Here is a 62,519-nt window from a genome sequence, read left to right as displayed (position 1 = left end):
GTGGTCCCCAGAGGCCAGTTTGAGCACTGTTGTTACGCCTCATCGAGCAGAACTGTCATCACGGTTTACAGCCTGATAAAATACCAATTACACTGAAAATGGGAAGTTCCAAATATTGAAACAACCCCCGGGGGATTAGGGCTCATTTCCAAGATGAGCGGGAGGCGGGAGAAGTTAATGTTAATGAGACACAGAGGACGGATGGATGGATGGATGGATGGATGGATGGAGAGAGAGAATCCAATTTCAGAGGACAAATGCTCTCCGTTCCGGTGCGAATCTCAGTGACTGCAGCCACAGGGACGGATGCCAAGCTCTGGCACCTGCTCCCACTCCCCTTGAGAATATTGTTGTTGTTGTTGTTGATCATAAAATCAGCTGAAAAGAAAAATGGCCTCTCCTCGGACGCGGTGATTCATGATCAAAATAACCTCTTGAATTCTCACAAACAGCTTTTGAAAGGGGACATTAAACCTGTACCTGCACACAGTATCTGGTGAAATCAGGTGCTAAAGGATGAAGCATTGCCTCCACTGCTGTCGTATGTCATTACACATGAGAGAGGTGTCAGTAACGGCTACATGCACGCGTGTATAGGGAGTAGTCAGTGGTCGACCCACTGCTGTGGTCCAGACCAGGACCGCTGTGTACACACATTCACGCCCCCTAAAGATGAATTATAATAACGCTGATGATCTCCTGACTTTTCATCTAATGTTACCATCAGGTTCTCATTTCAATTAGCCCAACATTTTGGTTTATGACCAAATTCTGGCAAAGCTAATGAGCTAAAGCTAATTCCCATCAGCTTCAGGTGGAGGCCTACCTTGTGTTTACTGCTTATTTGTAAATGTTCGCATGCTAACATTATAAAGTAACATGCTGAACATGTTAAACATTAAACCTGCTAACATCAGCACGCATGGTATCGTCATTTTGAACACAAATGCACACCAACGTTACCATTTAGCACCATTTACCATTAGCATTTACCAATGTCTATGTACCGCCAAGACTGCTAGCATTGCTGCGGACTCATGTTGTTGTATTTTAGGCTACGTTCACTGCTAGCTAAATGAGGAAACAAACCCAGTACATTGCAAACTTGATTACAGAACAGAAGGATGTTTTATAATGGGAAAAATACTTTAAGTTCATTTTGGTTTATGACCAAATTCTTGCAAACCTAATGAGCTAAAGCTAATTCCCATTAGCTTCAGGTGGAGGCCTACCTTGTGTTTACTGCTTATTTGTAAATGTTGGCATGCTAACATTATAAAGTAACATGCTGAACATGTTAAACATTATACCTGCTAACATGAGCACACATGGTACTGACATTCTGAACACAAATGCACACCAACGTTACCATTTCGCACCATTTACCATTAGCATTCACCAATGTCTATGTACCGCCAAGACTGCTAGCATTGCTGTGGACTATAGGGTCCTGGTCCCCCCCTCCAGGCCCGTTTGTACTCACACTACCTGGGCCTCGGAGAATGCTTCTTGCTGCCTATACGTCATCACGGCGTAACACGTCACACGCATTGATGACGTCATGGCGATGCGTGGCTTTGTTTCCAGATCTTTCCGTAGACCTCAGAGTTTTTGTGCGTCTTGTCGACTGTTTTTGAATCTTTTCATCGACCAAATCTGCAGTAAACACTCCACCTCCACATCACACCAACGTGAACCTTTCACCGCCATTGTTTGAAATGTCCGCGCATGGTCCCTCCTTCTTTTTTCTATGTCCCAACAGGCGCACAGGAAATGACCTCAGAGCCGCCGTAGGCCTCGTGCTCGTACACGTGCGCACGCTCGTGCTCGTACACGTGCAAACGTGCTTTACAAAAGCCCACCTCTCTTAAACGGGCCGTGGACGGCAAGCGTACTGCAGCTAGGTGTGGAACGGTTGCACTCACACTGGTCAAAGGAACCAGACTTTACCCGTAAAACCTGTTTTGGGCCGGGACGGAAGGACAGTGTGAGTGCGCCCTAAATGAGGAAACAAACCCAGTACATTTCAAACTTGATTAGAAAACAGAAGGATGCTTTATTATGTGAAAAATGCCAAAAGTTCAATACATTTAAAATATAGAAGATTCAACCTGTCAGAGAGTAAATGATCAAACAAGGGACTCACAAAGTAAGTGCTATTTTAAATCATTATCATCTTCATTTCTCTTTACTGCACGCTGACGTTCTCTGTTATAGTGTCTGTTCTGAAAGATGCTGCGTAAATAAGCTTGATTATTATTAGCTCTATTACTTTATGGCTTCTGAATAAAGCCTTTAATGTGCTGTTTGGCTGAGAAGCAGTCTCACTATCTCATCATCTTCCAGCACTTTTCATCCTCACCCGGTCCGTTGGTTGCATTCACACCCAGCTTTGGGTCATGTGAAGATGAAGAAGACCCCCAAAGTCTCAGGGGCTGCTGATGACCTGCTTGATCCAGCCTGTGAGCCTGGTGACGCGAGTGTAGACGCCGTAGTAGTGTGGACGCCCGCAGCCTTTGCCCCAGCTCACCACCCCGGCCAGGAACCAGCGACCCGACGGCTCTTGGCACACCAGCGGACCGCCGGAGTCTCCCTGCCAGAGAGACGGTAAATGTTGGAAGGGCAGAGGGTGAGATCTTAACGTCTCTACGGAACAAAACGACCGTAATAATCTACAAGGCTGACAACTGAAAGCGACTCAACTATGACATCACTCGGTGCTTGGGTGCTCATTTAACGGCCTGTTCTCTGTTTATGGGCCTCATTTGACGGCTTACCAAGGACGTAGCCCGACATGCACTGGATGGTTTATTTTAAGGTTTTGTGCCTTTCAGACACACAGAAAAAGGGAGACTAAACATACCATAACTGGATGATTCTACCCACACCATACAGTAACAGAGTTTAATTTTAAATGTGTTATATTAACTTTAAACTATATCAGGGACCCTGCTGAATATTAGATAAGTATATATGGCGCTAGTACACAGAACACTCACTGCAGTGCGCGGTTTGGGACACAGCACGTGTTTCTTTCACTGTACCTGACAGGCATCTTTGTCTCCACTGCGGTAACCAGCGCAAAGCATTCTGGGAGTGACCAGGTGGCCGTAAGAGCGAACGCAGGCTTCCTCGCTGACCAGGCGCACGTCCACCTTCTGAAGCACGTTGTTGGAACTGCCTGAAGGGGTCAGAGAGCAAAGGTCAACCAGCGAAGGCCCAAAGATTAATGATCGTTTCATGCTTTTCTGTTTGTTCACGAGAGACATGAATGCATGAGTGATATATTGTGTTTCTACGGAGAGCTGGAACTGAAACTTCGCAAGTTTTAAGTCAGTGTACGTTGTGGAGCTGCAGGTCACACTCGAACTATGTATGTACGATTCCTCCGCTGCAGCAGAAGTCATTAAACGTTAAACACCCGATAACCAGCCGGAAAGTTTCAGATATGACTGGAGCTGCTCTTTTACGTGCACACAGTTATCGAACCGTTTTTAGAGTGAAACCACTTCACTGGAAATACGTTGGTGCAACGGCACTTTAGCGTGCACAGAGCTGTGTGAACTATTCTCTCAGAAGTTACAAAGTCTCATACATCTTGATTTTTCCCCTGTTTCTGACAGCTTTCATCTGTTCGTTGGGTTCACACACACACACACACACACACACACACACACACACGCGCACACACACGACTCCTACATCTGGCTGGCAGTTTGTGCCACTGATGAGACGGGTTTTTACGGGCTGCACAAGTCACATTAAATCACTTCCTGTGAAAATAATAAAGCGTTACGCTGCATCATGAATAAGCCGATGGAATAAAAAGTTTGATGCTCCTCCTGTGACAGCGATAAAAACAACTTTAGAACAAAACTAAACACTGCGCTTGGACACCAGCCAAGTCAGACGCCCCAAATAAAAGTCTTAGTCATCTTAAATAATTATAAACCTGCAGAGTCTTATTTAAAAATGTCCCTTTACTCAAGGCTTGGTGGTGTGCTCCTGTAGGTCACACATACCAAAGCCTGAGGTATGAATGAAAATCAGTTCCTTTACCTTTATATGGAAGCTAGTTCTGCAGCATTACAAGCCCTAGGTTTTTTAAAATCCCTTTATTTCACTATTTCAGGGACAAACCAGGTGATTTTCACCTCAAACACAATGAAATTAAACCATTAAACATCAATAAACAGATATTAGAAATGAATGCTCAGCTCCCCATCGCTCCTCACAGAGCACAGCACCTCCCCAACAGCCCACATGAGGCTGAAGGCCTGCACATCATCCATCATGGTGTAACAGGTGTGTTCCACCCTCAGTGTGGCTTTCACCAGTCCTGCCAGAACAGGCACCGGCTCCACACAGCCGGCGTCCTGGACCTGGTTCCTGCGGGTCAGCCAGACGGCCAACTTAGCAGCACCGGACACAAAGTTCAGCAGGAGGTGCACAGCCTTCTTCTGGACGATGTACTCCTCCCCAAAACCCTCCACCCAACCCAACAAGGCTGAGAGACGAGGACATTCAACAAACGAGCCCTGGGGAACTAGTTTGTTGAATTCATTTGTGGTTATTAAACGTGCAGTTACTCTGCAGCAGCGGGTCCTAACTGGGGAGCTGTTGTACATTCAAGGGGTCAGGAGATAAATATGAGATTTCAGAGGAGATTTGGTTTCTGAATCAGTACACCCAAGTATTTTTGGCGCGCTGCAAGATTTACATATGAAAGGAGACGGCTAAGATATTCCAACCCTGCAGCAGAAGCAGAGGAGCGGATGTAAAAAGTGCATCCAGGGGAGGGAAGTAGGGGTCAGAGTGCGGGCCCAGAGGAGAGCCCCCAGAGACCCCGGCTGTGGCTTAAAATAGGAGACGCTGCCACATGACCATGTAGAGCAGGGGTGGGCGAATCCGGTCCTGGAGAGCCACTGTCCTGCATGCTTTAGGTTTCTCTCTGCTCCAACACACCTGAATCTAATGCTGTGCTCATTATCAAGCAGCTGATGCTCGTCACAGTTTGATTATCGTTAGACTCAGGTGTGTTAGAGCAGAGAGAAACCTAAAACATGCAGGACAGTGGCTCTCCAGGACCGGGTTCGCCCACCCCTGATGTAGAGGCTAACCATAAGACACTCACCCAGGTCCGAGCACCCTCGTCGGGCCTGTCTCGATCGAGGGTGTCTTGTGATAAAAGGCCAAAAGGTATCGGGATCAATCATTGTGGTGAGTTTGAGACGGACATCTCCTCATTTTAAAAGCATTTAGCAACTTAAAACATTGGGAACCAGCTCCATAGGTCAGTTATGGAGCTTAGTCAAGTTCAAATGATTCTGGTTTTAATCTTAAACCCCATCGTCTCCCAACTACACTACTTCCCCTTCCCTCTTCCCCTCCTCACCCCCCTCTCGGAGAGCCCCCCAGCCGGTGACCCAGCAGAGCAGGCCTGGCTCCAGCTGGTGGGCGGGCGGAGGCAGGCAGGCGGGTCGAGCGTGTCCGGCCAGCAACGCGGAGGCGGGCCGGTCCAGCTTCAGCAGGGCCAAGTCGTAGTCGTGGGACTCGTCGTCGTAGTATTGGTGAAGGTGGATCTGCTTAACGCGCGCCACCTCTTCAGTGGGACTGCTGGGGTTGAGCAGGAGTTTGCCCAGGTAGACGGTCCACACCGTGGGGGAGTAGAGGCTGCAGCAGGAGGGACAGACTCAGATTAAATGACTGGGATCTTAACGTATATTTACTTTCTATATCCATAGCTTCCAACACTGTCTGAACGCTGCACACACCTTTAACCACCACAAGGAACATTAGGGGGGAGGGAGTGTTTATCCTCTACAGCAGGGGTGTCAAACTCAGGCCCGTGGGCCAAATCTGGCCCGCGGTGTAATTATATTTGGCCTGCAAAATCATAACAAGGTTCTCCGAGAGCTGGCCCCCGAGTATAAATCACATACACGTCTACTTTTCTGTTCACAAACATGAGCATCCATGCTGCCAGTCTCTGCAGACACACTGAAGCCACCCCTCCCCAAAAACGACCAAAAGAAAGATGGAGGACAGGAGCTTTCAGCAGATGATCTGTGTGTGAAGGTAAAGAGCTGTTTGTCACCGTGGCTGTAACCAAAGAATCAAACAGAAGAAACACCACGACAAGAACAAGGACCTGCACTGGAAAGGTTCAACGTTACACATCTGGAGAGAAGGAACACATGCACATTTGAAGTCTGTAGATATTTAGTTAGGTCTACAACTTTGTCCCAGTTTTTAAATTTGGCCCACTGTGAATTTGAGTTTGACACCGCTGCTCTAGAGGATGTGTATATGAACACATAAATACTCTGGCTTTGAGTCAGACAGGCTGTTACAGCTCAACTCTGAACGGCAAAGACACAAAAGCAGGACTGAGCGTCAGGAGAAGTTCAGATGAAACAGAAAAGTAAACAAAACTTGTTTAGAAAGTGCTAAACTTTGCTCTTTTCACTGAAGATGATAAACCATCAAACCGTCATTCTAGCACCTGTCAACACATCACTTCCTCCCCTCGCTTCCTGCACTTACCGGTCGTCATAGAAACAGTGGGCAGCAGACACCACCCATTGGCTGGAGATAAGCGCACCCCCGCAGATGTGGGTACCCCGCACCTGGAGGCTGGCCTGCCACGGCCACTCCCCCTCCGTGGCATTGGTCCCCCCCACAATACGGCTGGAGAACTGCCTGAGGCCGCACTCTGGATCCACACAGACACATAGATGCGTAAAGAGATATATATATATATATATATATATATATATATATATATATGCTTGATTATATAATTAGCATAGGTTTATTTAAATAAAGGGCGTTAGGAAGAATCAGATGCACGTCCACTCTGACTCTTCCTAACGCTAACGAGGGGGAAATTATAGTGAAGAAATGTCAACGAACAAGAACAAAAATGAATGAAATCAGATGTTGTGGATTTATTTATGTGTATATTTTGAATTAAAATTGACATTTGAGTTGACGAGTGGGATTTCCATGTCTTTCTTTATTAAGGAGCAGGTTGTGGTGTTAAATAAATACTCTGAAAGCAGCACAATGTGCATTTCAGAGGATAAATACAGAGAAATGCACATAAATAAACTCATTTGCGTAGAAACCCAAATTATAACACCCTGAAATCCTATTCCGCTCAGACAGTTCAACTGCATTTGGGTTCACAAGAGGTGCAGCAAGAGGAGACTGTATTATTCCACTGAGGAAAAGCTCTTTTAGTCGGTCTGCGTTCTCTGTTAGAGCTGCACTAGAGTGGATTTCTGTCCCAGCACCTATTAGAGACCTGCGTGCTGTCTTATTGTGCTCTTGTTGTTATTGTGTTGCATGCATTCTGTATTTGTGCGTCTACTCTGCGTGCTGTGGTGACACACACAGAGAGACACAGACACACAAAGACCACAAAAAGACACACAAAGACCACAAAAGACACAAAACGACCACAAAAAGACCACAAAAAGACACAAAAATAAACAAAACGACCACAAAAAGACACAAAACCACCACAAAAGACACAAAACCACCACAAAAAGACACAAAAATAAACAAAACGACCACAAAAAGACACAAAACCACCACAAAAGACACAAAACCACCACAAAAAGACACAAAAAGACCACACAAAGACACAAAAAGACACATAACCACCACAAAAAGACACGTAACCACCACAAAAAGACACAAAACGACCACAAAAAGACACAAAAAGACACAAAACCACCACAAAAGGACACAAAACCACCACAAAAAGACAGACAAAGACAGACAAAGACACAAATAGCATCTAAATTGATGCTGTTTTGTCACGTTTGTTCACTGCTGTGCATGTTTTGTAGATCGCCCTGGCTGTAATTGTGTAATTTTAATCTAATGTTTTCTATATTCTGTATTCTGTTGTGTTTTCAGGGCGACTTTAACGTCTGTCTACGGACGACAGATGAAAGGAGTGTTTGTTTTCTCACCGCAGTGTTTCTCGTCTGAGGCGTCGGGGCAGTCGCTCACAAAGTCACACTCTGGGTTCGGCTTCTTCAGACACGTCCCGTCGGCGCACGTGTAGGTCATATCTGTGCACTGCACACCTGGACAGACACACTCATATTACACGTGTGTTCGATGCTCTGCTGCTGTTAGAGCCCCTTTATTTTAATCCATATCATCATGTCTGATATCCTGAGGTCAGAAATAGGTTTGTCCAGGGGGTCAAACAATGGCACAGAAGGATTCAAAGTGTGTGTCGTGTTCATGTGACGGCGTGTGTGTCTGCTTGTGTAGGTCGGAGTGTGTTACCGTCGGTACAGTTCATCTCATCTGTGGCTTCAGGGCAGTCTGGGAGTTGGTCACACACTTTGTAGTAGTCCACACACTGACTGTCCTCTGGACACCGGTACTGTGCCACGCACACTGAAACACACACACACACACACACACACACACACACATGCACACAAGGATATGTACTGACTTGCATTTGTGCCAGGGAGGAGAAACAGAAACACACTTCAGCAGAAGTTGAGACGGTCTCCTGTGTCTTCAAACTTGATTGTCCAGGTCAGGGCTGCCCAATTCCGGTCCTGGAGGGCCACTGTCCTGCATGTTTTAGGTTCCTCCGTACCCTAACACACCTGAGTCTAACAATAATCACACTGTGACGAGCTTCAGCTGCTTGATAACGAGCACAGCATCAGACTCAGGTGTGTTGGAGCAGAGAGAAACCTAAAACAGGCAGGACAGTGGCTCTCCAGGACCGGTGTTGTGCCGTATTCAGCGCCCCCGCCGTGAAATGCACCCCCTCGCATTATAGGTGTTATTCTGGATCTGAAGGCTGTTCTTTCCACCTATAGGAGTAGTTTATATACCGGTAACCAAACGCACATGAACACACTTTTGAACCTATGAATTGCAAGAAAAGCTGGGATTATATTTAGGAAACGCTGAGTCAAATACATTCAACTTGCTCCAAAGATCCATTTAACTCATGTTGTAATTATGGCTGCAGTTAATTTCCACAGAACAAACAAAAGGTGTTGTTTTGTGTTCACTATTATCAGAGTTTGTGATTTTAAACTCTTTAAAACAGTTTAAAGACTGTAAGTAACCAATGTTCTGACTGTTGTGGGTGTATAAACTACTCCTATAGGTGGAAACAACAGCCTTCTGACTCTTCAGAATATCACCTCTAATGGGAGGGGGTGCAATTCACGGCAGGGGTGCTGAACACGGCACAACAACGGGATTGGGCACCCACCCCTGGTCTAGGTAGATCCACGGACAGACAGGTTCAGTGCATGTTGCACGGCAAAGGATGAATTTAAGACATAATGCATACCACAGTTCCTCTCGTCAAGTCCGTTGGGACAGTCTTTGATTCCATCACAGGCAGGAACACAGAGGCCGTTAACAGTGCACAGAAACTGGCCTGGACAAGCTGTAAGAGACACACACACACACACACACACAGACACACACACACACACACACACACACACACACACACACACACTCACACATAAACACGCAATAGCTGCTCACAGTGAAACACTATAGAAATGTTATTGTGCACTTCCTTTATCCACACGTTTCTGTTGTCTCTCAACTCACGATCTGATTGGTTGAAGACCCTGTAGCTCAGCTGAAGTCCCGGCACCGTGAGCGACACCTCCGATGTCATGACAACAGTTGTCGTCGTGGAGAGCGGGAAGAGGCGTTCGTTGTACGGTTGCAGGCCTCTGGTGCCACACAGTCTGAGACAAAGGGCAGACGCACTGATATGGGGAGACGGTTCTGGTAAAGGTGCCGTGGAGCAAGGCACTTGACTCTCACACAAGTTTACATTTTTTAATTCTGGTTTGGAAAGCACAAGATTTAAATGATATTGCCTCTAAATTGAAACATTAAAGGCCTCACATGAAAAGTTTGTATGGAAATCCAACGGGAGGCTAACGTGGGCCGCTGCTGCCCCCTGGTGTTCAGCGCGGAGAAGAACAATGGGACTTATTGTTATGAACAAAACCTCTTTATTGTGCTGTTTGGTCCATTTGTGTCTTTGTATCTAGTGTGAAAGCAGCTAAAAAGTCTGCACATGAGGACCTGTATGCAGACCTTTGACATGCACAGGCACTTCCTGTCACCAAACCACACACAGGTGGCATTTATGAATAGACACTAGTTTAATAGGTTTACAAGACACACACTTTTTTTTATCTCTCAGCTTGTTATCGTACCAGGAATATTGTCTATTTATAGCTTGCACCTGCGTGAGGTTTGGTGCCTAACAGTTAGCAGGCTTAACAGATGCTTATATATATAATGTGTATATTTATCTCATCTCATCTCATCTTCAGCCTCTTATCCGGGGTCGGGTCTCGGGGGCAGCAGCTTTAGCAGGGGACCCCAAACTTCCCTTTCCCGGGCCACATTAACCAGCTCTAACTGGGGGATCCTGAGGCGTTCCCAGGCCAGTGTGGAGATCTAATCTCTCCACCTCATCTTTGAACACTGGCTGCTGTCATGGACTCTAGAGGCCGCCCTGCGTCACTGTTTAACGCTCTGGGCAGCCTCTATGCGTCACACTATGACGCTGCATGCTGCAGTTTTAAACATGTGGTTAATGTTCAGTCAAACTACGCTACTGAGTTAAGTTTAAGCAACAAAACCACTTGGTTAGGTCTAGAAAAAGATCATTATTTGGGTTCAGATAAGTATGTTTGTTGCGGAGTTAGCATAAATAAGTGACACACTTTTGGTTTCACAAGACACATAAACAGCACATGGCTTTCCATCGACCCCAACCACCTGTGCATGGACTGTGTACGGTCTTTATTCTACATCACCGGACATCCAGAGCTGTTGTTCTGCATCTACAATTGCGCAGATGGGTTTACGTTGGAGTGGGTTGAAAGCCCCTTGAGTCTCGTATGGACCGGTGAGTCTCATATGGACGCTAAAAGGTGCCTTGAGCGTCGGTATCTGACCCCGAGGTCCGTGACAAAGCACTGATATTTAATGACCTGTTCTTTACTCATTGTGGAGAAGCCTACCTGCGGTTCTGGATGATCCACTGTCCCTGGGTACAGGCCTGGTTGTAGCTGGCTCTGCTCAACTCGTAACCTTCAAATTCTAGAGACAACCCCATCCCTTCACTCGGCATCTGCAGTCGCACAAGACAACGAACCGAGTAAAGTTCAAACACGTAGAAAACATACAGTTATCATTAATGTGAGGGGCTGTGAGTGGTAACAAGGAAGTTAAGAATCAATCAAGGACTGGGAGACGTATGGATGAGGGTCTTACAGTAAAGCTCCAGGTGCAGTTGGTGTCTGGGGGGTAGTAGCTGGGGAAGAAAGGCGTCCTCAGTGTCCCCTGCACCCCAGGACCTGCCTTCAGCTCTATGGTGGAGTTACACCCTGAGAACGAGGCGGACGAAGAGAGAGAAGCGTTTCAATCGTAATGCAAATCCATTCTACTTCGCAACACAAATGTATTTCAACTGCAAAACATAAGATGGAACATTTCCAAACTGGTTTTATTTTATTAACCTTTATATAGACAAAATCTCCTGTTCAGGACGGCAGCAGCGAAACACAAAGTTACAGACTAAGTGAACACACAGGAGACACAACACACAACACTACAATACAAACTGCAAAGGGCAAAGAACAAGTTAAGTATGTTATGTACGTTATTTATGTTAAGTGCAGACCCCCACAGACTATCTCAAAAGCCTTCCTACAGCAGTTTGAAGTCCCCTAAAGAAGGAAAGCTGGACCGCTTCAGCCTCTGCTGGAGCTGGTTCCAGGTCTCAGGTGCAGCTTCAGCCTCTGCTGGAGCTGGTTCCAGGTCTCAGGTGTAGCTTCAGCCTCTGCTGGAGCTGGTTCCAGGTCGCAGGTGCAGCTTCAGCCTCTGCTGGAGCTGGTTCCAGGTCGCAGGCGCAGCTTCAGCCTCTGCTGGAGCTGGTTCCAGGTCTCAGGTGCAGCTTCAGCCTCTGCTGGAGCTGGTTCCAGGTCGCAGGCGCTGCTTCAGCCTCTGCTGGAGCTGGTTCCAGGTCTCAGGTGCAGCTTCAGCCTCTGCTGGAGCTGGTTCCAGGTCGCAGGCGCTGCTTCAGCCTCTGCTGGAGCTGGTTCCAGGTCGCAGGTGCAGCTTCAGCCTCTGCTGGAGCTGGTTCCAGGTCTCAGGTGCAGCTTCAGCCTCTGCTGGAGCTGGTTCCAGGTCTCAGGAGCAGCGTAGGAAAATGCCTTCTTGCCAAGCTCAGTACGGACTAACGGGACGGCAAACGCGATGAAGTCCAGGGGCCGGAGGCTGCAATCGTACCGTTTCCGTACCAGATACATTGACAAATAAGAGGGGAGCGGTCCGATAATGGATTTATAGATAAATAGACACCAGTGAGTGGTTCTGCGAATTGAAAGTGAAGACCAGTGTGTGAGAGAGTACAATGTACAGTGATGTGTGAGGGGTTTACAGCCAGTTATGGATCTCAAGGCCCTGTGATATGCGGCATCCAGCAGTTGCAGGGAGTGAGCAGAGGCCTTTATATATATATATATATATATATACACAACATCCTCGTAATCCAGGAGTGGCAAGAAAGTGGCCTCAACAATACGTGTTCTTGCTTTATAAGAGAAGAGAGAGAGTAATAAAAGAAGGCCAGGCGGGTTCCCAGGTGGTCTTACCCTGGCGTCTCCAGGCCTGTGCAGACAGAGAGAAGGGGTCCTTATAGTTGTAGAGACCCTGTTTCCAAACCACCGTCATCCACTCGCCTGAAGACAGTACACGCACCAAGCGCTCGTGTCTGCTGCAGCCATACACACTGGGAGCACAACCAAGAATTGTATGAATAAAAAGAGTAAAAACATGGTGCAATGGCATGTAAATGTGTTATTTAATCGTGGCAGATCCGACAACATCTGATGAAACTCACGACGTGATGAGGTGAGCGTCGGAGGGGGTGAGGGAGTTGTACACCACCAGCCTGTCCCTGCACTCTGGCAGCAGCCACTCCATGTGGAGCTCCAGCTGGAAGCCAGGGGCGGCCTGGAGGTGCCACAGGCAGGAGGAGCGCTGCGTGTCGGGGCCACGGAGAACCATGAGGCCGCTGGACACCACCTTCTGGTAGCGGTAACAATCTTGTAGAAAGGGATGCCAGGAGACTGTGAGTTAGAGATTTGTGTTGAAGTAAATTAATGCGTGTTTTGCTTTGTATTGATTAAACTGCGGCATTAGAATCAACACCAACAATGCAATCATCCAATCACAACGTAGCATCATTAGTGAATCACTGCGGTCTGTGAAGCTTTGGATTTCTCCGCATGTCGAAGCAGCGATTGGGGTTAGGGTAAAGAGTTCAGCTGCATGCTAATCACAGTTCAAAACAGGGATTACATCGATACAAAATTAGAAATTATGAACAAGCAAATAGTAAAAAGTGTGTGATACCAAATGAGGCTTTCAAGAGCTCTATAACTTTGGAGTCGGTGTCTGTAGGGAAGAGAACACAACCTTCATATTCCTGTTTCTCACTTTTTTAATGGAGCATTGCATTTATGTCTGACTGACTGTCTGATTTATGTCGCTCGTATTTCTGTGTTTTCGTCTGGCATTGTTTGATCGCTCGGTGTTGTAACTGTGTTTGTTGGTCATACAAATGGTTTACATGAGCGTGTAGAAGAGATTCTTAGCTTTCTGTGGGTATGCAGCATGTGTGTCTGTAATGAAAGCTACATGTTGCTGCAGAGGGGGATGTTGTTATGCTGCCTGATAGCCCCCGCCGGCGGGGGCTAAGGGAAGGACAGGTTAAGATGTTTACACCCGAGGAATCACGAATTAACGACAGGGGAACGCCCGCAACTATTCGTAGCGGGGACGTGCTCGGCCTGCCAGATAGGCTCAACAGTCAATTGAGACCTTAGCAAAAAATGACATCGCTTTATTGTCACGTATTATTTACATTCTGTATGAAAGACAAAAACAACAGTTCAAAGAAATACATTCACGTACGAATCAATCGCATGAAAAAGACGCCCCCTGTGTGTAAAGGCCTCAACTCTCACCACTGACGGACAGCGAGGGGAGGTGGACTAAGTATCCACAGAAGCTGGCCGTCTCCACCTCCTCTGACCCTCTGCGCCCCCTCAGGCCCATCTCCAGGCTCGTGGTGACCTTCTCCAGCGTGACCCTCCCAACATGGCTGCTTGGCACGGACATCACTATCCAGAAGTGAGCCACGACACTCCCCTCGCTGCAGAAGCAAAGCAGACACCGAAAATTCACACGGCGCTTAATAATCCATATCCAATAAACGACTTTACTCTACATGAAAAGGTTTGATCCACGTACCCAAAGGCAAACACAGTGGTGTCGTTGAAATATCGGGAAAGACTCGAGCCCGTCATTATTTTCTTTACCTGAAAGACAGAGAAAGACTTTCTGTTCACAAGACAACAACAGGCGTCTTCGTCCCTGAGGATGTTAATCAAGTAATTATAGCACATATCAGAGAGATCAGTGGTCCCTGCTCACCATCGTCTGCACTCCCTTGGCCTCTTTCTTGAATGCAGGGTTGTTGTGAGAGGACATATCAGCGGAGAAGTTCCTGTTGAGGATGGACAGGTATGCCGTGTACTGCTGCTGGACACGAGGCTCCAACTCCCAAACCCTGTATTCTGTTACAGACAGCAAAGGAGATTTGAGGGAGGAAAGACCAAAATGCATCCTCTTGTGAACCTAGAACTGAAGTCATCAACTTAAACAGATTCTGTATTTGTTGATGAGGAAGCTTTGTACATGGTTGATTACGTTACAGTACAAACCAAGTCCCTGAATTTTCCTTGAGACGTGGAAACTTTTACCTGCTGGTCACGTTACGGGGAAAGTCAGGGCTCACCAAAGACATTAAGATCCATCCACTGGGGAACATGGTTGTCTGTACATAAAGGTTGAGATGTTTCAGTCTGGACCTATACACCAACAATCCAACACAAAACATACCCAGGAAGTACCAGGCCAGTGAGGCGCCTGTGGCTGCGAGGACGATGATGCTGATGATGATGAAGGTCAGTAGACATTTACAGGACCGAGTCTTCCTGGTAGTTGGAGCCACAGCCTGGCCACCAGCTTCTACCTGTGGAGAACAGATCAAACCTTGCCTTTCTTTTGGATAAAGTATATAATCTGCTATTTACGTGTTTTTTCACGGAGGGTCTGAGTGTATGATGTATGATCGGCGCAGCGGGGGCGGTGCTGCAGTCGCTCTACCGCACCGTTGTGACGAAAAGAGAGCTGAGGAAGACAAAGCTCTGGATCTACCGCTCAGTCCTGGTTCCTACCCTCACCTGTGGTCATGAAAGCTGGGTCAAGACCCAAAGAACCAGGTTGCGGATACAAGCGTGTGAAATGTGTTTCCTCAGGAGGGGGTCTGGAGTCTCCCTTAGAGAGAGGGGGAGAAGTTCAGCATCCGTGAGGAACTCGGAGTAGAGCCGCTGCTCCTTTGTGTTGAAAGGAGCCAATTGAGGTGGTTCAGGATCATCTGGTAAGGATGAACCCTGGGCGCCTCCCTAGGGAGGTGTTCCAGGCACGTCCAGCTGGGAGGAGGCCTCGGGGAAGACCCAGGACCAGGTGGAGAGATTAGATCTCCACACTGGCCTGGGAACGCCTCAGGATCCCCCAGTTAGAGCTGGTTAATGTGGCCCGGGAAAGGGAAGTTTGGGGTCCCCTGCTGGAGCTGCTGCCCCCGAGACCCGACCCCGGATAAGTGGTTGAAGATGAGATGAGATGGTTTACTTAAAACATTACTCACAATCGACAATGAACAAAGAATCCACATTGATGCAGAATTCTTCTTTCCTGTCAAAACCTGTCTCCTTCATTACCCACAATGCAACCTGATCTACAGAAGACTTTACAGAGGACTGGTAAACACCTCCCTGAGTGTTTTCGTTTTCCAACCTGTGGTGTTCAGCTCTAACAATTGCTTAAGCAACTCCCCCTGGAGCCTCTGAGGCCTTTTCGCATGTGCAACAGTACTTCCCAGGACCTGTAAACAGTCTTTGATGTGTAAAACGAGTGGAGTTCCCCTGCAAGGCTCTTCTAACATAGTGTATGGTAAGACATTTTGAAATTGACTAGACTCATGACACAGGAAGAGGTTTTAAGTCCAGGAGACTTTTCAGTTGCACCCATAAGCCTTGAGCTACACCCTTTAACATAGATTGTTGCGTGTGGCCATGAAAGATCTTCTCCATGTGCCTAAACCTGTTTTCCCTTTTCTCAGCAGGCTGGCAATGAGGCTGACACACCTGCAGCCGATCAACTCCCTGATGCCAACCTGCTACATAAAGCCAGCAAGACCGTTCCCTTGGGAGACACAGACCCACCAACACCTTTGGTCCCACGGCATGATTTGTTAAAAGTCTTTGTTTTAGTAGTTGTTTTGTTTTTGGCCTGAAGACGGCCGGAAACCTTCTTTCTTCGTTTGGTTTTTAGTTTATAATTTGGTTTTGTTAGGTAGGGAGGGGTCCAGCTCCGACGCCCCCATAGAGCATGGGTGTCAGGTTTTCATTCCAACCAAGCAAGAACACACCTGACTCGACTTACTCAATCACCTGAACTGTCTTCACACAGTTGATTTGTTGGACCAGGTGTGTTTTTGATTGGTTGGAATGAAAACCTGCAGCCACACGGCCCTTTACTGGATCATGCCATAGGGCATGGGTGTCAAAGTCAAGGCCCGCGGGCCAGATTCGGCCCGCCAATGAATGATCTTGGCCCCCGGGATGATATTTGATTAGTATTAGAACCGGCCCGCACGCCACAGCCGCCTGCTGGTGTCTTTCACGCACCAAAACTACATTACCCACAGTGCAACGGTAGCCCGCAAACTCACTGCAGCGCCGCCCTTGGACTGTCAACTTCCAGCACCCCCCCCCCCCCCAATAATGGCTAAAGGAAGGTGGACGATGAGAACAGGGTGTTTGAAGCACATGTTCACACAGCTGTGCGTCTTTATCTGGATATTAAGGAACATGTTTTATTTTATTTTTTGCTGTTTGCCTGTTGAAAATGTTTCCTTGAAATAAATAAAGTCATAAGAAAATCTTGCTTTATTCATTTAATGTACAGGACAAGTTTGTTTTTGTCTGTGAGTCTGTTGGAAAATCACTGACAGAGCCGAACAAAAATATTTGATTATTCATTTAATCATTAAATAAAATACGGTGCACTGTGTTAGGTCTTGATTCAATAGATTATATGCATCATTTTAATATGTTTTAACAAACATTGAACCAGTCCGGCCCTCGGCTTGTAGCAAATTTGTTTTTTTGGCCCTCTGATGTATTTGACTTTGACGTCCATGCCAAAAGGGATGGCCTGGTCCCCCGTCCATTTTTGCTGAGTTTGGCATCTCCAGGTCCCTTTTTGGGTTTTGCTGATTTCTTATTTTGGTAAGGTCCTCATTTGTATTTCGCTTGTTTTCCTTCAAGAATGTTTGTTTCCTGTTGGGATAAGTTGTTTAACCCTCCTGTTGCCCTCAAATTTTACTAACACCATTTATTCTCGGGGTCAATTTGACCGTAGCAGTTTAAACATCTGGAAAATGATCATAATCAATGTGTGACTCAAGTGAAGTCGGGTACTTTATGTTTTTATTTAACAGAATGAAAAATATCACTGATGTTAAACTGCATGGAGGGATTTCTGTGTGTGTGTTTTACAGTAAGTCTGTTATTTTAAGTGCTATTTTGTGTTATTTGTAACATCTGGAATGAAAGTAACGTCCGTTATCAAGGACAGCAGCATGAATTTGACCTCATATAATATTTGAATTGTAAAATAAACAATAATAATAATGATCAAATCATCCAGATGATCAAACTGACCCAAAGGAACACCGATGCCACAAGTACATGTACGATAAAAACAATTAAAATATATATAATCATGATAATTTAAGGTTTTTTATGAGTTGTCCCCATAAAATGAGGAAAAGTCATAAATATAAAGCAAAAAAACAAAAAAAGATGACATTATTTAGAGATTTTAAACATTAAATGGGGTCAAATTGACCCTTAGGAGAACAGGAGGGTTAATATAAACGTATAAAAGTTCTGTCTTCTTTGGTGTCGTCCTTTTATGTTTCGGTCTCCAGTTTGAGCCACAAGTCAATTTATTCAATTGTTTGGAGGCTGTAACATAGATACCGTCTCTTTGATGTACATATCCTACATATCTGGAATTGTGTAAAAGCCTTGTTGGCTCTATATAAACTCCAGTGTTCATAGACATTAATCTAAAGACACACAGCAGCATTTCCAGTGCGAGCGTTACTGACCCCATTGTTCGGACCAGCAGGTGCGACCCCCTGGTCACGTGAAGTCGACTTCTTGGACCCGTGCCCGAGCGCCATCGCGTCACTTTGCATCTCTTGTTCCTTGAAAAACCATCTCACCGTCCATCGGCGCTCGTTGATGAATCTCCAAATTTAGCAGCTTTCCTTTAGCATCTCACGAGCGCATAAGCAGACATGTTGCTCCGACCGACAGAGAACGGCTCCCTCTCTGTTTGTAAGTCCAAAGGTAAAATCAATATTTCCCAAAGCTCGGTTGGAGCCGCCCATTGCTTAGTAAAGGTTGAGTCGTCTCTGTGCTTTGACTGACAGTGGAATAAAACCTAAATACACCCACAAAGTCATAATTCATGGCTGTATTATCACTAATCCTATGTGTTGTAGAGCAGCAGTGAGTCGGATGATTGCAGGTACACTGATGTCACTAATCATTACTTAGCGACGGAGATGCTCCCGGGGTTTCTTGTTTGTAGATCTCCAAACAAGACATCCCAAAGGATTACGACGTGTGTTCTCTGCACAGAGAGAACGCCCGAGGGAGAGGAAGAGATGTGAGGATGTATTAGAGGAGACTATGAGTTTACATCGTGCACTAAAGATTCACCTCAGATGCTGATTTCCTCTTTGCGGAGATGTAAGAAGATCAATCGTTTAAGTTGCCTGTAAAATGTTAAATTCAGAAGATTGTGTTGAGGTGAGTTTTTGGGAATGTAAACACTTGCGTTTCCAATATGTAGCAAACATCTAATTTATTTTAAACATCATATAAATTTCAGTTATTACATCATTGGCCATGTATGGATTACTGAACAGGCCTACGGGGCACAGGCCAAGGAGCCCATGAGGTCAGGGGCCCATAAAGTCGGACGTTGCATACCCGTCACGGTCCGTTCTCTCAACTTGATCCAGTCGTTGTCGCCTACGGGAGTCTCCATTTTGTCAGACTTTGACTCCGCCTCATTTCCTCTGACCAAAAAAGGGCATGTATGTGACGCTGGGGGAGGGGCGTACGTCCATCTGGTTGAAGTTTACCTCCGACGAGAAGTGAGGGCCAGAGGCTAGCTGTCACTCAAGAGGCCACGCCCCTAATTATTCATAAACTTTAACCTCCAATAAAATAAAAACTAGCCCCTCCCCCCTCAGTGTTATCATGGAGATATGACCTAAACACACAGACTAGAATGTTCTTTTGTCCTTAAACAGGTTTAATGATGCTGTGTAAACGGCCTGTTTAACATGGGGCTCAATGAGAAACTGCTCTGTTATGAAACCTGCCCCTAGTGGACCCTCGGAGAACTGTAATTTTAGGCATTTCCTTTCCTTCCACGCACATATTTGCCTGATTATTAAGGTATATTAACGTTTGTGGGGTTGTTAAAGACACTATACATGAAATTCAGTACATTAATATAGCAGCAATAACAGCGTCCTGAGCAACAAATAAAGTATCTCCCTCTGTATTTTTATTGTACAGGTTATGGTTATGAAACATGCCTAGTGGACACTCAGAGAACTGCAGTTTTTGGCACTTCCTTATTGGATCAACCAGGAAGTCTCTGTGGTGGGGGCTTTGTGAAAAACCCACAAAACGACCACAAAGAGACGCTAAATGACTGAAATTAAACACAAAATGACCATGTAGAGACAAAGAATGACGACAAGGACACTCAAAATTATTAAAAATATATGTAAAGTGACACAGAGAGATACAAAACGATGACATGGAAATGTTAAATGTCTAAAAAAATAGATGCAAAACCACCATAATATGATGCAAAATGTCTAAATATAGATATAGATATGCAAACAATTACAAAGACACACAAAACTAATAAAATGACTACAAAACGGCTAAAAGTAGACTCTTTAAATGTGGATGTCCTGTTCCTGTGTAGACAGAGTGGGGGGGCTCTTACATGTCTGTGCCCAGGGTCCCACTGTCTCCGGATCCGCCCATGCATTCAGCACAATTACAACCAAAACAACAAAAAAAGTGCCATGACAAATGAATGGCAATAATGGTCCTGATAAAACATCTGCCCCTATTTTCATATATTATCATGAAAAATAATAAAACACTGAAATACGTTTACGAAAATAGAAATGTTAGGTACGTCCTAACGCAGATTTGTCAGAGGTCATAACATATTCACCTTCACAGTCTGTACTTTATGTTATAGCTGCCATATAGTGGTGAAGCTGGAGACATTAACACTGAATATACGCTCAACGCTGTGCTCTTCGTTTGCTTCTGTTCCGTAATGTTGTCATTGATAAATCAACGTATTCCCAAGAACACAAACGCGTACGAAAAGTTGTTTGATATCTTTTGAAGCGGTGAACGGAAGTTGAGCGCGAGGCGGTGACCGATCAGAAGTTGACCATGGCGGTTGCTTTTGATGTCGGCTACATTTAGGCCCTGCGACCGGTTTAAGCCCACAAAAGGTGACAAAAAGGGTTACGCACAGAAAACAACTTGTTTAGGACGAGAGAAAAGGTTGTGGTTTGGTTTAGTACGTCACTTGTCACAAAATCTGGAATACGCGGGATTTACTGCGCAATAATGTTGGTTCTCCTCAAAGCAATTTCAGTCCAAAGCAACTGGACTTGGTTATTTGTCTAGGAAGACCGTTCACCTCTCATCCAAGAGGCTTCCTCGTGTAGGTCCATTGTGCAGGACCAGGACCAGGACCAGGCTGGGACTGGTCCAACTAACTGGTGTGGAGATCCAGGTATTTAATCTCTCATAAGGCCGATGATGTCACTGGAACCCTTTGTGCTCCAAGTGCCAACGACCGTCGAGGACGAGGTCTGAGACACCACTTATCTCCAATTTACAATGCTGCTCTTTCATCCCTTACCAGGAGATTCAACAATCTAACGTCAAAGAACAACTGTTCACAAATGGCCTCCTTTGACTCCAACAACTGTCGTTCAGACTCAATAGAGCACTAACCAAGTCCAGACCTACTTCCACCAACGACTGGACAAGGACCAGGACCAGGACCAGGCTGGGGCTGGACCAGCACTAACAAAGTCGAAACCAACTTCCCACCAACGACTGTCACTCTAACGACGGTCGTTGGCACTTGGAGCGCAAAGGGTTCCAGTGACATCATCGGCCTTGTGAGAGGTTAAATACCTGGATCTCACACCAGCTAGTTGGACCAGTCCCAGCCTGGTCCCAGCCTGGTCCTGGTCCTGGTCCAGTCCCAGCCTGGTCCAGGTCCTGGTCCAGTCCCAGCCTGGCCCTGGTCCTGGTCCTGGTCCAGTCCCAGTCTGGTCAGATGTGTACATGAACTGATGAAGCCTCTTGGATGAGAGGTGAAACGTCTTCCTAGACAAATAACCAAGTCCAGTTGCTTTTGACTGAAATCGCTTTGAGGAGAACGACGACCTGGACGAATGAGAACATTCACAGGCTTAATACTGTTGGTTGTTATATGTATGAAAAACATATAATACGATAAATATGCATAATAAAACAGGGTCACAAAATACATTCATGAAAATCAAGTCTGTGAGAGCTGAGCATTAAATAGATATTCATATGATGTAGAACAGTTAACCGCTATGTTATACTGCAGAGACGTCTTTCCGTGTCTGTCATCCTGGCATGTATCCGTCACCAGAGGGCTCCACAAACCTGTTGGCTGACATCAGAGCGATCCTCTCACGTAAATGACTTGGCAGAGGTCGCAGAGCTGGACTCGAGCCCGGCCCAGAGAAGGCTGGGGAGCATGCTAAGACGTTGGAAGGAGGTGGAGGAAACAGGAGGCTTGTGGATTCGGTGGACATTTCGATGTCCTCCAGGCTCTCCTCCTGACTCCCCTGCTCCTCGCCCCCGCTGCTGATGCCTGAATCCAGGCTGGGGAGCTCGGGGCTGTCCCCCTGCAGCATCTGGACTTTCTCGTAACTGGAACAAAGCTGAATGGACCCTTCGCCAAAAAGACCTGCACTGCCTCCAAACAACTTCTGAAAGTCGACTTCTTTTGCCATCCCTCCCTCCCTCTCCTCCGCGCCTTCAGTCGCTTTGGTGCGATCTGCCTCCAGTGTCTCTTGACCGGCCTCTTCGCCACTGCACACGCCTGAATCTAGACTCTGGAGCCTGACGCGCTCGACCTGGAGCCTCTCAGCCTTCTCATAATCTGAAATTACCAGCATGGGCTCACTGCTGTTGCTGCCTTTGGAGAGCAAAAGGCCGATCTCTACCTCCTTCCCTCTCTCTTCACATGAATCCTCTTCTGGGTCTTTAACCTCACCCTGACAACCAACAGGTCCGTATGGTGTATCAGCAGCGCAGGGCGCCAGATTCCCCACAGTGAGCGAGGAGATAGGAGGCGGAGGAGGAGGCGGAGGAAGAGGACACAGCTGGGAGTAACTGGGATTGGAGAAGTTGGAACTGGTCGACCCGTGGCTGCTTTCACTTCTCATCTTCTCTAGCAGTGCCGCCTCTGACCCGCAGGGTGCGACGGCGTCCACAGCCGAGGTTACCTCTACGGAGACTATTTCCACCGGTTTAAAGAAGGAATTAACATATTCATTGGTGAGGTAGGGGCTCAACCAATTCTGGAAGAAATAAGAAATAAATTAAGACTATACGTTTGTGAAGCTGCATCAAAGTGTATAAATATACTAAATACCCAACGCGTAACATGTTTTGTCTCTATTCTCTCATGCTGCAATAACAGTTTTGACCTTTTGGATCATAAAGGTCATGTGTTTCGTGACTAATGAGGATTTTTTTTTCTGTCTGGTTTCACATCCTACATGGGTTTTACATCTTTGAGATATTGCCCTTATGATTATAAGTAGGGAGCTTCCATGACAAGTTCTGAACACGGAGAAAAAGAAGATTTCATTAGCTCACCTGGAAATTGACATCCTTCAGAAAGGAGTTTGCTGGGTCCGGTAGGGGCGGACCTCTGATCCGCTTCACCATGTAAACCCTACAAAACCCAATGACATGATATTAAAGTAGAGTTGTAAAAATATCTTGAACGTAGAAGATGAAATTCTTTTTATTTTGTGACACAAACGTCTCAGAAAAGTCTGCTCACCAGGTTGTTTTGTCGGCCTTAAAGTGTACGACAACCAGCAACACGGCAAATGCTGCCGCACCGGCAACAACGCCCGAAACACCCCCAGTGAGATCTGACACACACACACACAGAGGACACAGCAGATCACGTTAGGTACAGGGTAAGCATGCTGTAATTATCCCACTGTAAAGAACAAGCATCGCCTAATTTGCATAAATGTCATTGTAATGGGGGATGTAGGAGAGAAGAATAGCACTGTGAGTCAAAAACACCCTAAATATATTATTCATCTTCAACCGCTTGTCCCTGTCAGGTTCATGGGGGGCTGGAGCCGATCCCAGCTGACATCGGGCGTGAGGCGGGGTCCACCCGGACAGGACGCCCGTCTATCACAGGACACATAGAGACGAACAGAGACAGACAACCATTCACACCTACGGGCAATTTAGAGTCATCAATGAACCGAACACGTGCCCGCAGAAGGGCCCCAGCCGGGATTCGAACAAGTAACCCTCTCGCTTTGAGGCGACAGTGCTAACCACCACACCCATGTGTCGCCCAACAAATGTTATAATATCAAATCAACATCAAAAGACTGTTATGCAGCTGCTTCACGAGGCTACTGTGAGACAGAGCGCCTGTGAGTGCTTTGGGGCGGGGAAGGGGCTCACAGCAGCACCCACTGCTCGTTGAGGACACTAACTGTAGAGTGATACGTGCTTTTTACTTCAGAGTCTCCAAAACACCACGGAAGTCTCCGATAACACCAGAAAGAGTCGCTAGATTTGTCGGTTTACATACAATGTCAATGCAAAGATGCGAAGAGATGTGAATTCACGGCAGGAGACACGCAAGTTGAAATATTTTAACTCAAGATGAAATTCATGTGGGCTGCCGGCCTTAAGTGAAATTTCACAACATGAAACCACATTAGACTTTTTATGAAAGCATACACCTGTTTAAAGCTATGGTCTACGATTTGGAACATTGGTAATTATTATTAACATCATTCATACAGCGATTATGCTCCTGTAGTCCGATCTACGCAATATGAATAGCAAAAAAACAAAAAGCAGAACAGAAATTGACCAATGAGAGCCATCCGTCACGGAAGGGTTCGGTTTTGGCTCGTACCCTCCATCCAATCCCCTCGTCATCCCGCCTCGTCCCCTCCAACTCCCCATCCCTCTGTGTAAACTCTGAGCAGCTAGTGATTAGCTTAGCAGCTAAGCTACCTAAGCCTCCATATTACCATGGAGATGTAAAGGCCGATACCAGCAAGCGGCGAAGGTAAGAGAAAATGTAAGTCAACGGATGAAAAGGCAGCTAGGCGCGGTACGGTTGCACTCACACTGGTCAAAGGAACCAGGGGTACGGTACGGATGGACAGTGTGAGTGCGCCCTTAAAGGTAATTGAACTCTTGACCTTCACGACATTCCTAACACGTTGCTTCTGGTCTGTTCATATGTCGCATCCTTTACCTGATGGTTGGGGCTTTGTTCTTCCGATGGGTGACACCCATGAAGCAGCGGGGCTCCAGTCGCTCCAGGTCGACTTGGATCTGGCTGCGATGGCCTTCACTCGGACGCGTGCCTCGTACCTCTGGCCTTGTATGAGCAGATCCGTCCATCGGTCCAGCTCTGCTGTGCAGTAGGACTTACACTGCGTGTCTTGCGTGGTTTTATGCACAGAGGGGTCCTGAACAGGGAGAAATGGTTTGGACGTTCAACGGGCTGCTTCACAGAGCATCAAAATATCTGTACACACACTCATTTATGTATTTACAAGATGTGTTCAGACCAAATTCTCCCAAATATGGCTGAGGGGTTGTTGTTTTTGGAGAACTGACATGACTTTGCTGACTTTTTTGGTTGTGTCCTCGCACAGTAGGCTACTGAGGTGGAGTCGTGGCGCTCCGAGTGTCCACAGACGGGGATGATTAAGTTCGATCCTACATTTTCTGATTCTCTCTCAGTGACGCCACGAAGAATTTCAACCCTCACAGGTTTTCTAATCTTTGTGTCATGATTACATCAGGGCAGCTCCCCCTCTCTATTTTAGGGTGCACTCCCACTGTTCCTCCGTCCCGTGCCCCATTCTTTAGGGTACTTGTCCCCCCCTCCAGGCCCGTTTGTACTCACACTACCTGGGCCTCGGTGAATGCTTCTTGCTGCCTATACGTCATCACGCCGTAACACAGCACACGCATTGATGACGTCATGGCGATGCGTGGCTTTGTTTCCAGATCTTTCCGTAGACCTCGGAGTTTTTGTGCGTCTTGTCGACTGTTTTTGAATCTTTTCATCGACCAAATCGGCAGTAAACACTCCACCTCCGCATCACACCAACGTGAACCTTTCACCGATATTGTTGTAGTTGTTAAATGGCCGCGCATGGTCCCTCCTTTTTTCTATGTCCCAACAGGCGCACAGGAAATGACCTCAGAACCGTCGTAGGCCTCGTGCTCGTGCTCGTACACGTGCAAACACGCTTTACAAAAGCCCACCTCTCCCAAACGGGCCGTGGACGGCCAGCTGGCCGCAGCTAGGTGCGGAGCGGTTGCACTCACACTGGTCAAACGCACTGGGCTCTACCTGAAAAAACGGTTTTGGCCCGGTGCGGAGGCACAGTGTGAGTGCGCCCTTAGTCTCTGTTTTTGACTACCTCTGTCTGTGTTTCCCTGTATGTGAGCTGGTTTTCCCAGCAGGTGTTTCTCGTTGGCACTGATCACCTGCCTCTCCGTATATTAAGCCGGTCCTGAGTCTCATTCGGGGCCCGATCATTATTCTCCATACTCCGGATGTCTCCCGGCGTACCTCCCTCCTGTGCTCACCTCCCGTGACACTTTGCATATTATAAATGATCACGGCGTCAGGTCTGAACACACCTACGCACTAACGCAGACACAAAACATATACACACACTCCAGGACTGATCCTCATGTTTCCACTGCAGCTGCGAGCTGTAATCTGAGATTCTCATGTTTCGGGGAACTTGGGAGGACCAGGAAACGGTGGTGGAGTTGATATCTGGTCGTGGCGGAGGATTCGGCTTTACTGCAGCGACACACACACACAAACACACACACACATAGTTTGGTTTAGGTCATCATGAATAGCTTGCAAGTCACAAGGAGGCGATGTATTAGTCGCTGTACTCACTGTGACACGCCGGCTTGAAGGGAAAGGTGAAACTTAGCTCCACAGGTTTACAGCTCAGATCAATGGACAGCTCATGGAAGGTCTGAAACTGAGAGAGTCGACAAAGAATACGTTGACATATTAACTGTAAAGGTGATGATTCGTTGGAGTGAAGTGAGTTGACGTTGACGACGTATTTAGCCGAGCTCAGGATGAATGCTCCGCGGATGCCCCCCCCGTCCAGACTCACCCTGCTCTCCCTTTGAAAGATCATGGAGCACTTCTTCATCGTTGGTGTGGAGGCGTCGATAGGCGTCAGGTTACATGAGCTGTTGTAATTTGTGTGTCTGTTAGGAGAGAAACATTAACGTACATGCAACATTAACATTGATTATGAATGAGGCTTTAATCATCGTATCCAGATACATAACAACGGTATATTTGAATTCAGTTTAATGACTTTTTCCGCCCGTACCTTTTGCCGTGTACTGTGCACACGTTGTCTGGGTGATCGGGCGCGTGCGAGCTGTTCCACACGCAAGTGATGACACGATTGTAGTCAGTGTAACAGGAGATATCTGCGGGAACTAATGGAGATTTGAGTTTGATTATAATCGTGGAACAAAGGATCAGGGCCCGTATCCCTGAAGATTGTGGGAACCCTCTCAGAGAGCTCCTAACTTAACCTAAAAGCGAGGGTTCTCAGCTTCGGAGTGAATCCAGATCATTCTCAGGGAACTCTGAGCAAGGGACGGACAGAAACTCCCATTTTAGCGAGGAGGTGTGGTCGACCCCGTTGCTAGGGATGAGTCATCATTTCAAAAGCTGTGATTGGTCGATCCTAAAAGCTAGATAAAATATATACTTTTGGTATTTCACCGTATGATACGCTGCAGATCTGCAGAAAAGGTGTTTTTGGGGAAACTCTAAGAAAACATCACGATTCTAAGAATTTTCTTAGAATTTGGCCACGAGGAGCAACTCTTTGCACTTAGGGTGCACTCCCACTGTGCCTCCGTCCCGTGCCCCGTGCTTTAGGGTCCTTGTCCCCCCCTCCAGGCCCGTTTGTACTCACACTACCTGTGCCTCGGAGAATGCTTCTTGCTGCCTATACGTCATCACGCCGTAACACGTCACACGCATTGATGACGTCATGGCGATGCGTGGCTTTGTTTCCAGATCTTTCCGTAGACCTCAGAGTTTTTGTGCGTCTTGTCGACTGTTTTTGAATCTTTTCATCGACCAAATCTGCAGTAAACACTCCACCTCCGCATCACACCAACGTGAACCTTTCACCGCCATTGTTTTAAATGTCCGTGCATGGTCCATCTTTTTTTTTAAATATATATAAGTCCGAACAGGCGCACATAAATGACGTGAGAGCCGCCGTAGGCATCGTGCTCGTGCTCGTACATGTGCAAACGCGCTCTACAAAAGCCCACCTCTCCCAAACGGGCTGTGGACGGCCAGCTGGCCGTGGCTAGGTGCGGAGAGGGTGCACTCACACTGGTCAAACGCACTAGGCTTTACCCGAAAAAACCTGTTTGTCCCGGTGTGGAAGGACAGAGTGAGTGCGCCCTAAGAATCTTTAGGAATATGGCCCCTGGAAAATCAGCTGTGATGGATAAAAAAAACAACAATTTCAACCAAGTTATTAGAAAAAAAGAGAATCACTTACTGTCATCTGGGACGCTCGGACAGTTCTCTGCTTCAGCTGCACAGACGTGAAGCAGAGCCAGGAGGAGGAACAGCAGAGGGGGGTTCTTATTTCTCTCCATTTATGGTGTTTACGGTGTTCTCCGACGAGCAGGTTGGTGGGTTTCCAAAGCCGGCGGTTGGTTCGATGGGTTGTTCTTGCTCCGGGGTGCAAGTCACTGCTTCCTCCTTCTTCTCATCCTGCGCAGAGGGATGACACACACACACACACACACATGTCGCTCTGCTTCTTTATTCTGTGGTATTGTGGATGCTGAATATAATAAGACACAGCCAGACACATGTGTGACACCAACAGGTGATAAACAGGAATAGACGTGTTTCAGATCCTGCCTCAGTTTGTCTTTTCTGTTTCCACTCACACCAGCTGTGATCACACCTGTGTCAGACGTGATACATGCACACGGGTGATGGAGAATGCCATAAGCAAGGGTCAGACTCAGCATCACATTCAGTCTTTATCTTTTATTTGTCTGAGTGATAGATCCACGGACGGAGCCGCTAGTTTAGATTTAAGGAACCAGATGGGAAAGCAGTGTTTTGCTGCATCCCCGAATGTTACAAGGTGAAAAGTTTAACCTCTGGGTTTTCATTCATTCATTCATTCATCTTCAGCCTCTTGTCCCTGTCGGGGTCGCGGGGGGCTGGAGCCGATCCCAGCCGACATCGGGCGTGAGGCGGGGTACAGCCTGGACAGGACGCCAGTCTATCACAGGACACATAGAGACGAACAGAGACAGACAACCATTCACACCTACGGGTGATTTAGAGTCATCAATGAACCGAACACCTGCACGTCTTTGGACTGTGGGAGGAAACCGGAGAACCCGGAGAAAACCCACGCAGACACGGGGACAACATGCAAACTCCACACAGAAGGGCCCCAGCCGGGATTCAAACCAGAAACCCTCTCACTGTGAGGCGACAGTGCTGACCTTTTCTATACCAAAAACAAGCACTTACTAGCTGCTTTTGGAGCTTGTTTTGGGCAGCGGTGGCCTAAAGGTTAGAGAAGCTAGTCTGTGACCGTAAGGTAATTATTTGCACAGACCCAGAAACCAAACCAGTATGAAACTCATGTGCTGGAGTAAAACCTCCTGGCCCCATGTTCTGTGTCTTAATGTTCATGGTGGAAAAAAAGCCACTGGTATGGTGTTCCCTTGTTATGACTAAGCACAGCATTATTAAGACATGTGAGCTCAATATAAACTCATCTCATCTCATCTTCAGCCTCTTATCCGGGGTCGGGTCGCGGGGGCAGCAGCTTTAGCAGGGGACCCCAAACTTCCCTTTCCCGGGCCACATTAACCAGCTCTAACTGGGGGATCCTGAGGCGTTCCCAGGCCAGTGTGGAGATCTAATCTCTCCACCTGGTCCTGGGTCTTCCCCGAGGCCTCCTCCCAGCTGGACGTGCCTGGAACACCTCCCTAGGGAGGCGCCCAGGGCTCATCCTTACCAGATGATCCTGAACCACCTCAACTGGCTCCTTTCAACACAAAGGAGCAGCGGCTCTACTCCGAGTTCCTCACGGATGCTGAACTTCTCCCCCTCTCTCTAAGGGAGACTCCAGACCCCCTCCTGAGGAAACACATTTCGCTTGGACCTGGACCTGGTTCTTTGGGTCCTGACCCAGCTTTCATGACCACAGGTGAGGGTAGGAACCAGGACTGAGCGGTAGATCCAGAGCTTTGCCTTCCTCAGCTCTCTTTTCATCACAACGGTGCGGTAGAGCGTCCATCGTCCCCTCACTCGTGAACACGATCCAGAGTTATTTGAACTCCTTCACTTGAAGATTTTGACACAGGGCTACAAGCAAAACCAAAAGACTAAAACACAGTTGACCTGCAGAGCAGCTGTCTGCCTGCTCAGGTATCACATCCTCTCTACCACCTGATGACATTAAAGACAGTACGTGATGTGCAGCCTCTTACATGTGAAGCATAACCAGGGTTAAGAGTGTCTTACCTGTTGGTGAAGCCGCTCAGGATCTGATTCAAAGCGCTGGTTTCAGTCCATTTGACGCTCTGTGAACAAACATCAGACAAGAAAAGGTTTTACCCGTCAAACCGCCTCCCCTCTGACAACGATAGAGGACAGGTCTTACACTCTTTGAAGGTCACTACTGCGAAACATAATCACAGATCAAGATCCGTGGTTTGAATCCACCCACGCTCTCGGCTCACACTAAAAAAACAAACACTTGAAGTCATCTTCACCTCTGGGTTTTGGTGGTTAACAGCTTCCTCCTCTATTTTCCGTCGGCTGATAATTAACGACATGTTCTAACAACGGCGCCGGCGTCGTGCACCTGCTTCTATAACGAGACGCTGATGCAGGGTTTCAATAAGACAGACACTAAAGCTCCAACACCACCGCAGCGTCCTGGCCGGTGAACACTGGCTGATCCAGAGTGGATGCTGCAGAGTTCATCCCTTGTACAGGTTAATTATTCACCCTCCGTAACTTCCCTTCCCCAGTGTTTTATATGCATTTACAATAAGCGTACACACTCACACGGACACATGTGCGTTGTTTAATTGCTCATATTTCACGTGTGTGTCTTCTCTTTTTGCCTTTCGTGGCAAACATGTAATTGATACAGTGGTTGTTGTTTTTGCATGTGAACCGCACTGACATTTAAAATTCTGTGAAAAACAGGATGAAAAATAAATGTGTGTGTGTGTGTGTGTGTGTGTGTGTGTGTGTGTGTGTGTGTGTGTGTGTGTGTGTGTGTGTGTGTGTGTGTGTGTGTGTGTGTGTGTGTGTGTGTGTGTGTGTGTGTGTGTGTGTGTGTGTGTGTGTGTGTGTGTGTGTCAGGTATGATTTGTGGCATGTGGTTATTACAGCCCACTGTGAACCGACCCACAATCACCCACAGACCCAGTTACAGAAACTCACTCTGCACAATAACAAGAGTCCTTTCAAAGACTCTTTAGACATTTTATATTTATATTATCTACGTACACATTCATTTATATACTGTATATATATATATATATATATATATATATGTGTGTGTGTGTGTGTGTGTGTGTGTGTGTGTGTGTGTGTGTGTGTGTGTGTGTGTGTGTGTGTGTGTGTGTCTGTATAATAAAGTGTTTGATAAAGGTCTTTAAGCATTTTATATTTGTAAGAAAACATTTCTATTAAAGCAAACTTTTATCTACTTACACATTCATTTAGATACTATATATGTGTGTGTGTGTGTGTGTGTGTGTGTGTGTGTGTGTGTGTGTGTGTGTATATATATATTCTATTTCCGTGCACGGGCGGAACAACACCAGCTCGTACAGACACCCGGTCACCTGCAAATGCGGTTTTAATAAAGGTCAGAGTGTTTTTCTGTTCTGAGAAATGTTCCATTATTCTGAAAGGTGCACTTCCTGCTATTGGCACTTCCTGCTATTGGCACTTCCTTTCTTAAAACAGCACTAATCAGGTTTAGATCATGTCCTCACAATTTCTAATCATTACCTTTTCATCACAACGGGGTTGAAAAGGGGACATTACGGGAAACAAGCAAATGATCCGATCGAGAAGTCGACATATTGAACAAGTCTGTGACTGGGTGAGAGAAGGGAAGTTAAGGGCGCCCTCCCACTGTTCCTCCGTCCCGTGCCCCGTGCTTTAGGGTCCTTGTCCCCCCCCTCCAGGCCCGTTTGTACTCACACTACCTGGGCCTCGGAGAATGCTTCTTGCTGCCTATACGTCATCACGCCGTAACACGTCACACGCATTGATGACGTCATGGCGATGCGTGGCTTTGTTTCCAGATCTTTCCGTAGACCTCTGAGTTTTTGTGCGTCTTGTCGACTGTTTTTGAATCTTTTCATCGACCAAATCTGCAGTAAACACTCCACCTCCGCATCACACCAACGTGAACCTTTCACCGCCATTGTTTGAAATGTCCGCGCATGGTCCCTCCTTCTTTTTTCTACGTCCCAACAGGCGCACAGGAAATGACCTCAGAACCGCCGTAGGCCTCATGCTCGTACACGTGCGCACGCTCGTGCACGTACATGTGCTTTAGAAAAGCCCACCTCTCTCAGACGGGCCGTGGACGGCCAACTGGCCGCAGCTAGACGCGGAGCTGTTGCACTCACACTGGTCAAACGCACTAGGCTTTACCCGTGAAACCTGTTTTGGCCCACTGGGAAGGACAGCGTGAGTGCGCCCTTAGTGACCTTGGCCTATGTGGACCCTGTGTTAGAGACCTTGGCCTGTGTGGACCCTGTTTTAGAGACCTTGGCCTGTGTGGACCCTGTTTTAGAGACCTTGGCCTATGTGGACCCTGTTTTAGAGACCTTGGCCTGTGTGGACCCTGTGTTAGAGACCTTGGCCTGTGTGGACCCTGTTTTAGAGACCTTGACCTATGTGGACCCTGTTTTAGAGACCTTGACCTATGTGGACCCTGTGTTAGAGACCTTGGCCTGTGTGGACCCTGTTTTAGAGACCTTGACCTATGTGGACCCTGTGTTAGAGACCTTGGCCTGTGTGGACCCTGTTTTAGAGACCTTGGCCTGTGTGGACCCTGTGTTAGAGACCTTGGCCTGTTTGGACCCTGTTTTAGAGACCTTGGCCTATGTGGACCCTGTGTTAGAGACCTTGGCCTGTGTGGACCCTGTGTTAGAGACCTTGGCCTGTTTGGACCCTGTTTTAGAGACCTTGGCCTATGTGGACCCTGTGTTAGAGACCTTGGCCTGTGTGGACCCTGTTTTAGAGACCTTGACCTATGTGGACCCTGTCTTAGAGACCTTGGCCTATGTGGACCCTGTTTTAGAGACCTTGACCTATGTGGACCCTGTTTTAGAGACCTTGGCCTGTGTGGACCCTGTTTTAGAGACCTTGGCCTGTGTGGACCCTGTGTTAGAGACCTTGGCCTGTTTGGACCCTGTTTTAGAGACCTTGGCCTATGTGGACCCTGTTTTAGAGACCTTGGCCTATGTGGACCCTGTTTTAGAGACCTTGGCCTGTGTGGACCCTGTGTTAGAGACCTTGTGATGAGAGAAGTGTTCAGAATTGTAATGTCTGAGGCAGGTTTTGTTTGGTCTAAAGACGTCATCCAACCAAGGCTTAGCTCGTTCTGTCTGTGACCTTGTGACCCGGTCTGTGACCTTATGACTTGGTCTGTCTGGATGGGGGGTCTCCTCCTCTATGAGGCTGAGCACCAGTGGGCTCGGGGTCATTCCTGCTGAACTCTGATCTTTGTGAGGAAGCAGGGGCGAACGTATTTCTGTCTGCAGAGGAAAATACTGTCAAAATAAACCACGGAGAAAAAGCGGATCCTGTTGGTTGATCTTTATCGAAGAAATCCAACGACACAGCAGGTTTTTTTTGCAGCTCGGCCCTGTGACCGGATGTGTTCAGAGTCACCTGACCATCGTCATGACTCACGATGACACAATTCACACGCTCCATCAACTTTCCCAACTGGTCTGTATCTTATGATCAGCGACGGACGTTGGGAGAAACCGCTTTGGGGGAAGAAGCACTTTGATGACGAATCAATGTATCAGCCACGATCTGCTCCACCTCTTTTTAACCCCTCTCTCTCTCTCTCTCTCTCTCTCTCTCTCTCTCTCTCTCTCTCTCTCTCTCTCTCTCTCTCTCCCTCTCTCTCTCTCGCTCTCTCTCTCTCTCTCTCTCTCTCTCTTTCTCTCTCTCTCTCTCTCGCTCTCTCTCTCTCTCTCTCTCTCTCTCTCTGTCTCTCTCGCTCTCTCTCTCTCTCTCTCTCTCTCTCTCCCTCTCCCTCTCCCTCTCCCTCTCTCCCTCTCTCTCTCTCTCTCTCTCTCTCTCTCTCTCGCTATCTCTCTCTCTCTCTCTCTCTCTCTCTCTCTCTCTCTCGCTCTCTCTCTCTCTCTCTCTCTCTCTGACATACATATTCGTCCTGTTTCGTTCGCTCTGACATTTGGACTTCCCCTAACCGTTAGCTCCACAAAGCTAACGCTCTGTTCTCTCACTTTCCTCTCAACAGCAACCGCAAACTACACACACGCACACAAAACACACAAAACACACACACACACACACACACACACACACTAACCACTTCCTAACCCCCTTCTCTTCCAGAAAGCTACTGTTGTTTCTAAAAAGAGAAAAAAAAACATGCACTATCCAGCAAGTGTGCTTATCCTTTCTTACTCTCATACATTTTATTTCTCGATGTTACAGATTTAGAGTCCACTCGGTCACAGCCTCTATCCCACATGTGTGTCTGCAATAGAGGAAGCTGCAGTTTCAGGACCACAGACCTGGGACTGTCTTTCTATTTCCCTAGTTACCGTATGACACTGGAAACCACGCGAGCAGGAACACTTGCGTTAGCACAAACTAGGGTCCTGCAGCTGCCATAGAGGCAGGCAGAAAACAAGCTTTTCTCAGTCCTTCTAGCATTAAGGGCGCACTCACACTGTCCTTCAGCACCGCGCCAAAACAGGTTTTTCGGCTAAAGCCTAGTGCGTTTGACCAGTGTGAGTGCAACCGCTCCGCACATAACTGTGGCCAGCTGGCCGTCCATGGCCCGTCTGAGAGAGGTGGGCTTTTGCAAAGCGCGTTTGCACATGTACGAGCACGAGCGTGCGCACGTGTACGAGCACGAGGCCTACGGTGGTTCTGAGGTCATTTCCTGTGCGCCTGTTGGGACATAGAAAAAAGAAGGAGGGACCATGCGCGGATATTTAACAACAGCAACAATGGCGGTGAAAGGTTCACGTTGGTGTGATGCGGAGGTGGAGTGTTTACTGCAGATTTGGTCGATGAAAAGATTCAAAAACAGTCGACAAGACGCACAAAAACATCGAGGTCTACGGAAAGATTTGGAAACAAAGCCACGCATCGCCATGACGTCATCAATGCGTGTGACGTGTTACGGCGTGATGACGTATAGGCAGCAAGAAGCATTCTCCGAGGCCCAGGTAGTGTGAGTACAAACGGGCCTGGAGGGGGGGACAAGGACCCTAAAGCACGGGGCACGGGACGGAGGCACAGTGTGAGTGCGCCCTTAGATGTATTAATACCGACTGCTGAGGCGGCTTAAACATTCAAATAAACCAACGTGTCCCAGTTTGCTCGGCTCCTCCCCTGCTCTGCTGCTCAGCCACACCCCTGATGGGTCCACAGCTTTCACCTGCTGCTCTCACCTGCTCACCATCTCCAATCAGGCCATTATATATGCAGCCTCACTCCACTCACTCTTTGCCACATTGCCTTCGCTCTCATGCCTGACTCTCAGCACTTGTTCCCAGATTGCTCACCTGGTATCGACACGACTTGCCTTTGACCTTTGCCTCTCGTCTAAACCCTGTTAAATCCACCAGCCTTCCGTCCCTGACCTCGAGTACTAACTGCCTGTTTTCTGTGGCTGGTCTGTGCCTGGCCTGTTCCTGCCCTCCCCTGGTCGGCCGTGTACTTGCTTTTACCTGCTGAATAAAGACTGTTTTAAAACAAATACCTGGTTCATCTGTGCTGCAGTTGGGTTCACTCCACACCCGTTACAGAACGGTACTGGATCATATTTCATTCATACCTAAAGCAACACATCGCCATCACCACGGCGACTTGAACTGTTAACATTGGTCAGTTTTCGGTGTCAGATAAACGTTTTTTTCGGCAGGTGAACGACAGAGCACTTAGACTGTGCGTCCGTCCCGTGGCCCGTGCCCCTTTAGGGTCCTTAATTTATTTGATGTTAGCTTTACTTTGATTTGATTGATGTTTTTATGCTTATTGTCACTCTGATCCTTTCATCTTTGTATTGAAACTGTTGCACAATCATTTCCCTCGGGATGAATAAATAAAGCTTCATGAATCTTCAATCTTCAATTAAATGAAGAGTAAACATGATGCACAAAGAGCATGATGCCTTTGTTGGTTCAGTTATAAATCTATATTTGGAGGAGTGGGGGGTTTAACATAACCTGCAACAGCAGCGTGTGTGTAGGAGTACCTGAAAACGGCAGCAGCGACGTGAACGACTGTGGGCCTGGATTCTATATTCAACCTTTACTGGATAGTTAGCAACACAGTTTGGTACAGATATATAAGTGTTTGCCAATACTCAGGGGGCCTGCCAGTTTGGGAGTTGTCTCTGGTCTGGCCGGGGGGGTGCTGTCCCGTGGACGGCTCCGGCCCGGGCGACTAGAGAGCTCTGCACCTTGGTACGGAGGCTCCTGTCTGCCCGGGTTGGGGGGGTCTCTGTGGCGGTGCTCCCTGTGACCTTGGACTGGGATCTCTCCCGGTGTGGTTGGCCCCCCCAAAGGTAGCTTCCTCTGGACTCCTCTGTACCTCAGTCTCGCTGCCCGGCCATGTCGCTGTAGTGACAGCTAGTGTTTGTGTAGGTGTGAGTGTGTGTGTCTGTGTGTCAGCGTGGCTGTGTGTGTGTATGTGTGAATGTGTGTATGAACGTATACGTGTGTGTATGTCTCCGTGCATGACTGTGGGAGGGTTCGTTTAACTTTCTTCTCCTGATTTGATTTGATGTTTCTCGTTTTCTGTACATCTCTGTAACTCGGCACTTTGCGATACTTTCTGTATGAAAGGTCCGTATAAATAAATAAAGGTTGATTTGATTTGATTTGAAGTTAAATTTCTTTCTAGGAGTTGTCTGGGTCGTCTCTCTCTCTCGCTCTCTCTCTCTCTCCTAACTCCCCCACACTCTTTGCTTTCCCCTCTTCCTCTCACCGCCTCCGACTTCCACCACCATTTAAAACCCACACACCGGCCTTTCTCTCTTGTGCTAAGTTTCTCTTTGTATGAAAGAAGAACTGAAGAACAGCTTACCTTTATTAGCCAGTAAATGGTTTTAAATTGTCACTGGGAGGAAACTCTTAATTTGAAAAGCTTCACAGGCATGGACCTGCCTCAAGCACAGGTTTCTTTCCATAAAGGCATCCTTAAATACCCGGTGTTCATCGGCAGACCATGAGAGGCCACTGAAAGCTTAAAAACCATAAAGAGGACCTTGAGTTCTAGGTATTTTGTCCAACTTATTGTAATAATTCTACTTGAAAGGTTTTTTCATTCAAACATTACCAAAAAAGGGTCTTTCTGTTTCACCGTCATCAGTCATTGTCGTGAAACACACACAGTGAAACCCCTTCTTATCTGTCATGAGCAAACAAAAGCGGCTTTATCGTCCTCGCCATCATCGCTACCACTTCTGCTCTAGCATCACTTCCCATCAGCGACTCATTCATTCATTAGAAGCTTGATCTACGTCAGGAAACAGCTCATAACCAAAGGTGTTTGACACAAAAACCCTACCTGTCCAGTGTCTTCCTGCTGAAAGCTCTTCCCCTTTCATGACTGCGTCTCATCAGGAACATTCAAAGTGATCGATCATCGGTCGTTACCGTGCCTGCACTCACTCAGACTTCACTGAAAACCTGCTCCTCTAGACTGCATCAGCATCTAAAGTGACGGAAATGTGCATGTAGGAAAACTTTCTGAGTGACAGAAAAAAAAAACGTGGTTAGTGTGGTTTCCCCGTAGTATCTCGGTGACATGCAATCCCGCGTTTCACCGAGAAGTGTGAAAGAACAGGGTGGAAACCCCTTTTAGGGCTGCCTCTCTTTTCTCTTGTTAGCAAGTTTCATTACTGCTGCTCCTGTTCACTTAACGTCTGTCACTTTAAAACAGCAGAAACTCTGAGTTTCGATTCATTGTTGCCTCGTAAAAATGCGTCTGTCATTCATTATTGGTGAGAAGTGACAGTTTCCCAGACCAGGTGCTAAAAAACGCACTTAAAGGACCATTAAAACTCAAATATACCCCAACACACACACACCTTAATACAAACTCTTAGGGCGCACTCACACTGTCCTTCCGCACCGGGCCAAAACAGGTCTTTCGGGTCAAGCCTAGTTCTTTGACCAGTGTGAGTGCGACCACTCCACACATAACTGCGGCCGTCCACGGCCCGTCTGAGAGAGGTGGGCTTTTGTAAAGCACGTTTGCACATGTACGAGCACGAGCAAGAGGCCTACGGTGGTTCTGAGGTCATTTCCTGTGCGCCTGTTGGGACGTAGAAAAAAGAAGGAGGGACCATGCGCGGACATTTCAAACAATGGCGGCGAAAGGTTCACGTTGGTGTGATGCGGAGGTGGAGTGTTTACTGCAGATTTGGTCGATGAAAAGATTCAAAAACAATCGACAAGACGCACAAAAACTCCGAGGTCTACGGAAAGATCTGGAAACAAAGCCACGCATCGCCATGACGTCATCAATGCGTGTGACGTGTTACGGCGTGATGACGTATAGGCAGCAAGAAGCATTCTCCGAGGCCCAGGTAGTGTGAGTACAAACGGGCCTGGAGGGGGGGACAAGGACCCTAAAGCACGGGGCACGGGACGGACGCACAGTGTGAGTGCGCCCTTAAACCTTAAAAGATGGCCAAACTTTCTCCAACTAGATGTGATTTTATCCCTCACTATCATGACTCTAATGTAAGAAATGGGGTCCAAATCAACAATCCTCTCTGTGAGCAAACAAATCCAATCACAGTTCAGCTGAACATAACTTAAGGATTCAGGAATCTTCCAACCTTAAAGGTTTAAAGCAGAGGGAAACTTCCTGGTAGTCACATTTAAGCCACAGACTGTATAAAAAATGGACGTAGCGTCTCCGTCGAGGCCCGTTCTCTCAACTTGATCCAATCTTTCTCGCCCACTGGAGTCTCCATCTTGTCAGACTTTGACTCCGGCTCATTTCCTCTGACCAAAAAAGGGCATGTATGTGACGTTGGGGGGGAGGGTGATACGTCCATCTGGCTGACGTATACTGGATTAGCAACATTAGCAACAGAACAGGTTACCAGAAAAACAGGAGTGGGAGTCAGTGTTGAGTTTTTTTACGGGACCAGGAGAGCGGAAGTCATTTTTGTGTTTTAGAGGGTAGAGACTGACACGAGAGGTCAGATGACAGACCATCTAATCTGACCATTCACACCACATATACACACCCATGCACAGCACGAGGAGCAATTCGGGGTTCAGTGTCTTGCCCAAGGACACTTTGACATGCGGACCGGGGGAGGTGGGGATTCAAACTGCCGATCTCTGGAATGGAAGACGACCCACTGAGACACAGTCACCACATATGACACTTCAGCTTTTGAAACTGCCGCCCTCACAGCTGTTTGTGCACAATGTCACACGCATCTCTGCACTGTTGTAGTCTCAATATTCTCCAAATTCATGAAACATCTTAGTTTGACCTCAGGGAACCCTTTGCTCATGGGCGGGCCGGGCAACAATTAACAATACTGAACACAAGATGAGAGATTACCGTGCTTTTTTAACAGGACACAAATTGCAAATGGCGTCAAACAAATCCCCCAAAGCAAATTCAGTCAAAAGCAACTGGACTTGGTTGTTTGACTGAATTTGCTTTGAGGAGAACGACGACCTGGACACATGAGAACATTCACAGCCACTTTAACAGAGCTTAACCCCAGGAGTCAGTCAGGGTGTTGCTGCCCTCAAGTGGACGCTGTCTGAAGTCACCAAACTGAACATTAAATGATTTTGTTGTTAGAAAACGGAAAAACCTTCACATTATATCACTAAACAATTCTCATTAGTGATTCATCTCATCTCGTCTTCAGCCTCTTATCCGGGGTCGGGTCGCGGGGGCAGCAGCTTTAGCAGGGGACCCCAAACTTCCCTTTCCCGGGCCACATTAACCAGCTCTAACTGGGGGATCCTGAGGCGTTCCCAGGCCAGTGTGGAGATCTAATCTCTCCACCTGGTCCTGGGTCTTCCCCGAGGCCTCCTCCCAGCTGGACGTGCCTGGAACACCTCCCTAGGGAGGCGTCCAGGGTTCATCCTTACCAGATGATCCTGAACCACCTCAACTGGCTCCTTTCAACACAAAGGAGCAGCGGCTCTACTCCGAGTTCCTCACGGATGCTGAACTTCTCCCCCTCTCTCTAAGGGAGACTCCAGACCCCCTCCTGAGGAAACACATTTCACACGCTTGGACCTGGACCTGGTTCTTTGGGTCATGATCTCATTAGTGATTATTGTAAATCTTAAAACAACACAGTATCCAACAGTATTATATCAAACTGACACGTTTTCTTTTCTTCTATACTTTTAAAAATGGATTAAAGAAAAGTCACGACAGCCTACCCCCCCCCCCCCCCCATAGATCGATGGATCCGTCAGCACGGTGCCAGCGGACCTCCTGTTCACAGCACGATAACAGAAATACTTTCTTTATCACATCCACACACACTCACCAGTTAGGGCCAGGGCAGGACGGCTACTCCCTCAGGCTGCCAGAGCAGAGATGAAGACTTTAGGTGTCACTCGTACAACATCCATAACAGAGAATACCGCGCTGCGTTACTCACGATTGACCCTGACTTCACGAGGGGCCTCTTCAAACTCACAGAGGAAGTTGGGAATTTTAGAAGCCTCACTTCCCTTTTATTGTAATCTGTGTCGGCGTCGTTCTTTTTATCATCCGACCCTGTGTGAGAGGTTCTTCTAAGTTATTTACAGGGTTATTTCACTGTTCTCAAACTATATGCATGATGTAATAATACTTCAAAAGAATCACTAATGTCACAGTTCACCGCTATTCAAATCAAAGGTAAAGGGAATAATAGGTGATGGGGAAACAAGCACGTTGATTTACTAGTAATATAAAATAAAATGGATATTATTTGTTGTCATCAACACTGCCTGGGAACCTGAGCAACTTTGCTACAGATAAAAGATAATAATAAAGTGTACTGTAACAGCTGTGTGTGTGTGTGTGTGTATGTGTGTGTGTGTGTGTGTGTGTGTGTGCGTGCGTGTGCGTGTGCGTGTGCGTGTGTATGTGTGTATGTGTGTGTGTGTGTGTGTGTGTGTGTGTGTGTGTGTGTGTGTGTCTGTGTGTGTGTGCGTGTGCGTGTGTGTGTGTGTGTGTGTGTGTGTGTGTGTGTGTATGTGTGTGTGTGTGTGTGTCAGAATTCTGTATATTCAGCTTGTAGGTCTGAAGTCCAACGATCAAACTGAAAGCGCACTTTTCTACCAGCGTGCCTAACTAGACTCTGCTCTCTCTTAAAGTTGCAGTACCCATCCATCCATCCATCCATCCATCCATCCATTCATCCATCCATCCATCTTCAACCTCTGGTCCCTAACAGGGTATCAGAGGGGCTGGAGTCGATCCCAGCTGACATCGGGGGTCAGGACCCCAGTCTATCACAGGACACATAGAGACGAACAGAGACAGACAACCATTCGCACTCAATTTAGAGTTATCAGTTAACCTAACCTAGCATGTCCCACGCGGAGAACATGCAAACTCCACACAGAAGGCCCCCAGCCGGGAACCAGGAACCCTCTTGCTGTGAGGCGACATTGCTAACCACCACACCACTGTGCCGCCCCAAGCTGCAGTGAATAAAAGGAAAAATAAAACTAAAAACACCTGAATTTGAAGCAGAGTGAGACCTCTTGTTGCAGGTCTCCCTCTGCCCTCTCTGTCGGCCGTGTGCTTTCTCTCTGAGATGACTTGTGATTGCCCAAAGGCTCCCGTCCAATCAGCTTCCTGTGAGGAGCTTCTGGCAAAATGGTGGTTCCTTAATATCCATCCATCCATCCATCTTCAAATGCTTGTCCCTGTCGGGGTCTTGTGGGCTGGAGCCGATCCCAGCTGTCATTGGGGTGTGAGGTGGGGTCCACCCTGGACAGGACGCCAGTCTATCACAGGACACATAGAGACAAACAGAGACAGACAACCATTCACACCTACGGGTGATTTAGAGTCATCAATGAACCCAACACCTGCACGTCTTTGGACTGTGGGAGGAAACCGGAGAACCCGGAGAAAACCCACGCAGACACGGGGACAACATGCAAACTCCACACAGAAGGACCCCAGCTGGGATTCAAACCAGGAACCCTCTTGCTGTGAGGGGACAGTGCTAACCACCACACTCTGAAGCAGAGTGAGACTTCCTGCTGCAGGTCTCCCTCTGCCGTGTGCTTTCTCTCTGAGATGACTTGTGATTGCCCTTAAGTCTCCCGTCCAATCAGCTTCCTCGAGATTGACGTCAGGGAGAGTTTGATAGACGGATGGATCATCCAATCACCTGCAAGGTTGGTTTTGAAAGCACCCGCCCCTTTTCTCTGAAGAGTCCCCGACGAGGCCTTCTCAGATGAGACCAACCACCAGTTTTCTCTCAGAACACTTGAATTACCAAAGATTTTAAGGATGTTTTGCCCAACAATGCCAAATGGTAGCTGCCCAACCCAAGTTTAAAGCTCCTCAAAAGACACAAACACAAGAGTAGAGGTAGATTGTGCAGCTCTATTTTATTCCAACACGAGCAAAACAGCTGTAAAACAAGTCTTTGTCCGTTTCATAATGTTTAAAAAGTCAAGTTTAGTGTTTACATGTCGCTGGCTCTTCAATCAAGACTTTCTATTCATGTGTTTGCAAAGACAAAAATGTCCCGTAGTGATGTATGCTTGGATTGAGTTACCCGTTCTTCTTCTGTTGTTGAAGGAATCGTTTAAAATTTGGAGAAATTTGCGTCTCTTGCAGTTTTTTTTGCTGAGAATGTAATGAGGGCCCATCCACATGGAGACCCCAGAGCGGGGCGATCTGAAAACACCCCCGAAAAGGCTCCAATAACACCAGCAACAGTCGCTAGATTTGTCTAAAGTAGCTTGTGACAAAGAAAAGTCACCAAGAGGATTTGGAAACTCGGCAGATTTAGCGAGAAAGTCGCCTGTAGCGTCTCTTTGTCTCTTCTTCTCTGTTGTTGGTGTGTTTCTGTGGCGGTCACAGCGCCACACACAGGCCTGGCATGTGTACTACAGCGTTTTCACTGGTTTCGTGTGGACGCGGAGATTTCTTGAGCCGAGGCCGTGTGGACGAAAACGTTTTTAAGGAAAGGACGCTGTACAAAAAGATTATTTTCAATCGTGCGGACGTACCCTGAGAAGATCGATACCATGCCTACACAAGAGTGGTATCAATCTTCTCTTCTTAGGGCGCACTCACACTGTCCTTCTGCACCGGGCCAAAACTGTTTTTTCAGCTAAAGCCTAGTGCGTTTGACCAGTGTGAGTGCACCCGTTCTGCGCATAACTGCGGCCAGCTGGCCGTCCACGGCCCGTCTGAGAGAGGTGGGCTTTTGTAGAGCGCGTTTGCACATGTACGAGCACGAGCGTGCGCACGTGTACGAGCACGAACACGAGGCCTACGGCGGTTCTGAGGTCATTTCCTGTGCGCCTGTTGGGACGTAGAAAAAAGAAGGAGGGACCATGCGCGGACATTTCAAACAATGGCGGTGAAAGGTTCACGTTGGTGTGATGCGGAGGTGGAGTGTTTACTGCAGATTTGGTCGATGAAAAGATTCAAAAACAGTCGACAAGACGCACAAAAACTCTGAGGTCTACGGAAAGATCTGGAAACAAAGCCACGCATCGCCATGACGTCATCAATGCGTGTGACGTGTTACGGCGTGATGACGTATAGGCAGCAAGAAGCATTCTCCGAGGCCCAGGTAGTGTGAGTACAAACGGGCCTGGAGGGGGGGACAAGGACCCTAAAGCACGGGGCGCGGTGCGGAAGGACAGTGTGAGTGCGCCCTGACTCTCGCCAAGACAGCAAATAAGCAGTATCAGCAGGAAGTATTTTCCAAAACGTTAAACCATTCCTTCAAACACAAACACAATCAAAGAACGTCATCATTCATGTTCTGGTCCAGTCTTCTCCTCCTGCCCTCCTGAACCAATCACAGATGTTTTCCTCGTCCATCAGATATGACATGCTCGGGCACGGCGCGGGTGTACCACTCTGACCACCCGCCGTCGTACACCGACACCCCCGGGTGCCCGCACTCGTGGGCCGCCAGCGCCACATTGCACGCGGTCACTGCCGAGCCGCACAAGACACAAATAGGGCGGTCGAGCTCCACGCCAGCCCGGGCGAACAGAGCCTGGAGTTGCTCCTTGGGCAGGAAGTGACCCGATTCGGACAGGAAGGAGTTGAAGGGCACGTTGATCGAGCCTGGGATATGGCCTGGCTCCGTGTCTGTCGATCAGAAAAGAGAGAGAGAGCGGAATAAGAGTTTGATTTTATTTTAGCCGACTTCAGCAGAGACGTCAGGTACAAGGAAGGAAGACAAAGGTGTTTGAATGTTCAGGGTTTCTTTGGGACTTTCAGGGCGCACTCACACTGTCCTTCTGCACCGGGCCAAAACCGTTTTTCAGGTCAAGCCTAGTGTGTTTGACCAGTGTGAGTGCAACCGCTCCGCGCATAACTGCGGCCAGCTGGCCGTCCACGGCCCGTCTGAGAGAGGTGGGCTTTTGTAGAGCGCGTTTGCACGTGTACGAGCACGAGCGTGCGCACGTGTACGAGCACGAGGCCTACGGCGGTTCTGAGGTCATTTCCTGTGCGCCTGTTGGGACGTAGAAAAAAGAAGGAGGGACCATGCGCGGACATTTCAAACAATGGCGGTGAAAGGTTCACGTTGGTGTGATGCGGAGGTGGAGTGTTTACTGCAGATTTGGTCGATGAAAAGATTCAAAAACAGTCGACAAGACGCATAAAAACTCTGAGGTCTACGGAAAGATCTGGAAACAAAGCCACGCATCGCCATGACGTCATCAATGCGTGTGACGTGTTACGGCGTGATGACGTATAGGCAGCAAGAAGCATTCTCCGAGGCCCAGGTAGTGTGAGTACAAACGGGCCTGGAGGGGGGGACAAGGACCCTAAAGCACGGGGCACGGTGCGGAAGGACAGTGTGATTAGGCCCTAATCTGAACTCTTATCTGCGCTTATTTTCTGACCACATGGGGGCAGCACAACAAGTTTCAAACACAACTTTCACATATTGTCATCTTTAAAAGTTATAACGTGTAATAAAACAGTGACCAACTAACACGTTCAGCAGACACAGATCAACCTTTTGCACACATCACATCTACAACAAAGAAGCACAGTTCTACTTCTACCCTGTGTTATAAAAACAGGGGATTTAGGCCGGACGTTCATTTGCTTTATTTGTTAAAAAGGGGAAAGAAAACCAGTCCCTCTCAAACTTCCCTAAACTACCGGCTGCTTAGAAAACACCACAAAAATCACGGCTCAGGCTGTGTTTACATGTGGAGTTTCCCCTGAGGATGAGCACTACACGTGTGTGTGTGTGTGTGTGTGTGTGTGTGTGTGTGTGTGTGTGTGTGTGTGTGTGTGTGTGTGTGTGTGTGTGTGTGTGTGTGTGTGTGTGTGTGTGTGTGTGTGTGTTGTGTGAGAGAGAGAGAGAGAGAGAGAAAGTGTATGGAATAAGATAAGGCACGTACAGTGGGTCGGTGTCTTATCGCTGTTTACAGACTCATCTGGAAAGATCTGCATATCTGACCATTCAGTGTATCTGCTACTGTGTGTGTGTGTGTGTGTGTGTGTGTGTGTGTGTGTGTGTGTGTGTGTGTGTGTGTGTGCGTGCGTTCGTGCGTGCATGTGAGGGAGGGAGTGAGCTTATGGGTCAGCGACCGGAGATAAAATGCATCATCATGGGAGCATTTTCCTGGCTCGCCCTTGTGTGTGTGTGTGTGTGTGTGCTTGTGCGTGCGTGCGTGTGTGTTTGTGTATGTGTTTGTGTGTGTGTATGTGTGTGTGTGTGTGTGTGTGTGTGTGTTGTGCGGTGGTTTCGGCTCCCCGTGTGTTTGTCCAGAGTAAACTTTGCGCACAAGGAAGTCGTGGACTCAGTGTATCATCATGGTGCTTCCACCTGATCCATGCGTCGCCCTGAGCTCATACTTCCACATGCGTGTCTTTGTTTTGATGCTGTTATGGAGACACAGCAGTTACATCTCTGTTCATTAGGTTGACAGTAGCGTGTGTTATTGCCGACACCACTGACTGCATCTGAACCAAACTCTTAATGCAGCTTAGCGAACGTTCAGACAGGAAGACAGTCCCTCGTGGTCCTGTCTCACACCTCCCTCGCTCTCCATCGATATTAAACCGCCAGCTAATTGGGGGCGGGTCACCACATCTCTCTAACCTATCAGGGATCTCCTTGATGTCCTCAGCCAATCAGGCTGCAGCTGTCAAAAGTTTAAAAGTGGTCTCTCTTTGCTGTCAGCTGTCATTTCAGGCGTCAGGCGAGGGCCATCACCCACCTCCACCCCCTTCACCTCCAAGTCTTCAGCAGCATCCCCGTTGGATTTATTTTTGTTTTGTTTTTTTGCACGATCGAATATTAATATCATGATTTTGGTTTGAAGTGTTGCCCACAATCATCAGCATTCCTCTGACCGTCCATCGACGCACACACACTGCTGCTGGCTGCTCCACAGACTCATGTGTCACAGCATCACAGAACAGATGACAGACAACGTGCTGCCCTGTTTACGTCCCATCAGTGAATGAACAGCCTCTGATCACTGATTAATGCGATCAATAAGACTGGGATGTGTATTTTATACTTCATCTCATCTCATCTAATCTCAACTCTCTTATCCGGGGTCGGGTCGTGGGGGCAGCAGCTTTAGCAGGGGACCCCAAACTTCCCTTTCCCGGGCCACATTAACCAGCTCTAACTGGGGGATCCTGAGGCGTTCCCAGGCCAGTGTGGAGATCTAATCTCTCCACCTGGGCCTGGGTCTTCCCAGAGGCCTCCTCCCAGCTGGACGTGCCTGGAACACCTCCCTAGGGAGGCGCCCAGGGTTCATCCTTACCAGATGATCCTGAACCACCTCAACTGGCTCCTTTCAACGCAAAGGAGCAGCGGCTCTACTCCGAGTTCCTCACGGATGCTGAACTTCTCCCCCTCTCTCTAAGGGAGACTCCAGCCCCCCTCCTGAGGAAACACATTTCAGACGCTTGGACCTGGACTTGGTTCTTTGGGTCCTGACCCAGCTTTCATGACCACAGGTGAGGGTAGGAACCAGGACTGAGGGTAGATCCAGAGCTTTGTCTTCCTCAGCTCTCTTTTCATCACAACGGTGCGGTAGAGCGACTGCAGCTCCGCCCCCGCTGCTCCGATTCTCCGGCCAAACTCACGCTCCATCGTCCCCTCACTCGTGAACATGAACCCGAGGTACTTGAACTCCTTCACTTGGGGTCAGGACTCATTACTTAATTTGATATAAAGATGTTACTAATCTCCCTTTGAACACAGTTAATGAGTCTGTATGAATCAAACATCAAACCATGAAATAATCCAGTGTCACGGGTAGATAGGAGACTGTAGCACCAGGTCTATTGATTTGATTTCATTAATTTCAGTTTGGAGAGAGATGCACCAAAGAAATGTTCGCCTTGTTGTCTTATTTAAACCTTTTAACCTGGGTCTAAAGATTAAAATGGGTTTTATAGGATAACAAACTGGAACCAGCAGAAATAACATTTGAAGTTTCCAGTGCTGTCTCTGCACGATCGTCTTCACTGGAGACACTCTGATCCCATAATAAGCACCCAGAACTACAGTTATGGGTGTCTGATAGTCAATCATTATAAAAGGGAAGATTATATAAAAGGTAAACGCGGTTTGAACATGTGAAAGGTAACTAAAGGTAACTTAGAGCTGCACCGCTGCACTGGTCGGTCTCTGTTTCATGCGTAATACCTCCACGGTGCAGCAGAACAGTGCCATCAGTGCAGATTACTCACTGTCTCTGGGTTCAGGGTCCAGTCCTCTGAACCTGCCCGCAGGCCTGGCATCCACCACCTGGAACCTCTTCGTTTCCAGGTTATCCAGGATCTCCTCGTAGGTCTTGATCCAGGCGCGGTTCAGGGAGGCCTTAAACTCGGACGGTGCGGGTCTGACGTACTTGTCGCTCACAGGTCGACCCTCCAGCTCCCAGTTCACGAGCCCCCCGTTGAGCAACGAGACCGCGCCGTGCCCGAACACCCGGAACATCCACCACACGCGCGGCGCCGAGAACGCGCCGAACTCACTGGCGTCGTACACAACGACGTGCGTGTCGCGCTCGATCCCCAAATTACCGACATAATCTGCGAAAAGCCTCTCTGACGGAAGCATGTGGTCCAGGGGAGAGGTTTTATCACAACACTGGTCGATGTCAAAGAAGGCTGCGCCCGGGATGTGCCTCTTCTTGAACTCGCTCCTGGCGCTGCGCCGCAGTTTGGGCAAAAACCAAGACGTGTCCAAGATGCGCACTTTCCCCTGGACCCTCGCAGCCTCCGCGAGCCACTTAGACGTGACCAAAGCTCTCGCCTGAAGCGCCATGGTTGAGTTCTGGAGAGGAGGTTTACTGTGCAATAACCTGATCGGCCTTATCTTGTGCTAAAGGTTGAGAGTGATAGAGAGAGAGAGAGAGAGAGAGAGAGAGAGAGAGAGGCCTACGCCCCCAGTTCACCCTGTAACAGCTGGTTGTGAATGGAGACGGTGACGCGTGACTCCATGGTAAATGGACTTGTACTTGAATAGCACCTTTCTAGTCTTCTGACTACTCAAGGCAGGTTCACAGTGTTTGTCACATTCACCCATTCACACACCCATGCAGGGTTCAGTGTCTTGCCCAAGGACACCTCGAGATGCGGAGCGGGGGAGCTGGGGATCGAACTACCAATCTCTCGAATGGAGGACGATCCACTCTGACACTGAGCCCTTTATAACGAGCATCTACGGGATATTTAAGTCTGTAAAGAGTCATGCATAGGCCTTTATTTAAAAAGATAAACATAGAGGTCCCTGCACCACCACATGGCACATTTGGTTCATTTGAATCTGAAGCTTGATTCCAAATGTGATTTCACAGGAACAGCCAGACCTGCAGCCTTTGGTGCACAACCCCGTTCCTTTCAGAGGAGCTGGTGAGGTTTTTATTTTATCAGCCATAAGAGTGGAGTTATCAAACACGTGGGCTTGCACCCCTTTCCTCTGCAGCACCTGCTCCATAATAAGAACACATGTTGGACAGCTTTATTGCTCTCATGACCCTCTAAATGTTACTGCACATGTCGGGTGATCGTGGTGGTGCCTGCTGCCGTGGTCCAGCATGACGCTACCTGCTGCTATTATATCTCTCTGTCCATCCGTCTGTCTTTTCTCTCTCCTTTTCTTCCTCCCACACGGTGCAGACAGATGTCCGTCCTCCATAAAGCTGGGTCTGTTTGCTCCTGCCTGTTAAAGGGAATTGTTGGGTCTCTGTAAATCATAAATAAGTCACAGAGTGTGTTCTTTACCTACTCTGTAAAGCGTCTTTAGATAACTGTTGTTATGATTTCATCTCATCTCATCTTCAGCCTCTTATCCGGGGTCGAGTCTCAGGGGCAGCAGCTCCAGCAGGGGACCCCAAACTTCCCTTTCCCGGGCCACATTAACCAGCTCTAACTGGGGGATCCTGAGGCGTTCCCAGGCCAGTGTGGAGATCTAATCTCTCCACCTGGTCCTGGGTCTTCCCCGAGGCCTCCTCCCAGCTGGACGTGCCTGGAACACCTCCCTAGGGAGGCGCCCAGGGTTCATCCTTACCAGATGATCCTGAACCACCTCAACTGGCTCCTTTCAACGCAAAGGAGCAGCGGCTCTACTCCGAGTTCCTCACGGATGCTGAACTTCTCCCCCTCTCTCTAAGGGAGACTCCAGACCCCCTCCTGAGGAAACACATTTCAGACGCTTGGACCTGGACCTGGTTCTTTGGGTCCTGACCCAGCTTTCATGACCACAGGTGAGGGTAGGAACCAGGACTGAGCGGTAGATCCAGAGCTTTACCTTCCTCAGCTCTCTTTTGGTCACAACGGTGCGGTAGAGCGACTGCAGCAACCAAACTCACGCTCCATCGTCCCCTCACTCGTGAACATGATCCAGAGGAACTTGAACTCCTTCACTTGGAGTTATGATTTGTCACTGTAAATAAAATTGCATTGAAAGTTGAATTGAAAAACACCTTTTTGTCCTGGTATAATGAACCACTCCTGATATGTTTGCACTCATCCTAAATCCATTCTTTCAAAGGCAACTTTTTATTAATTTAGTATTTATTTATATTCATAGTTCCGGACACTGATGCACCATATCCATCTGCTAATGTCGTGAAATGACCCTAATTTAATCAAATTTAATTGATTATGAATGTTATTACCAGTAGATTAAACCGGTTATGAGCTAAACGTTGCCAGGGAGGAACTTTACGCACGTTTGACGGTTTTCCAGCCGGATGCTTTTAAGTGGTGCACAGGAGTAGTTTTCCGGATGTTGATAGACGCACGCGCTGCCGTTCAGAGCTCGTATCGTTGAAGACATTTAAATAAACTTATTATTAATATTGTTATTATTACATCAGGATGTCTGCGTCTTTGATCAGAAGAGGACTGGAGCTGCTGAACGATGACGTCAAAGGTCAGTTAGCCCTTTAGCCGGTTAGCATGTTAGCTCGTTAGCTTGCTAGCCTGTTAGCTTAAGCAACATGTTGCTGACTTTCACCGTTTTTCGCCGCTGTTTCTTCATTAGCACGGTTATGTCTTCATTAGCACAGTTCTTCATTAGTACGGTTGTTTCTTCATTGGCACGGTTATTTCTTCATTAGCACGGTTGTGTCTTCATTAGCATGGTTGTGTCTTCATTAGCATGGTTATTGTTATGGTTATGATTGATAACGTCCGTCACCAGCGATGACAGAAGGCCAATCCGGGTTAAAGAGGTGTGCTAAAGGTGTTTTACTGACGCAAACACAGCAAAACATCTTTAAAAACGTCATTAGAAGAGTTTATTTCTGCGTCATGCAACACAAAAACAAACCACATCCATTTATATTTATTATTAAGTCTGCAGAATCCTGTTTATTGCATTTAAACCCGGTATCAGATCGGTGCATCTCTACTTGTTAGCAACGTAAACTGTTTTCCCTGCCAGATGTGAAAAAGGCGAAGCAGCAGCAGCAGCAGCAGCAGACGCCCAGCTCGGCCGCGGCGATGAAGCTGGTGAGCACCAAACGCCAGGGGGTCACCAGGCAGGTGAAGCGGCTGCAGGGTCGCCTGGGTCCGGGCAAGAGCAAAGCTACGGTCAAAGACAAGAAGATCAAGTCTGCAGTGGGTCAGTCCGCTCAGACACCTGCACGACAGACGCACGACACCTGCACCACACCTGCTCGACACCTGACACCTGCACTACACCAGCACGACACCTGCACGACACCTGCACGACACCTGCACGACACCTGCATGACACCTGCACGACACCTGCACGACACCTGCACGACACCTGACACCTGCACTACACCAGCACGACACCTGCACGACACCTGCACGACACCTGCACGACACCTGCTCGACACCTGCTCGACACCTGCTCGACACCTGACACCTGCATGACACCTGCACGACACCTGCTCGACACCTGCACGACACCTGCTCGACACCTGCACGACACCTGCTCGACACCTGCACGACACCTGCTCGACACCTGACACCTGCACGACACCCGCACGACACCTGACACCTGCACGACACCTGCACGACACCTGCACGACACCTGCACGACACCTGCACGACACCCGCTCGACACCCGCACGACACCTGCTCGACACCCGCTTGACACCTGCTCGACACCTGCACTACACCTGCTCGACACCTGCACGTCACCAACACTACACCTGCACTACACCTGCACGTCACCAACACTACACCTGCACTACACCAGCACATCACCAACACTACACCAGCACGTCACCAACACTACACCTGCACTACACCAGCACATCACCAACACTACACCTGCACTACACCAGCACATCACCAACACTACGCCTGCACTACACCTGCACATCACCAACACTACACCTGCACTACACCAGCACATCACCAACACTACACCTGCACTACACCAGCACATCACCAACACTACACCTGCACTACACCAGCACATCACCAACACTACACCAGCACGTCACCAACACTACACCTGCACTACACCAGCACGTCACCAACACTACACCTGCACTACACCTGCACTACACCAGCACGTCACCAGCACTACACCTGCACGACACCTGCACGACACCTGCACGACACCTGCACGACACCCGCACGACACCCGCGCGACACCCGCGCGACACCCGCGCGACACCCGCGCGACACCCGCGCGACACCCGCGCGACACCCGCACGTCACCCGCACGTCACCCGCACGTCACCTGACATGTTAGAAAAACAGTGTGTGTCCAGCAAACACAAACATATAAACTCTCTCTTTTTGTGATTAAGTGTTCTTCCGATTATTCCATCAATAATCGAGTAATCGGTTAAAAAAATGAGAGAAAATGATGTATATCATTTGCGTTATTACTCACCATTACTAACAAATATACATTATTTCTGGGTTAGGCCTATTTTGTGTTTGTTTTGTATCACAACATCTGTTCTACCTCCTTGCTCTTAACGTCCTCTTCTTCGTTGGTGTTTATTGCAGAGGAGTTCAGGAAGAAGCAGAAGAAGAGCCAGATGAGCACTAACCTCAAGTACTTTATGGAAACGGGCTACAAAGCAGCAGACTGTGACACTTTGAAGGTGAGAAATGCAGAGATCGCTCACCTGTTACTGCTGGAGGGACTTTTCTGTAGTTTATTGCTTTTAGATTAGTAACGTTTTTATATCCAATTAAGTAATGAGTCCTGACCCCAAGTGAAGGAGTTCAAGTACCTCAGGATCTTGTTCACGAGTGAGGGGACGATGGAGCGTGAGTTTGGCCGGAGAATCGGAGCAGCGGGGGCGGAGCTGCAGTCGCTCTACCGCACCGTTGTGACCAAAAGAGAGCTGAGGAAGGCAAAGCTCTGGATCTACCGCTCAGTCCTGGTTCCTACCCTCACCTGTGGTCATGAAAGCTGGGTCAAGACCCAAAGAACCAGGTCCAGGTCAGGACCCAAAGAACCAGGTCCAGGTCCAAGCGTCTGAAATGTGTTTCCTCAGGAGGGGGGGCTGGAGTCTCCCTTAGAGAGAGGGGGAGAAGTTCACGTCCAGCTGGGAGGAGGCCTCGGGGAAGACCCAGGACCAGGTGGAGAGATTAGATCTCCACACTGGCCTGGGAACACCTCAGGATCCCCCAGTTAGAGCTGGTTAATGTGGCCCGGGAAAGGGAAGTTTGGGGTCCCCTGCTAAACCTGCTGCCCCCGTGACCTGACCCTGGATTAGAGGCTGAAGATGAGATGACAGAAATCTAGAATCTAGAAATAAGTCCACCCTCCCAACTCCCTATAACTACACCCGTTTATTTCCAGTGGGTCCATGTGTGAATAGAGATGCTGTATTCACGGAAAACAAATGCGTGTGTAGATGACGCTTCGGTCACAGTAGCTGTGTTCATAATCGTTCCCTATCACAGAAGTAGTGCACTATAAAGTCTGTACACCGTTTTGTAGTGGTGTTTGAATTCTCCGTGGTTGATTTCAATCATTCATTCAATCACAATGCACAGCTAATTTGAGTGTATACACGACGTACACTACATCGTACTCCCGTATACCACAATGCTATGCGGGCGAGAAGAAGGAGGAGCAGAAGAGGTGCTAACGGTAGCCAGAGAGCTAACTGCAGTAACCAACAACCGTTACTCACGAGCAGACTACCGTTAGCTCACAATCAGGACACACAACCATTGTTAACAAAACCACACTACCACCATCCTAAACCTTGTATGGTCATTCTCTACATAGTGCACCATTTAATAATCACTTCATAAACGCTTTATAGAGATTAGTGAGTGAGTGATTGAGGGAAGAGAACAAACCTCCGACGGTGAAGATGGAGGGCGATTTACACAAACATGTCTAACTGCAGAGGCAATGAGACTCTGGAAGTTCTGTGGGGACTGACACTGAAATCATCAGATAAATGAAATGAACAGCTAGAGACGCTGTCGTCTATGACCAAAGTATGAGCCGGCTTCGTGCTGTGATCCGCGTCATCCCCTCTCCCAAGACAAAAGTTCCACCCTCCTGATTTAACTTTACATTCGCTCCCTCTTCTCTCTACTGTTTACTTATTCATGTGAGCTTGTTGTACAGCGCTGACCCGATCTCTGTCTCACTTAGATCCTGAGCCACAATTCGGGAAGGCAGTCTAGGAATCGCCCCGAGCAACCCGCCAAGAAGTCCGCGCAGGAGTCGTCTTTGTTCACGGAGGAGGAGTTCCAGCAGTTCCAGAAGGAGTACTTTGGCAGAACTGTGGAGGAGAAGGAATAAAGTGCACCGAAGCACAAAGACACTCTGGACTATGGGCTGTGTTTGGGGCATCCGAGTGGGTTTCTGGACCAAAATTCGTACTGGAAGTCCAACTTCACACGTCTCAACAATGGAACAAGGGAACTTTGTGGAGAAATACAGCGCTGTAAGTTGAGTCAGTGCTGCAGACACGAACTGTTGCACACAGGAAACATGAGATCTACAGGGTGTTTCAGCCGAGACTGTGAGATCAGTGTGTCGGATGCATCACCTCACCTTAGCTAAGGAAAGATCCCAACACAATAAAACATCTTTTTCAATAAAATCGTTAAATGTCGTCTCAATAATTAGCATTAACGGAGTCTTCTTGTTCTGGTTCCAGTCTGGAAACTCACGTTTGTATTAGAAATTAACTGAATCAAGACGATTTGTTTGTATTGAGCAGAAATGAAAACTCACCATTCTATGTTTTTAATATCAGTAACCACAGGTCAACTGTGGGGCGGCAGTAGCTCAGCGACTCGGCTGGGAACTGTAGGGTCGCCCGGTTTGAGGCCCGGTTTGAGTACCTGTGTGGAGCATGAATGGAGCGTGGACTGGTGGCTGGAGAGATGCCAGTTCATCTCCTGGGCACTGACGAGCTCACCGAACCCCCAAATGCTCGGGGCGCTGATCCACTGGCAGCCCCCTCGCTCTGACATCTCTCCATTAATTGCATGTAAATAGGTCCTGTTTGTGCGTGTGTGTGTGTAATGCGGGCCTGTGTGTGTGTGTAGCATGAATAATAACAGAGTGAAAAAATTTAATTTCCCCTCACGGGATAAATAAAAGGGATTATTCTTCTTAGTTTCATTCAGGTCCTAACAGCAATACATCTACAAGCTCAGATCATTTCAGAGTGGATCACTTTGTATGAGTTTAGCCATGATCACAGCTTAGACTCTAAATCAGGTTGAACTATGAGCTTGTGGATGCTGTCATGTGTCCAGGTCGTCGTTCTCCTCAAAGCAATTTCAGTCCAAAGCAACTGGACTTGGTTATTTGTCTAGGAAGACGTTTCACCTCTCATCCAAGAGGCTTCATCAGTTCATGTACGCATCTGACCAGGACCAGGACCAGGACCAAGACCAGGACCAGGACCAGGACCAGGACCAGGATCAGGCTGGGACTGGACCAGGACCAGGATGGGACTGGACCAGGACGGGACTGGGCCAGGGCCAGGACCAGGCGAGGACTGGACCAGGGCCAGGCTGGGACTGGACCAGGACCAGGCTGGGACTGGTCCAGGACCAGGCTGGGACCAGGACCAGGCTGGGACTGGTCCAACTAACTGGTGTGGAGATCCAGGTATTTAACCTCTCACAAGGCCGATGATGTCACTGGAACCCTTTGTGCTCCAAGTGCCAACGACCCTCATTAGAGTGACAGTCGTTGGTGGGCAGTGGGTTTGACTTCGTTAGTGCTCTGGTCTGAGACCACTTTTCTCCAGTTTACAATGCTGCCCTTTCATCCCTTTAGGAGATTCAACAATCTAACGTCAAAGAACAACTGTTCACAAACGTCCTCCTGTGACTCCACAATAAAATATCTTTTTCAATAAAGTTGTTAAATGTCTTCTCAATAATTAGCATTAACTGAGTCTTCTTGTTCTGGTCTCCTCCAGTCATGATTACAGAATACAGAGCCACACATCTATTTTTTTAAACACTCTATCTACTGGACCCAAGTGTTGTTGCAGCTTCAGACCGAACCTTGGAGTTCACTTGGATTAGACTTTATGGAGTCTCCCTTAGAGAGAGGGTGAGAAGTTCAGCATCCGTGAGGAACTCGGAGTAGAGCTGCTGCTCCTTTGCGTTGAAAGGAGCCAGTTGAGGTGGTTCAGGATCATCTGGTAGGGATGAACCCTGGGCGCCTCCCTAGGGAGGTGTTCCAGGCACGTCCAGCTGGGAGGAGGCCTCGGGGAAGACCCAGGACCAGGTGGAGAGATTAGATCTCCACACTGGCCTGGGAACGCCTCAGGATCCCCCAGTTAGAGCTGGTTAATGTGGCCCGGGAAAGGGAAGTTTGGGGTCCCCTGCTAAAGCTGCTGCCCCCGAGACCTGATCCCGGATAAGAGGCTGAAGATGAGATGAGATGAAGTGTGTCCATTTCAGGTTATTTCTATCCTTTTTACTTGTGTTATAGCTTTCGGGTTGAACGTTTGTTTCAAATGTGTCGTGTAAAGACTCTGAAGTGTCTTTGAGCATGAAATGTGCTACACAACTAAACGTGCTTCTGTACATATCTGCTATTATTTGTCACTTTGGATGCATACATCTAAAATAAGTCATATCCTCTCTCACACCAGCTTTAATGTTGTTTGTCTAATTGTGAGCCTACAGTGTCCTAAACTGTATGAAAGACTGGAGGTGATTAAATACTTTGAATCCCTGCAGATAAACACCAGGGGGCAGCCCAGTCCAGTCCAGCCCCACATGGACCAACCCTGTGGGCTGGGTTCATCGAGTTTAACCACCAGCTGCACTGAATGCTCCAGAGACACACTGTGTATCAACGACTAATACAGGAATGCAATGCAAAGTTATGGTGCAGAGACAGCACTGGAAAAATAAGCGATATACATGAAGAAAAGCCTGCAGAAATGCTCAGTATTTAGTAATATTTATTAAGTTTAATGTCCAAAAACAATATGATTCAAAGATAGCTTCCAAATACAGTTGATTCATCTGCTTTTAAAGTGTTATCACGAAGCATGGAATAAAATAAAAGCATATTAAATGTAACATCTGATGGAAAACACTCACTTTCTCAATGTTTACATTTTGCGTTTGACCTACATCCGCAGCCGTGGATCTATTTTGTCAGCTGTATCGACATTATGTATTCTGAACAGGCTCAAGCGGGGTAGTCACGGCTGTCAAATAGTGTTTAGGTTAACTCTTCTGCGCTGTTACAACTATTAAATCCGTTATTGTTTGTAAAAATTAATTATAAAGCGTTAACTTCTCTCATCCGCGCTTGCACTCGAACGCCCCCGCGGAGTAATACCGCGTAGGAATACAGTCGGCGGTAGTACGCCTGTATATAAAGCAGCGTGCCCGTCACCGCCCGTCCTTCGTGCACACGTCAGCTCAAGTGAATATCCCTCCTCAGTGAAAGCTCGCTCCCGCGTTAAAATGGCAGTTTAAAGGCGCGCGGCTAAACTTGCATTGGCAACAACCCGGCAGTGCAACGGCGAAGCACTGGCTATTCCTGGCAAAATGGCGTAAGTATATATTTTTAGGACACTTTTTAGTGCTTAAACACCAACTGGAGCGGCTAGTTTTGCTAACTTTTCATACCTGTTGAGTACGGCTTAGCGCAACGGTTCCATAAATACCTTTAACTACTGTTAAAGGGGGTTAAAGGGGGTCCCGGGAGGTGGATTTCCTGGTTTGGAGTTCGTGTCAGTGTCAAATTACAGCCTGTCAGGAGAAGTAGTGCCCCAGCTGGCGGAACCTGCTTTGCGTTGAGCCGTTTTGTTGTTTTTAACGGTCGTCGTCGGTAAACGGCTGTAACATGTCGACACCCTCGTGTGTTTCACAGCGATAATAAGACTGTTGTGTATTTTTCTACGTTAAAAAATGTTTGTGTTGTTAAAAACTGACAACGTGGCGCGTCCAAAATGGCGCGCACTCGTCCCTTTCACCCTGTCTCGCAGCCGTTGTAAAGACGGCTCTGTTGTGAAAATGGCGGTTGCCCGCCCATGTCTCCGTGGTGACGCACAGAGAGAGGGGCGGGGCTACCGGCCAAACATGACCAAATTAGGAAATGTTATCCCCGGTTGGGGGCGTGGTCTAACGCCGCTTTGTTGTCACTTCAGTGGAGCGGATTAAAATTAGCCTCCCTCCTTAATCCCTGTTATCCTCATTTCTCCTGACTCCAGTTCTCTCTGGGTCAGTTTGACCTCAGCTATTCAAACATCCAGGAAATGATCTTATTTACACTCAGGCTGCTCTTTATTGATCCTTTGGGATGAACTCCCGCGAGGAGATGGAGTTTCCAGCAGTTTACAAAAACACAAGGGAGGTGTAAAAAATACAGTAAACTCTCAGTTAAATAAATACAGAAAGTATTAAAAAAACAGTTAACTCTTAGCTAAATAAATACAGAAAGTATTAAAAGAAAACAGTAAACTCAGTTAAATAAATACAGAAAGTATTAAAAGAAAACAGTAAACTCAGTTAAATAAATACAGAAAGTATTAAAAGAAAACAGTAAACTCTCAGTTAAATAAATACAGAAAGTATTAAAAAAATACAGTAAACTCTGTTAAATAAATACAGAAAGTATTAAAAAAATACAGTAAACTCTCAGTTAAATAAATACAGAAAGTATTAAAAAATACAGTAAATTCTCAGTTAAATAAATACAGAAAGTATTTAAAAAATACAGTAAATTCTCAGTTAAATAAATACAGAAAGTATTAAAAAATACAGTAAATTCTCAGTTAAATAAATACAGAAAGTATTAAAAAACACAGTAAATTCTCAGTTAAATAAATACAGAAAGTATTAAAATATATGTATGTATATATATGAAGTAGAGAAAAGAATACAGGTAAAATAAAATTCATGGAATATTGAATCAGATAAGTTTAAGAAAATATATACGATTAAAATGTATATGACAGAAATGAGCAGTAAGATTAAATTGCATTTGCGTGGTACTCTAACTGTACTAATACTGTGTATTTGTCGGTTACCTAAACAGCATTTTAAATTAAACACAGCACCACAAACACCCTCTTATACGTCCAGAATGCCTACAGTATAACGTGACTTTGTAAATATACGGGAATAAACAAAATATCCAACCTAAAATTTCCTAGAGGGATATTTTTTGGGTGTTTTTTAAAGTAAGTTTATAATCATGCCGGGTTTTAGGATTTCCCAATTCTCCTCATAAAATTATGTAAAGTCATTAAATGTGAAGTAAAACATATGGCCGTGTATTTAGAGATGTTAAACATTGAATGGGGTCAAATGGGCCCATGGACAACAGGAGGGTTAACGACCCAAACACATGGAAAAGGTAAAGTTGTTAGTCAGGAAATGTGTCATTTTAGGAAGAGCAGACACCACGGGGAGTGTTTCAGATACACTGATAATGTTTGCATGCTTTAAAGTTTTTGTTTATTCATGAAGACCCCCGTTAGGTCCTGCTCTTCACAGGGTCTCTACAGTTTCATTATTTACATTCTCTGGTTTACAAATGACAACAAAAGTACAACAAACATCTGTACAACAAGACACAACATATAAATACAGTTGCTGTGCAATATATCTTTTTAAAAGCTGTTAGGAAAAAGTATTCTAAATAAAAAATTGGTAGTTGGTGTATCGCTCAGTCACTTTTCAGGATCCTTAATGTTCTACGACGCTCTAAACAGTTTCTTGCGTGAACAAGTAGTCTTAGCTTTTTTTAATCTCGTTTAAAAATCCTAAAAGCCTCGTAGTGAACTCCACTTCACCGTCCCTCAGTAATTCACTGTCCTCTGTGTTAAACTTGTTCTACGCGAAGGGAACAGAAATCGTCCTTTCAATGTTGACTGATGTGTGTCAGGGAAAAAGAGTTTACAACACAGTATTTCAGGGTTTTAACCATATTTCTAATAAGACTTGGTAAAGAACCAGGCCAGGCTATTATTCATAACAATTACGCAAAGTGCAAAGCTGCTTGAAGGGATGTCAGCCACATGGTACAATATTACCTTATGATGTTCTATTATTAACCTTTTCTTAAGGTTAAAATGTGCCTGTTGGGATTAGAGTTTGTCATGTCACTTCTCTTTTCTTGTTTCCCAAACTAAACGCGTTGCATCCATACTCAACATGTCTCTACTCCTCTTTGTCTCCCCTTTACCCAGGTCTCTCTCGGCAACCACCCACAGCTTTGCTGCCGTCGACAGCAGAACCGAACCCCTCGACTTGCTAACGTCATCAGACTCCCTTTTGTTTTTATTCACCCTTTCACGGCCGACGCTGACCAGCAGCAGTCATGACCCTCTCCCAGCTGGCCTTGGAGGACGTGGAGGCCCTGTACTTAGGTTGGTGTTGTGATGCCACATGTTACCAAAAGCATTACTGATTATGTGGCATTTGTGACGTTAATTTAAACATTTGTTTTGTTCTTAAAACAGAAATAATTTGTATTTTGTACCATTGACCTGTCGTGCATGTCTCTGATTTAAAGTATGATCAAAAGATGGATGACTTGGCAGTGATAAAATACATTTTTCAACGTTTAAGTATTTTCGGTCGAACATTAAAGACTTGATGCGCTCCTTGTCCACAGGGCCCTCGTTTCTGATGGCTGACCCCATGGGGCCCCTTCTGGACCAAGATGAAGAAGAAGCTCTTTCTCCTTCCTCCTCTCTCGAGGTGAAGGCACCAGCTTCGCCCTCCCTCTCTTTCTCCTCCTACGCGTCCTCCCCGTCTCCCGACCAGTCCTTGTCGTCCTCCCCTCTCTCTTCTGCCTCCCCACCTCCCTCTCCTCCCTCCTCCACCCATCCCTCCTTGTTCCTGGGAACCAAGGCCGCAGAGGACTCCCTGTCCTTCCCCTGGCTGGGTGCCAGCGACCTGCTCGACGCCCATGTTGGAGCAGACGATGGCAATGGTGAGAGTGGCGTAAACTTCATATGTATCCAATATTCTTAATAATCAGATCTTTAAGGAACTAAAAATGTGGACGCGTAGAACAGGAGGATGACATTAACTATGTAAATCTCTGTCTAACAGGGAGCTGAGTCACAAAGTCAAATAACAGGCTGAGTAGGAGCAGGTTTTATCAGTGAGTCGTGGAAAAAGGAAATTGAAGGTCGCAAATTTCCCACCACTGTGAGGTGGCTGTAAAGTCGGGAATGTCAACTGCTCTCAGGCGACTGGTTAATATTTAAAGGGGCTGTTTTGGGTCAGTAAAGCACTTAACGTTGCCCTGCAGGCAGCACGCACGTCCTACATGCTAAAATAAGATCGTACTTACTGACAGTGACTGACACCCGGCTGTAGGAATATCACAATCTAAGTTATATATACATACAAACGTATACGTACATATAGATATATACACACACACACACACACACACACATTGAATAAGACACTGTACTTTGTCCAACAGCAAATTGAAAAGCATAAATGAGTAATTGGTAGTTGTGTTGGTAGCAGCTGCAGGTGTGGCTCAAGTGTGCAGCTCAGACCGGCTGAAACTGGTTTTGTTGAATGTGGAATTACGACACAATAGAAATACTTTGATACCAAGCTGGGAAATAACAGTTTTTGTTGCAATAACCACACGTGGTATGAAGCTCTTTATGGTGTTCATTAGAAGTACAATGTTCGTGTGTTCAGGGCGGGAGTCAAAGAATACTTTCTGCTTCAGGCAGTTATTGATTAAATATAATGTGCCACATATTCCTGTAGTTTTGATTGTAGATTGTTTGTGTTTGGATCCTTTTTCATCTCTGATCCCGTGTTAATGACTCCCCTCGTCCGTCTGCAGGCGATGATTTTGCGGGCATGGACTGGATGTCAGAGAAAATCGACCTGAGTAATTTTGACCTGGAGTCCCTCATTGGCTCCTGCTCATCTGATGAGTCTCCAAGCTCCCCGGAGGATCTCCTGGCCTCCCTTGAGTCCCACATGGATCTGGATCTAGACTCCTTCGACACAGCCATCCCCGCCCCGCACAACAGCCTGGAATTGGGTCCGTCTATGCCCAGCAGCCCCTCTCTCCCTCTGGATCTCCCTCCCCCTGAGGCAGATGAGGCCGATATGGCAGAGGTGGCCCCCGATCAGGAGGTTGTTATGAAATCTGAGCCTCTGTCCCCGGCTCCCTCTCCGTCACCTCCCTCTCCGGCCTACGCATTGGAGCTGGGGAGTGAAGTGGATGTCCTGGATGTGGAGAAAACAGCCACTTCCCTCACAGCCACCATCATCCCAGATGGATGCGTTCAGACCCCCAGCCCCGTCGTGCTCTCTCACATTGTGGTGGTGGTCACCAAAGATGAGCCCTCCCTCGTGCCTCTCGCTGACCAGTCCATCAAAAGTTCGCCTCCATCCAGCGACTGCGACAGTGATTCTGG

The 62,519-nt window shown here is 47.4% G+C and overlaps 5 protein-coding genes across 5 annotated transcripts in view; 2 read left to right on the top strand and 3 right to left on the bottom strand.

Annotated features, from left to right (window-relative positions):
- Nucleotides 1-2,428: 2,428 nt before the first annotated feature.
- tmprss6 (transmembrane serine protease 6) lies at nucleotides 2,429-18,439 on the bottom strand (the record flags this gene model as incomplete). The annotated part of the gene is made up of 18 exons (XM_083927619.1): nucleotides 2,429-2,593; nucleotides 3,045-3,181; nucleotides 5,396-5,673; nucleotides 6,547-6,715; nucleotides 7,986-8,102; nucleotides 8,311-8,424; nucleotides 9,350-9,448; nucleotides 9,622-9,764; nucleotides 11,061-11,170; nucleotides 11,314-11,426; nucleotides 12,696-12,832; nucleotides 12,944-13,148; nucleotides 13,459-13,500; nucleotides 14,073-14,260; nucleotides 14,359-14,426; nucleotides 14,542-14,684; nucleotides 15,010-15,138; nucleotides 18,346-18,439. The coding sequence occupies 18 exons, from the start codon at nucleotides 18,437-18,439 to the stop codon at nucleotides 2,429-2,431; spliced, it is 2,451 nt and encodes an 816-aa protein (XP_083783745.1).
- A 3,531-nt stretch (nucleotides 18,440-21,970) lies between these two features.
- LOC310963490 (uncharacterized protein) lies at nucleotides 21,971-37,601 on the bottom strand (the record flags this gene model as incomplete). The annotated part of the gene is made up of 11 exons (XM_083936348.1): nucleotides 37,528-37,601; nucleotides 30,229-30,287; nucleotides 28,226-28,443; nucleotides 27,023-27,134; nucleotides 26,798-26,894; nucleotides 26,569-26,656; nucleotides 26,330-26,463; nucleotides 24,889-25,105; nucleotides 23,425-23,518; nucleotides 23,235-23,313; nucleotides 21,971-22,933 (listed from the first exon to the last, which is right to left on the bottom strand). The coding sequence occupies exons 3-11, from the start codon at nucleotides 28,323-28,325 to the stop codon at nucleotides 21,971-21,973; spliced, it is 1,884 nt and encodes a 627-aa protein (XP_083792474.1). The 5' UTR covers nucleotides 28,326-28,443; nucleotides 30,229-30,287; nucleotides 37,528-37,601.
- Nucleotides 37,602-44,005: 6,404 nt separating this feature from the next.
- Nucleotides 44,006-48,469, bottom strand: LOC310963107 (3-mercaptopyruvate sulfurtransferase-like; the record flags this gene model as incomplete). The annotated part of the gene is made up of 2 exons (XM_083935770.1): nucleotides 44,006-44,304; nucleotides 47,890-48,469. 2 exons carry the CDS (start codon nucleotides 48,467-48,469, stop codon nucleotides 44,006-44,008), a joined length of 879 nt encoding a protein of 292 aa, XP_083791896.1.
- Nucleotides 48,470-50,434: 1,965 nt separating this feature from the next.
- rps19bp1 (ribosomal protein S19 binding protein 1) lies at nucleotides 50,435-55,051 on the top strand. The gene is made up of 4 exons (XM_083934739.1): nucleotides 50,435-50,581; nucleotides 51,095-51,274; nucleotides 52,648-52,745; nucleotides 54,266-55,051. Exons 1-4 carry the CDS (start codon nucleotides 50,527-50,529, stop codon nucleotides 54,413-54,415), a joined length of 483 nt encoding a protein of 160 aa, XP_083790865.1. The 5' UTR covers nucleotides 50,435-50,526; the 3' UTR covers nucleotides 54,416-55,051.
- Nucleotides 55,052-57,517: 2,466 nt separating this feature from the next.
- The window catches only part of atf4a (activating transcription factor 4a), a 6,174-nt gene continuing 1,172 nt past the window's right edge, over nucleotides 57,518-62,519 (top strand). Inside the window, exons 1-4 of the mRNA XM_083923257.1 lie at nucleotides 57,518-57,659; nucleotides 60,303-60,482; nucleotides 60,731-61,051; nucleotides 61,937-62,519. The exon at nucleotides 61,937-62,519 is cut by the window's right edge and continues 1,172 nt beyond it. Coding sequence (XP_083779383.1) covers nucleotides 60,434-60,482; nucleotides 60,731-61,051; nucleotides 61,937-62,519 — 953 coding nt within the window. The 5' untranslated portion in view covers nucleotides 57,518-57,659; nucleotides 60,303-60,433. The remainder of the gene's footprint in view (nucleotides 57,660-60,302; nucleotides 60,483-60,730; nucleotides 61,052-61,936) is intronic.

The sequence above is a fragment of the Echiichthys vipera genome (assembly GCF_963691815.1).
Source record: "Echiichthys vipera genome assembly, chromosome: 2".
NCBI lineage: Eukaryota > Metazoa > Chordata > Actinopteri > Perciformes > Trachinidae > Echiichthys > Echiichthys vipera.
Note: the sequence above shows the minus strand (reverse complement) of the source record. Positions and strands in the feature narration are given on the sequence as shown.

Bases quoted from the DNA above. Each gene is read 5' to 3' on its own strand.
- rps19bp1 (XM_083934739.1), top strand. From the start codon at position 50,527: ATGTCTGCGTCTTTGATCAGAAGAGGACTGGAGCTGCTGAACGATGAC. The intron at 51,275-52,647 runs GTCAGTCCGCTC...TGTTTATTGCAG, and splicing joins GAAGATCAAGTCTGCAGTGG to AGGAGTTCAGGAAGAAGCAG. The intron at 52,746-54,265 runs GTGAGAAATGCA...TGTCTCACTTAG, and splicing joins CAGACTGTGACACTTTGAAG to ATCCTGAGCCACAATTCGGG.